The sequence below is a fragment of the Myotis myotis genome, unplaced genomic scaffold (genome assembly GCF_014108235.1).
Source record: "Myotis myotis isolate mMyoMyo1 unplaced genomic scaffold, mMyoMyo1.p scaffold_m19_p_14, whole genome shotgun sequence".
Taxonomy (NCBI): Eukaryota; Metazoa; Chordata; class Mammalia; order Chiroptera; family Vespertilionidae; genus Myotis; species Myotis myotis.
Window position 1 is genome coordinate 54,330,107 of NW_023416318.1, and position 66,696 is coordinate 54,396,802.

The 66,696-nt window shown below is 63.2% G+C and overlaps 5 protein-coding genes and 1 long non-coding RNA gene across 8 annotated transcripts in view; 3 read left to right on the forward strand and 3 right to left on the reverse strand.

The window, feature by feature from the left end:
• Positions 1-869: 869 nt before the first annotated feature.
• RNF144A (ring finger protein 144A) lies at positions 870-22,128 on the reverse strand. Of its 3 annotated transcripts, none has more exons than XM_036335424.1 (8): positions 22,005-22,110; positions 12,107-12,252; positions 10,655-10,759; positions 10,472-10,532; positions 8,212-8,419; positions 6,165-6,324; positions 4,607-4,696; positions 870-1,095 (listed from the first exon to the last, which is right to left on the reverse strand). In XM_036335424.1, the coding sequence occupies exons 2-8, from the start codon at positions 12,239-12,241 to the stop codon at positions 964-966; spliced, it is 891 nt and encodes a 296-aa protein (XP_036191317.1). In that variant the 5' UTR covers positions 12,242-12,252; positions 22,005-22,110; the 3' UTR covers positions 870-963. The 3 variants fall into 3 exon arrangements, with proteins under 3 accessions (XP_036191317.1, XP_036191318.1, XP_036191319.1); XM_036335425.1 differs by having other exon boundaries at positions 6,165-6,312; positions 22,005-22,102; XM_036335426.1 differs by lacking the exons at positions 870-1,095; positions 4,607-4,696; positions 6,165-6,324 and adding an exon at positions 7,099-8,062 and having other exon boundaries at positions 22,005-22,128.
• On the forward strand, positions 21,232-23,660 carry LOC118669312. Its single transcript, XR_004971956.1, has 3 exons — positions 21,232-21,570; positions 21,701-21,936; positions 23,530-23,660. It is a non-coding gene; the product is annotated as an uncharacterized LOC118669312 (long non-coding RNA).
• A 152-nt stretch (positions 23,661-23,812) lies between these two features.
• Positions 23,813-26,679, forward strand: LOC118669310. The gene is made up of 3 exons (XM_036335427.1): positions 23,813-24,518; positions 24,712-24,946; positions 25,465-26,679. The coding sequence occupies exons 1-3, from the start codon at positions 24,423-24,425 to the stop codon at positions 25,773-25,775; spliced, it is 642 nt and encodes a 213-aa protein (XP_036191320.1). The 5' UTR covers positions 23,813-24,422; the 3' UTR covers positions 25,776-26,679.
• A 4,771-nt stretch (positions 26,680-31,450) lies between these two features.
• On the reverse strand, positions 31,451-40,365 carry LOC118669311 (translation initiation factor IF-2-like). The gene is made up of 2 exons (XM_036335428.1): positions 39,865-40,365; positions 31,451-32,203 (listed from the first exon to the last, which is right to left on the reverse strand). The coding sequence occupies exons 1-2, from the start codon at positions 40,201-40,203 to the stop codon at positions 32,174-32,176; spliced, it is 369 nt and encodes a 122-aa protein (XP_036191321.1). The 5' UTR covers positions 40,204-40,365; the 3' UTR covers positions 31,451-32,173.
• Positions 40,366-43,774: 3,409 nt separating this feature from the next.
• On the reverse strand, positions 43,775-56,873 carry RSAD2 (radical S-adenosyl methionine domain containing 2). The gene is made up of 6 exons (XM_036335431.1): positions 56,459-56,873; positions 52,020-52,181; positions 50,541-50,770; positions 48,639-48,788; positions 47,750-47,782; positions 43,775-46,377 (listed from the first exon to the last, which is right to left on the reverse strand). The coding sequence occupies exons 1-6, from the start codon at positions 56,817-56,819 to the stop codon at positions 46,213-46,215; spliced, it is 1,101 nt and encodes a 366-aa protein (XP_036191324.1). The 5' UTR covers positions 56,820-56,873; the 3' UTR covers positions 43,775-46,212.
• Positions 56,874-62,916: 6,043 nt separating this feature from the next.
• CMPK2 (cytidine/uridine monophosphate kinase 2) overlaps positions 62,917-66,696 on the forward strand; it is a 7,592-nt gene continuing 3,812 nt past the window's right edge. Inside the window, exons 1-3 of the mRNA XM_036335430.1 lie at positions 62,917-63,761; positions 65,337-65,451; positions 66,662-66,696. The exon at positions 66,662-66,696 is cut by the window's right edge and continues 167 nt beyond it. Coding sequence (XP_036191323.1) covers positions 63,093-63,761; positions 65,337-65,451; positions 66,662-66,696 — 819 coding nt within the window. The 5' untranslated portion in view covers positions 62,917-63,092. The remainder of the gene's footprint in view (positions 63,762-65,336; positions 65,452-66,661) is intronic.

Genomic DNA, 66,696 nt, shown 5'->3' on the forward strand with positions numbered 1-66,696 from the left:
GAGGCGCAGCTCCGGTCAGCTGCTCCGGGACACACCTGCCTTCTTTCCTTTCCTCCCGGGGACGCCTCTTCATGATTCTTAGAGCGAGGAGGGGGGAGAGGCAGAGGGGGACGCCGACGTGAGAGACACATCGACCGGCTGCCTCCTGCACGGGATCCAGCCTGCAACCGAGGTACCTGCCCTCGACCGGAATCGAACTGGGACCCTGCAGTCCAAGGGCCAACACTCTATCCACTGAGCCACACCGGCCAGGCCACATCTGTCCTTCCAGGAAACGCCACGGTGCAGGGACCACGTCCACCGCGGTGCACAGCTCCCGCGTCCAGCGTCCGCCCCCCAGGGGTTTCAGGAAGGACACGGGGGTGGGGGCGAGGGAGGCTGTCCACGTCTCCTGGGAGGCGGCGGGCCGGGCACGTCGCTTCGCAACAACTTGACAATGCACGAATCCGAAAGGCGTCGGGGGCGTAGAGGCACCTGGCCGACTGCTCACTGCTCCGAGGGAAGGAGGGGCCTCGCTAAACCCATCGTGACGACAGCAGGACATGGCATTTCGTGTGAAGGGAGTCACAAGCCAGACTTGTCTCGGCCGCCTGGCGCCACCTTGAAGCCAAGGAGGAGGCATTTGCAAGAGAAGGTCTCCTAGGCAACCAGAGGGCCCAGGTCCCTCACCACCAGAGGAAGCTGGCCAGAGCTTCCTTCAGCGCCTCCCCTGTGAAGTCAGAGTCTGCGTGGATGTGCCCCGCACCCCAGTCCTGCCCCCCCCCCCCGCCCCCCGCCAGGCTTCGGTGACTCCACTGGGGCCTCCGCAGACGCTCTGACATCAGCCCCAATCCCGGCACCCGAGGGACATTGAAGCTCAACGGGGCACATAAGGCAAGAAGGATGTTTAGTGAAAGGGGGAGGGGAGGGGGGAGAGTCCGGCCTCCTGGAGGCAGGGGTCTCGCTCCCACGTCGTGCCTTCCTCTAGGTGGGTAACGGGTCGTCGTCGCCTTTGCTGCACTTGCACTTGCAGCAAAGTACAAAGGGGGTGGCCAGGAGCAGGAAGGGCGAGGCCACCAAGAGCAGGAGCCCAAATCCAGCAAAAATGCCCACAACCTGCAGGAAGGAGACACAAGAGCAGAGGGTCAGGTGGGTGGTCTGTAGGTGCCACACTGAAGTATAGACCCCACAGCCACCCATCCAGCCAGCACCCACCACACCTCCTCCCCATCCATCTCTCCAGCCATGCTTCCCTCCATCCACCCATCCACCACCCATCCACCCATCACCCACCACCTCTCCTCCCCCCATCTATCTATCCATTATCCATGCAACGGCCATCCACCTGTCATCCATCCATATAGTCATCCATCCATTCTTCCACCCATTCATCTATCTATCCATCATCCATTTATCCACCCATCCATCATCCACCCATCCATTATCCATGCAACATCCACCCATTCATTCATTTTTATCTCCATCCACTCCTCTATCTATCCTTCCACCCACCCATCATCCATCCATCCATCCACCCATCCATCATCCATCCACCCATCCATCCATATTCCCTTCCCAATTTCTTCCCCTCACTCTCCCTCCCATTTCTCTTTTTCTTTTTTTTCTTTTTACTTCTCTTCCCCCCCTCTTTCCATCTAAGCACCCAAACATCCATCCACTGATGCAGCCAGTTGACTCACAAGCTTGCCCCAAGCGAGACACTGTACTAGGTGTTGCCAAGACGGGGGCTCTTAAGATGTTGGCCCTCAAGAAGCAGCCAGGTGTCTGGTGGGAGGAGCCCACAATTCAATCAACGGCAACAATGCAATTAACAAAGCTGCCGCCAGGCTCGGTGTAAGGGAGCCGGGGAGAAGGAGCGTTTCCCAGGGAGATGCCTGCGACTACAGAGAGGAGGTGGGAGGGAACCGAGGGCAGCTGGGATAAGGCGTTCCAGATGGGAGAGCGGGAAGGCAGAGCGTGGTGCATGGGCGTGGCCAGCCCTGCGTTATTCCTGGCATTGGAAACCCGGTACCGGTGAATGCTGACTGTCCAGCCGCCCATGTGGCCATCAGGCGGTGAGGCTGGTGGGCGGAGCAGGGATCTGCTCTTCCATCGTCCCCTCCCCCGGCCGCCTCCCTCCCAGGCAGCAGAGAGGCCAGGATAGAGACCTGAAGACGGGGCGACAGCCCCCCCTCGTGGTCCGAGGGATAATTACACAAGCGCACATGGGTCTAATTCTGACTGTTGGCTTCTCTCTGGGCCTGAGCTTTCTCAAGGATAAAATACACACGTGCGGTAAGAGACCTCTGAGGACCAGAAGCTCTGGAATACTGCAGTGTGTCAAGCACCCCAGGTTGTGCAAGAAAGTGCACCTCAGATTCCTGCCCGGCACCACCACACACAGGCACACGCATCAGCTGCATCCGTACGTTCGATGCTGGGCGAATGCTGCGAATCGGTGTTTTCTGCCCACCGGTCCGAATGCCACCGGGGGAGCGTGCTCTGTGAATTCCGATTCCGGTTTGTCGCAATCACGCGCACACGGATGGTCCAGAAAACGTGAAAACACGCGGGACGCTGTTCTGTCGCCAGAGGGCGCTCTGAGCAACCTCAACTGCTCAGAGCGCAGGGTTAGTCCTGACGGGGCCAGGGACTCACACACGTTCCGAAATCAGGACCGACTGCCACGCGCTCGGCCAGCTCACCGCCATCTCACGCTACCCTGTCCGCTCTGGGCAGGCCGCCGACAGCTGGGTGCCCACTCCCGTGCCATGTGTGACAGGAGCCGGCAGCCAACAGAACAGAGCGAGACGGGAAGCAGACGTCCCCAAAGAGAGGTAACGGGGTAGTGGGCGCTATAGACGTGTCAGACACGGACGACACGCTGGGGAGACAGACAGGAACATGGCTCGGGCTCCCGAGGGACCCCAGCCCAACAGCATCCTTCCCACGGCAAACCCCGACTTAAAGGGACCGTGAGCCACTCATTCCGCGTTTCTCGCGGGGGTTGGGGGCACCCCTGAGGAGCAGGCCTTGCGTGTGGCCATCGGGGCCCCTGCGAGCCGGGCACCCCTCCCACAGGAAGTGCCTGCTTAGGGGGTGACCCGGGTGGGGTGCAATGGGGACTCTCTCAACCCTCTGCCCCAAGATCTTCAATAAAACACGTTCCAGAACGCGGGAACCAGGCCAAAGCCGAAGGCCTGGGGGGGTGACACTGGGCATTCACGGAAACGGGGCATCGGAATGCGGCGTCGATACTGGCCGGGCACCGACGGGGGAGGGACCAGGGCTGCGTCGGGTGCGCTGGGCCGGCTCGCAAGTCCTTCCCGATTTCCCGCTCAGTGACATCACGGTGGCCTCTTAAAATAGCCGTCTCGGGAGTATCCGCACCCCAGGAAGCGCCAACGCGGATGGGGCCCTGTCCTCATCCCCCCTACCCCCTGCACGGCAGCCGCTGCCAGATGTGACCGCCGGCAGCTCCGGGTGCCGAGGCAGGGGCTGGCCTGAGCGGCAGTGCCCACAGTGGCCTGGTCCACTCCGACGGCGATGACGCACCCCCTCCTGCTCACCCTGCCACCTGCCTCCCGTGCCTGCTGCTCTGAACCGCACAGGACGGATGGGAGAGCGGCGGGGTCTGTCCCCCAGGACGGGGTCCTGTTGGGAGGGGGTACTGGCCACACACATAATTACAAACCTCGGGGCACTTCCCGGCCCCCAGCGCAGCCTCGGGCAGCAGCGGGCACACCCCCGGGGGGAACACGGAGCGACCAGCGTTGGGCTTCCAGCGAGCCTCCCCCCCCACCCTGAGAACTGGGCCGCAGGTTCCAGGCGCCTGTCCCCGCTCAGAGGAGCAGGGAGACCAGTGGGCACGACGCGCCCTGGTCCGGGCTGCGTCCTGAGGAAGCAGATGAGCGCGTGTGCAAAGGAGACGCGCCTCGTAGCTCAGACGTGACGGCGGGTTCCCGGGACACCCGGACGAGGCAGAGGACACTTGGCGGCCATCATGGTTGAAGGGACGAAGCCGAGGGCAGAGGACAGGGCCCAGCTCCTCGCACCCGGGGCACGTCCAGGTGCCAGCCCCGCCTGGCCCTGCTCCTGGCTGCTTCCTGCAGCCCCAGGTCAGCATGGATGCCGCACTGAGGGAAGTCACATGGCCCAGGGCACGGGAGTGTGCAAAACCTGTCCGTGAGCCAGGACCCACACGGATAGCCAGTGTTTCCATAGGGCAGGCCTCCAACCAACGGGCAGGTGTGCTGGAAACCACACACACACATGTGCGTACATACACACACTCGTGCACACACATGCATGCACGCACTTTAGCACACATGCACACACCACGTGCACACACTAGGCACACGAATGTGCTTGTGCACATGCGTGCACACACGTGCACACACCCACACATACGCACACACTCATGCGCACACATTCATATGCACACACATGTATGCACACACATGTATGCACACACTTTAGCACACATGCACACACTATGTGCATGAACACACTCGTGCACACACGCACACACGCACACGCATACACATGCGCAAACTCGTGTGCACACACATACACATGCACACACACACGCATACCCCTGGGCTGGAAGCCCAGGTGCTGCCCTTACCTGTGTCCGATGCCAGATCACGGAGGCCCTGGAGTGGCCCAGCTTGTTCCTGCAGGGGCCCTTGTCGTAGTGGATGAGGAGGAAGTCGTCCTGGGGGAGAGCGGGGTCAGGGGTCAGTGCCCGTCCCGGCTGCTCCCTCCTTTACGGCCCAGACGAACGGGACCTGCAGGGGGAGCGCCCGCCCGAGCACGGCCCGCCCCCGGGACACCTGCTGAGCGGCTCGGACTGTGGAGAACAGCTCGATGCTGGGTGCTGACCGGCCGACCCGAGGCCCCGCTGAGCTTCGTCCCCGGGGCCCCCACCTCTGCGTCCGCCTCTGTCCCAGGCAGGGGCTCCTGGCCGCGAGGCTTCCCTTCCCGCTGGCCACCCCCCTGCACCCTGCAGACCTCTCCCCGGGGAAGTGCTGCTCTCAGCTCAGCCCATCCGAGGCCTCACCACGGGAAGCAGCCGCTGCCATGTCCCCAGCTGTCCAGGAGGGGGCAGCAGCGCCCTCCGGCTCTCAGGGCTCAGGCTGCCCCTGCCTCCCTCCTGCTGCTCTCACCGCCACCTGGACCTCAGATCACCTTCCCTGGACCTTGGCCTCCGCCGGTGGTCAGATCCCCTTCCCGACGCCAGGCTGTTCACCAGGCTCAGGACCCCGCGACTGGCCCCTGAACCTCCACCAACACCCCGAGCGGGAGGCGCCCCCCCCCAGCCCTGAAGGGAACCAGCTCCCTAAGGGCGCAAAGGAGGGGCGGGGGCTGCTTCTCGCTGCGAGGAGGGGCGGCCGGACAGCCCTTCTGAGGCCGGAGTGACAGCACCGACCGGCCGGCGTGTGGGCGGGGAGCGGCCTTTCTTCGGGCCATGGAGACCGAGGCCGGACACTGGCTGTCGTCTCACCCAACAGCCCTCTGCGGGGAGCACCCTGGGCGGCCGCCTCCTCCTGGGGACAGGGCGCTGGCCTGGGGCCTGGCTCCGATGACCGCCCGGGGCCCGAGGGCGGGGCCTGCCAGGCCCAGGAGCGGTTCTGTCACGGGGACCGCCTCCCTGATTGTGGGGGTGTGCGTGGGGGGGGGGGGGACCCGGTTAGAACCGACTGGGATGCGGAGGGCACTGCCCGGCGCCCGAGCAGAGCGGGCAGCTGTGCCCAGAGCGGGCACCGTGGGGCTGGCCTCCCGTGACTGCGAGGCCCTCGGGGTAGCGGGCCAGGGAGCCGCAGGCAGCGATGGCTCCGGAGACCACACGCGTCCACCATGCGTTCCCACGCTCGCCCACAGCCACGCGGGGACGCCTGACGCCGTCGGAAAATGCGTTTTGCTTCCCTTTCTCTTTAAGGAAAGTTCTGAGGAGCGGCTGCAGGTCCGACATCACGTAGCAGAACACCATGTAGTTACCAGTTTCCTCAAAGCTACTGGGATTCAGTAAAGTGCACAACTGTACCCCATTATGTGTCATGCTCAGGGGACCAGAGAGACAGGGGGTCCCAGAGGCTCCTGCGGGCTCCTCGGCAAAGGGTGCCCTGCGTCCCCGCGCCCTGTCCTGGCCCGAGCGGGCAGGCGGGCGGGCGGCCGGTACTCACGTCCAGGGACTCCAGGCAGTACCAGCAGAAGGCGTGCTTGCAGTTCTTGCACATCATCTGGGCGCAGCCTTCGTCCCGCTCGATGTAGACCTTGCACTTGGGGCAGCGTTTGATGGGCGCGTCGTCCTCCTCCAGCCTGAACCCCGAACTGTGGGGAGAACTGGGGTCAGGGCCCCGCCCGCAGGCCCCAGGGGTCAGTCGGTCGGCTGTGCTGGGGGCAGGGGCTTCCCCGGAGGGACTGAGGTCGCTTGTCAGTAAACGAGGTAAAACTACACGGAAGAAACAAAAACTCCGGGAAACGACCACCAGGAAAGTGTGGCTCCCAGTTCAGTGGGGGGGGGGAGCAGGAGCAGTGCACACCCCACCTCTGACACAGGCACAGCCGGGCCCAGAGGACGGGAGGCTCAGGAAGGGGGTCCGAGGCTCGGGGATGTGGTCACGCGTTCCGCCCTGATGCGAGCAGAGCGGGGGCACTTCCCAAAGGGCTGGTCACGTCTACGCGTTTTACCACTTTCAGAAGAAGCCGACAGCCACACGCCCGCGCGACCTGCTCAGCTAGGTCCCGGGTCTGCCTCAGACCTTCCTCGGGGAGCCGGGCGAGGCCGGCAGGAGGGCGCTGAGCCGGGGCCAGTGCGGCTCCTCTACAGACTCGCACCCTGCGGACGCTGCGCTCTGAGCCCGAGGGCCTGAGGCGCCCGTGGGACCAGCTCGGCTGCAGCGGCAGGCGGGCGCGAGGGGCCGGGTTAGTGGCAGCCACGTCTCCGCTGCTGATAAGAAGGTAACACAGAGCCCGTCCGGCGTGGCTCAGGGGTTGAGCATCGACCTATGAACCAGGAGGTCACGGTTCGATCCCCGGTCAGGGCACAGGCCCGGGTTGCCAGCTCGATCCCCAGTGTGGGTGTGCAGGAGGCAGCCGATCCATGATGTTTGTCTCTCATCAACGTTTCTCTCTCTCTATCGCTCTCCCTTCCTCTTTCTCTAAAGATCAATAAAAACATATTTAATAAAAAAGTAACGCAGATGTTCAGGTGTGAGGACGGAACGCCGTCCATCGTCCGCTCTTGTGTCAGAGGCGGCTGCAGGGCACGTGGGAGCCGGTGGACCTGGGCCAGGCCGGCTCTGCACACGCTGGCGGGGGCCGCCCCGTGAAGCCGGTGGCTGCAGACACGGTCCCCGGGCGCCAAGCCAGCGAGCGAGGTGACTCCCTGGTCCGGTCACGTGGCTGCTCGCAGGACCCACCTTGGGGCAGGGGACCGATTTTCTCGTGGGACTCGAAGCCGTTCTGAAGGAAATGCCCCGACCAGGGCCCGCACCCCGGAGAGCATCCCCAGGAGACGTTTTCCAACAGAAACGGTTAAAATAGGGGAGTCCCGGAGCACGGGGCCTGCACAGGAGTCTACCTGCTGCAACGGCTCCCGGCCGAACCACACGTGACACTGTCCCCTCTGCACAGTCCTGCTAGGGAGAGAGCCAGGAGCCTGACAGCGTCCCCACGTCCACACGTCCTCACGCCTTTAAGGCTCAGGTGTCAGGTACGTGAGCAACGCTGACCGACGCTGCTTGGGGACGGGGGTGGCGGGGAGATCTCGTTTTGAAAACAGCCGAGTGGACGGTGAGTCATAAAAGACACCTGACCGCCAGCGTCAGGGCCAGGGAGGCAAGAGGGTGTGGCGGGGACTGTGGCAAACCAGGGTGGCGCCTCCCTAGAAAGGGGTGCCCGCTGTAGGCCAGGATCTGGGGGGAGAGTCCAACCGAGGCAGCAAGAGGAACCAGCCATGTAGGAGTTACCAGCCACACAGCAGACGAAATAACACGACACGGCAATGCCGTAATCAGCCGGGCCATCTCCCAGCCGGCACGGGGGCTGGGTCACCGGCCCCACCCTTGTTGCTGGGAAGCTGAACAAAGGCGGACGTGAGCCAGGCTTGGGGAGTGATAAGGAGTCGCAGGAACAGAGGGGAGGGGGGCAGAGACCAGTGTTCCCAAGCATCTTCTGGGAGGAAGCCCTCCTCACCCCCCGCAGCCCTGCCTCCCGGCGGGAGCCTACCTGGTGTCCCCGGGAAGGAAGGTGATGGGCATGGTCTCCGGGCAGCCCTGGCCGGGGTGCCAGCTGGCCTTGCAGGCGGAGCAGAATTCCGTGGCGCAGGCCTTGCACTGCACCGGCTGGGACGTCTGCAGCCCCATCTCCGGGAGCTGGCACACGGCCTGGCAGGTGGACACCGGGCACCAGGTCCGACAGGGGTCCAGCAGCACCTCTGGCACAGGGACAAGAGGGACGGGTCAGGCGCTGTGGACGGGGCCTCGGGCCCAGACCCAGGCCTCACGCACGTTCTTATTTTATTTATAAGTATATTCTTATTGACTCCAGAGAGGAAGGGAGAGGGAGAGAGAGAGAAACACCAATGATGAGAGAGAACCATGGATCGGCTGCCTCCTACACGACCCCCACTGGGGATCGAGCTGGCAACCGGGCCTGTGCCCTGATGGGAATCGAACCTGGACCTCCTGGTTCACAGGTCAGCGCTCAGCCCCTGAGCCACGCCGGGTGGGCCAGGCAGGCCTCACATTTTCACGACGTGGAGAATGGGCTGTAGTCCTGCAGGTTTTTACTACGACACATTTCAAAGAAACAACCAGTCCCGTGTTTTCAGGTCGTATCTCCAAACCTGCCCCTTGGCGGCCACGGTTGCCGCGCGTCTGACCATGGACACCATGACGTGTGAGCGGCACCGGCAGGCGCGCTGTCGCCAGGACGTCCGAGTGCAGCTGTTTTGGCTTTGACGTCACATGAGCAAAAGGCTCTACACCAGGGTCCTCAAACTCTTTAAACAGGGGGCCAGTTCTCTGTCCCTCAGACCGTTGGAACCCGGACTATAGTTTAAAAAAAAACTATGAACAAATTCCTATGCACACGGCACATATCCTATTTTGAAGTAAAAAAAAACAAAACGGAACAAATACAATGTTTGTATTTGCATGTGGCCCGCGGGCCGTAGTTTGAGGACCCCTTGTCTACAGTAACAGGCTCCACAGGCGTGTATGTGTCTTTAACCCCAAACTGGCCTATTTTTAGGCAAAAGAAACAGAAAACCCCTCTGACTGAGCCCACGCTCTAAAGCCTAACGGTTCGCGTGGCCAGCGGGACGCGGACCCGGCCGCCTTGTTCAACTCGCCGGATGCCACAGGGCGTCCATCTCCTCAGAGCCCAGGCAACCGCCCGCGGCCCAGGTTCTCTCCGGGAAACGTTTTCCGAGGGGCCTGCGGGTCTCAGAAACTGGAGCCACCCCCTTCGGAGCTCCCCCGCCGACCTGCAGCCAGATGGCCTTCGACTGACGGTATCCACCGCCAAATCCCAACGCCAGGCGCCAGGCGCCACGACACACACAGTCCTCCCGGCCGCCTGGCTCAGGGCTGAGCATCGACCGAGGAACCAGGAGGCCACGGTTCGTTCGATTCCCGGTCGGGGCACAGGCCCGGGCTGTGGGCTCGATCCCCAGTGGGGGGCGTGCAGGAGGCAGCCGATCAGTGATTCTCTCTCATCATTGGTGTTTCTTTCTCCCTTCCTCTCTGACATCAACAGAAACATATTAAAGAAACACAGAAGCGAGGCCAAAGGGCCTCCACGGGCCCTGCAGACACAGTGGCAAGTGCACGTCCGATAACGATAAAGTGGTGACACTTGCGATGTCGTCTCAAACACGCACATTCCACGCCGCTCCATGCCGTGCCCCGGAGACCCCGGGGTCAGGGCCGGCCGGGACCCAGCTGCGAGGGCGGGCGGGGCACTGGAGGAGGGATTGGGCCCCCCACCCACTAGGGATGGAACTCGGGGTGAGCCTCAGCCTCCTCGGGGTCAGTGCAATGGGTTAGATGACCTTGCTGGGCTGCGGCTGCTCACAGAGATAAGGCCCAGACCTGGCCGTCCAGCCGGGCGCCGGACGGAGAGCAGGGAGAGGTCAGGCCTGGGGGGAAGGTGGCCGTACCCTCTCTCCGGCCTTCCCGCCGCCTGCGTCTCCCGCATCCCGTGCAGGTCCCAGAGCTCAGCCCTCAGCGGCCGGGCCTTCGCCTGGCTGAGGAGCCACGCCCGGGGTCCAGCCTCGCTGAGCCGCCCCCGTAGCCCACGTCTCTATAAACGACTGTGGTTCGTGAACCCCTCCTGCTCCCACCCCGCTCCCGGAGGCCCTCCAGCTCGGGCCCCTCCTGTCGTAGCGAATGAGGCCCCGTCCCCTCCTCCGAACACACGCCCCAGGTCCGCCCGCCCGGGGCCAGGCAGAGGCCCCGGAACTGGCTCCTCCGCCCGCACCTACCTCTTTCAAATTGTAGCTTTTTGTATCTTTGCATAATTTCAGCCGCAACCATGCACTCGATCTGAGGGAGGAAAAACACACGGACCAGGGGGGTGACAAGCTGAGGGCTGGGCCCAGGCCGGCTCAGCCGCACCAGCACCTGCGCCAACCTCCCCCCCGCCCCCCGGCTGTCCGGGCACCTGCCTCGTGCTCCTGCAGGCGGCCCTGCTTCGGGCAGGTGGCGTCCGGGCAGCTGATAGCGGTTTCGAATCCTTCTTTGATCAGGAGCTCCACGTACTGCTTCAGGCACTGAGAGAGACAGACGCCTCTGTGAGAAGGGCACGTGGGACCACAGGGAGCGGGCACCGCGCACATGGTCCAGGCAGGCGGGCGCTGCCACTGGGGGCCCGCAGCTGCCAGAGGCGGTGTTCCCTCACCAAGTACTGACGGGGTGCCCGGGGGCCGGGGCTGCGTGCGGTGCAGGGTCTCAGGCCGCAGGCGGACCCAGACCACATGAGGCCAGTACGTCTACCAGCAAGGGGACAGGCGGGCGGGGGGACAGGTGGGCGGGGGGGACTGGCGGGCGGGGGGACAGGCGGGCGGGGGGGACAGGCGGGCGGGGGGGGGACAGGCGGGCGGGGAGGGCCGGGTTGCTCTGCTAAAGGGCAGCGCAGTACTGCCCACTGCTTCCTGACCGCCTCTCAGTATTCTCATGGGACCGATGACCCGCCCCTCTGTCCGACGTGAAAACCCAGTCACCAAAGAAGGTGCTTGCGGCTCCCCAGAGGGCAAGGCCGAGCCCTGAGGCAGGAAGGACTGTGGGTGGTGGGTTATTACCCAAAAGGTCAGTGCCCGAGCCGGCCACCCACAGGGCCCCTGGGGAACAGCTACATTCAGGAGAGACTTTTGCTGTTGTCTTTAAAGTTGAAAGAAAACGGTTCTTTCTTTTTTGGAGTCTGAATGGGAAGAAAAACCAAGGGATTAAATGAGATGAAGTGGAAATGAGCCCTGCCCGATTCTCCCCGACGAGCACAGGGCTGGTCCGAGTGCGGGCGACGGCACGGAGGCCCTGCGATCCTTACGAGCACATCCCCCGGCCCCACAAGGCCCCGTCAGACCGAGATCTACATGGGATTCAACCCGTGCCCGTTCTGGTTGAAACCAGCGCGAGCCACAGGCGGCTCGGGATTCCAGCTGAACCACCCACCAGCATGGACCTGCACGTGGACAGTGAGGTGCGGTCCAGCCAGCGTGGCTCAGTGGCTGAGCGTCAACCTATGAACTAGGCGGTCACGGAGGTCACGGCTCGATTCCCGTCAGGGCACAGGCCCGGGGTGTGGGCTCCATCCCCAGTGGGGGGCATGCAGGAGGCAGCCGATCCATGATCCTCTCTCATCACTGATGTTTCCATCTCTCTCTCCCTCTCCCTTCCTCTCTGACATCAATACAAATATACACACACACTAGCAGCCCTGCGCACAAATCCGTGTGCGAGTGGCTCGCTGTCCCGCCCTCCTGCCGGTGGTCGTCATGCGTCACGACGGAGTGACCATTTGCATATTGCCTCTTTATTATGTAGGCTATTACCAAAAAAGGGTGTGGCCTGCAGACATGGAAGCAAACCCTGACGCCCCCCTTGGAAGGGCCGGCACCCACCAGCGTGCAGAAGACGCAGCGGCACTGGGCCAGGGTGGTCATCTGCTCCACCGGGTACTCGCCGAGGCACAGCTTGCACGACACCAGCGGGTCCAGGGCCAGGTCCCACGTGGGCCGGTACCACGCCGTGGTCATGGCCGAGCAGTCTGCGGGAGAGAAGGCGCCGTCAGAACCCACCCCCTCCCCCTGCACTGGGGCAGGCAGGGGTCGCGTTTCCTGGCTGCAGCCTGGAGGGGGGGCCCGGGTGGTGGCCAAGGGACTGCTGCTGACCCTGGGGTTTCGGGGACCCACCTGGGTCCTCTGAGAGGTTCCCCAGAGGCCCCTAACTTGGGTCTGTGGGTGGTTCCTTCCCTGTATGGATGGTGACGGTCAAGGTTAAATGGTGAGAGATCTACCTGCCCCCCAGTTTCCTCCATCCCTCTGAGGGCCACTGAGTAAGCACCCAGGCCAGGAGGGCAAAGCCTCAGCAGCCGGTGCTGCTGCTGTGAGAGCCATCGATGGGGGCGGTGACCTCAGGAGGGACTGCGGCTTGCACTCTGGCTCCATCCACATCCCAGGGGCCCCCGAACCTCAGAAACGGCCCAGGCTCCACGGCCTCCGGACACCCTGGCAGGTCCTCTAAACTGGCTTCAGGAGGCCAGGCCTCCACAGGTCTGCTCGCCCTGGGACCTGCTGCGTCACACTCAGCACATGGGGAGGTGAGGTCCACCCCCCCCCCCCCCCCCCGTCCTCGAGACACACTCTGGCCACTCCCTACCCAGAGGTCACGGTTCGATTCCAGGTCAGGGCACATGCCTGGGTTGTAGACTTGATCCCCAGTGAGGGACATGCAGAAGGCAGCTGATGCATCAATGATCCTCTCTCATCATTGATGTTTCTCTCTCTCCCTCTCCCTTCCTCCCTGAAATCAATAATAAAATTTTTTTTAAAGAATTCTGGGAGTGTCCTCCAGGGGGCAGTGGCCGCTCACTGCGTCCACTGGGGGGAGGGGGAGGTGGACTGTGCTGAAAGGCCTGAGGTCAGAGTCTCCAGGCTGGGGCAGCGTCTCAGGGTAAACAGATCGCGCTCTGGAATCAAGGGACATGAGACCAAGCTGTCGGGCCCTCGGTGCGCGATGCTGGAGAAATGACGTGACTTCTAGGAGCTTCCATCTCCTCCCTCCTGCATTTCGAAACCTGAGTCACCTCCACGTACACCTGTTGTGCGAGTGGGCGCTTCCTTGCAATTCCCGGGCCGTCACCTGCTTGGGCAGCGCCGCTCAGACATGGGGCTCAGGACCTGGCGCTAAGGGGCCGGGCTGAAGGGAGGGAGGCTGTGAGGCACTCAGCCCCAAGGTCGTTCAGGCTGAAGGTCGGAGGAAGCAGAGTCTCCGGCCTCATCCCTGTCATGCGTGGGTCCCGGGCCGGACGTGGCCCAAGGGCGGGAACCGAGGGGTCCCCCTTCCACCTGGGGTCCCCAAAGCGCAGCTCTCCTCCCGCCCTAACCGCCGCCTCTCACCCCAGACCAGGTCCCACCGGCTGTCCTTCCCGACAACCTCGCCGACAGCCCCGGCGAAGGCCCCTTTCCTGTTTACATCCTCTGCACAGACGTGACCCTGAGCACACACTGCAGGCTCGACCTCCTGCTTCCTTTCTCCCTGGACGGCCCTTTCCACTTGACCTTGAGCGGGCGTGGCTCCCCACCGCCCTGGGCCGCCCCCCAGGCCCTGACCGGCTCAGGTCAGATCCCAGCTGCCCAGCACCGGGCAGCGCCCCCTCGAGGGCAGACACCCTCTGCCCTGCGTTCAACATCCCCACACAGACGCTGACGACAATGGGACATATTTTACCCCCAAAACGTGCCTGCTGTCTGCGCCCACCCTCCCGCTCACAGAATGGGCCTGTGTCCGCGCCCACCCGCCCGCTCACAGGATGGGCCCGCTCAGGAGATGGCGGAGCAGGACTGTAAACAGCCAACAGCTGCGAAGCTGAAACAGGAATTTGCCAGGAGAGTCACAATGCACAAGCAAAGGAAAACAGAGTCTTTGTTTCCCTCGGGGAGTGTCGAGTCTTACAAACAACAAACTATTTTAAGAACATCTGGCCGATTCTATTATTCCATCCAAGCAACTCCGAGGGGTCAGGAGGCGAGCTGCCTGTTCGGCGAGGGCCGGGCCGTGCACAGAGCGGGGGCGGGAGGCGTGCGGACGAGGAGGAAGTGCTGGAGTGCGCTCAGCCTGGAGGGAGGAGGAAGGAGGTCCACAGACGGCAGGGCCACTGGGCCAGGACTGGGGGCGCTGTGGGTCCCGCTCCGCCACCTGCACCCCTTCCGAGAGCAAAGGGCAGGAGAGCAGCTGCCGGCCAGTCCCGGGACCGCCTCCCACGGCCCCTGCTCTCCTGTCAGGCCTGGACGGAAGGAACACCTGACTATTTCCAGTCACTGCTGCCCAGTATCGACCCCAAAAATGTGAAAACGCACATCCACGCAAACCCGCAGCGGAGGCCACAGCCACTGCAGTCCCATCGCCGCCCGAGTGGGGAGCAGCCACGGTGCCCCCCGAAGGGGAGGGACAGGCAGCCTGCGGGCCTTCCAGACCTGGAGACGTGGGCTGAGGGGACGCGCTCCCACGGCCGGCAGGACACGGAGCTCCACGGAGACAAGCCGGTCGTGGAGGCGACGCGGACACTGTCATGTGCCGCCGTGTCATGGACATTCGTCACCATCCACGGAACACGGAACGCCAAGCGTGAGCCCTAATGTACGTGCGGGGACCGGACGGCGCCCCCAGCAGGCACGCGCGGCAGCCCCCCGCCTCCATGTCTTCAGAGGTGACTAGGCTCAGGCGAGGTCACCGGCGGCGCCGAATCTAACAGCACCTGGGCCTCATCACCGAGGCGCTCCAGGGGGCGGTGGCTCAACTAGACCTTCAGACACTCTCTCCTCTCTGGCACACCCACACCCCTGGGGGCCTGGAAGCAAGGGAGGGAGGGAGGGAGGGAGGCCTCACTAAAGCAGCGGTTCTCAACCTGTGGGTCGCGACCTCTTTGGCGGTTGAACGACCCTTTTTTTTTTTTTTAATATATTTTATTGATTTTTTACAGAGAGAAAGGGAGAGAGATAGAGAGTTAGAAACATCGATGAGAGAGAAACATCGATCAGCTGCCTCCTGCACATCTCCCTACTGGGGATGTGCCCGCAACCCAGGTACATGCCCTTGACCGGAATCGAACCCGGGACCCTTCAGTCCGCAGGCCGACGCTCCATCCACTGAGCCAAACCGGTTCCGGGGGTTGAACGACCCTTTCACAGGGGTCGCCTAAGACCATCGGAAAACACATAGATAATTACATATTGTTTTTGTGATTAGTCACTATGCTTGAATTATGTTCAGTTTGTCACAATGAAAATCCATCCTGCATATCAGATATTTACATGACGATTCACAACAGCAGCAAAATGACAGTTACGAAGTAGCAACGGAAATGATGTTATGGTTGGGGGTCCCCACAACGTGAGGAGCTGTATCAAAGGGTCGCGGCGTTAGGAAGGTTGGGAACCGCTGGACTAAAGGAAGGAGAGAGGGAGGGAGGGCGCTGCTCTCATCCTCCCACAGAAACAGGCCACACTCAGGGCTCACGGGGGCGGAAGGACAGACACAATGGACAGAGAGGACCCGGCTGGCTGAGCTGCCCGCCCCCCAGAACCCGCCTGAACGGACCCATTGAAGACACAGCCCCGGACGCTCAGTGGGCTCCGTCTGCTTTGTAACTTCGTCGCCTGCCCGTGGGGGGCGGGGGGAGGAGCAGCCTGTCACTTTGGGCCTGGGACCCACGGTGGAATGCGGCCTCGGCAAGGACACAGGAAATGCCTGGTGGGCAGGGGAGGCAGGGGGAGCTGCTGACGGGGAAGCCCCCCCCCCCATCCCAGCTGCAGGCGGCACCCCTGGCAGACAGCAGGCCGGCTGCACAGACAGGGCCCTCAGCAAGCCCAGCTCCGGCTGCTGCTGGGGGCTGGGCAGGGCGCTCCACGAGGACACCACCCAGGGCTCCGGGGGAGGGGGGGGGGTCTCGGGGGCTCTATGCACACTGTGCTTTCACCTGATGAGACCTGTGCCTCAGCCCCACTCGGGGCCTCACTCCTGCCTGTGGCCGCCCGTGACCGGCCGGCCGCTGCCCACACAGGTGCTGTTCCGCTGGTCCCCTCGGGGCACAGAAGGGCCCTTCTCAGAAAAAAACGCCCCGGCTGTTCCTAACCAAAGAACAAACACTAGAGGCGAGAAATGACCCCCTAATCTCTTTAGTCCCACGGAGCCCCCGACTATGGAGAAGGGCGTGACCTGGTGGCGGCAACGACAGGCCCCTCAGGGGCCAGGAGGCCACCCCACCCCGTGCCCTTGGTCCCGGCGGGAGGACAGGTCAGCCACACAGACAGCCCCCCCCCCCCCGTGTCCCCACGGCCAGTGCCGGAGGCAGCTCCATAACCCGGGAACCTGCCCTGTTCCGGGTACCCCTCACCCCCTCCAGACAAAGGCCAGGGCCTCAGGGGGTCCTGGGACTGGACGGCAAGACCGCTGGTCCGGGCGCGGCCGCAGTCAGGGGTCAGGAAGGGCCCACGGCTTCTGTCCCGGCGCCTGAGCCGCGTGTCCACGCCCGCACCCACCATGGGAGACCTAGGCCCCCACCCCGGTCTCTCCTGACCCTGCCGGGGAGACCCAAGTCAGCAGGAGGGCCGTGACCGCGGAGCTGCCGCCAACGCTGGGGACGTCCCCCTCGGACCAGGCCCTCGCCCGTCCGCCACCCCCAGCTGACCCCACGGGGAGCCCAGGAGACAGAAAGCCAAGCACAGAACTTACTCAGAACCAGCTCCGACATGGCGGCAGGACCCACAGGTGCCGGCAGGAGCCTCAACTAAAGGGGATTCACCAGGCCCGGCCGGCGGGGCTCAGGGGTGAGCGTCGCCCTGTGAGCCAGGAGGTCAGGGTGCGATTCCCGGTCAGGGCCCAGGCCCGGTTGTGGGCTCGGTCCCCAGTGGGGGGCGTGCAGGCGGCGGCCGATCAATAATTCTCTCTCATCATTGGTGTTTCTATATGTCTCTCTCCCTTCCTCTCTGAAATCAATAAAAATGTATTTGAAAAATAATAAATAAATAAAAAATTCACGAAGACGGAAGGAGCGCCGGACAGACGGCGGGGCTCGCCGCAGCCCCAGCGCCTTTGTCTCCCAAGCTCGCAGCTCTGCCCCAGCCCCCCCCCCGCGGGATCGCGTCCTGAATCCACTGACGCAACCGTCCTCCCGGGAAAACAGGTGCGACCTCCCATCATCCCGAGGAAACACCCCCAACCTGGGAGCAGGTGTTCTGGCCGGAAGCTTCCCTCGGGGAACACACCTGCCCCATCAGGGCCCCGGGGACGCGTTAATTTCCCACCAGGGCCACTGCCCGGCTCGCTCAGGGCCTCTGTGGGGAGTCCCTCTGTGGGGGTCCCTCTCTGTGGGGGGTCCTTCTCTGTGGGGGTCCCTCTCTGTGGGGGTCCCTCTCTGTGGGGGTCCATCTGTGGGGGTCCCTCTCTGTGGGGATCCCTCTCTGTGGGGGTCCCTCTCTGTGGGGGTCCCTCTGTGGGGAGACCCTGTGCGGGGAGCCTGGGCCGCGGGCACGGACGGGAGCGCCCGGAAGTCCGTCTCGGGGCAGGACGGAGCCGCGGCCCGATCACGGGTCCCCTGGGAGACGTCCTCTTAACGAGGCAAAACCTGAGGCCGCCTGAGAGCCGCGAGCATAGAACGGCGGCACCAAAAGCACGGAACCCGCTCGGTCCGACCCGCGTCCTCCCCGCGCACAGGGGAGCCGGCTCCGACCCACACGGGGGCTCAGGGGCGTCCTGCCGCCCAGGCCGTGGAGACCCAGCCCCTGGTCGCTGGGCCCCGGGCCCTCTCCTCTCCTGTCCGCCCGCCACGGGGCAAAGCGGGTCCGGGGGGGCGGGGGCTGTGCCTCGGCTCCCCCGACGCCGGCGAGCGGCCACGACAGGTTACACACGTCCCCCAGCTCCGGGCCCGGGGACTCCGGGACGCACGTTACAGGCAGACGCCCCACCTGCTCCCGCCAGCACCTCGCCCTCCGCTCTTTCCCGCAGGCTCAGCCCTGGTGCCGCCCTGTCACTCCCCGCGGCCTGGATCTCTCCCGCCCGGAGCCTCCGCAGCCAGGACCCCGGGCCGCTCGCCTCGCACACAGCGCGCAGAAGGCAATGGCGGATCGTTAGTCTAGCGCAGTGGTTCTCAACCTCGGCTGCACGTTAGAAGCACCTGGAAATCTTTTTTAAAATCCTGATTTCTGGGCCTCATCCTCCGGAAATGCTGTTTCTTTGTTACTCATGTTGTGGCCTCACCCATAACAAAGAAACAGCATTTCCGGAGGATGGGGCCCAGAAACCAGGATTTTAAAAAGATTCCCAGGTGCTTCTAATGGGCAGCCGAGGTGGAGAACCACGGGTCTTCTAGAACAAGGATGTCAAACACGCGGCCCGCGGGCTTCGAGCAGCCCACAACGAATACGGCCGCGGCCCAGCCAATGTAATGCCTGTAAGAAACGTTTTAGTAAAATTGTGTAACGTAATGTTTACAATGTCCCGTTACACATCACTACTAATAACCAACTACAGGGTTCGATAATGACGGGTGACCATCGTCGTGCTGCATTCACTTCCCCACGCGCCTCACGCAGGCGCACCATCTCCCCACTGACACCAGCAGCGAGTATTTTAGCGGCCGACGGCCACGGCATTCGTCCTGGACCGACTTGTTGGGTTTGCGCAACAGGAGATATTTCGCTTTCGGAGAAAAGAAAAGTAGGTTTATCTGCGTGACGCTTACTAATCTGTGCAGTTACACAGTGCTGGTAAGTTAATGTTCAGGAGAAAATATTGTTATTAAAATGTTCTATTATTTTAGTTAACGATGACTCATCTATCTCAGCCCTTTGCATTCAGCACGTCTCTATCGGAATAAACCCACGCTTCTATGGAAATGGAAGCTACTGTTTTCTTGCGGCCACATCCACGTTAACCTTGTTTATTTGGCCCGTGTCAGCCTTTGAGTTTGACCTGCTTGTCTAGAACAAATATCAGAGCCCGCTCCGCCCAAGCCGGGGGCCCGGCACGGAGAACACGCACCACGGACGTGGTCAGCACAATTCATTCGCCGCCCCGCTCCCCGACTCCGCGCCCCGCTCCCCGCGCCCCCACCCTGCGCCCCCACCCCGCGCCCTGCTCCCCGTGCCCCGCACTCCACGCCCCGCACTCCGCGCCCCACCCCGCTCCCCAACTCCGCGCCCCGCACTCTGTGCAGGCAAACGCGAGGTGACCCTGCTCGAGGGGTCACCCTCGGCCTCACAGAGCTTCCTGGCGGCAGGGAGTTCATGCCCGTGGTGCCCGTCACGTCGGCTGCCTGGGACGAGGCGCAGGCGCCACCCGCGCAGGCGCCGGGCGTGGAGCCTCCCTGAGCGGCGGGCTCGTCACGACACACCCCGCGTGACTTCTCTGCGTCGGAATAAAAATGCTCGTCGGCCCAACACCTGGAGGAGAGAAGTGCCCAGAGACTCGCGACAGGCCCCGTGCTCGGGCCCCTCCGCCGGGGACCAGGGCGCAGGGGACGGCCCGAGCCAGACCCGCCCTCGCCTCCCAGCCCTGTCCGGGTCGGTCCCTCGCGTGGGGAGTGACAGGGCTCACTTTCCGCCTGTCAGACCCAGGGGCGTGTTCTGGCGACAGCCGTGGAGACGGCGTGGCCACGCACGAGGGGTTTTAGCCCCAAATAAAACGCACGGCCATCGCGTCCCTGAGCCTCAGCCGGCATCCGACCCACAGGAACCCGCCCATCTCACACGCTCACTGCAGGGGGACGGGGCGGATTCAGACGGCGCCACGGAGGGCAGAGGTCACCCACCTGGGGCCTGAGGACGGAGGGCAGAGGTCACCCACCCGGGGCCTGAGGACGGAGGGCAGAGGTCACCCACCCGGGGCCTGAGGACGGAGGGCAGAGGTCACCCACCCGGGGCCTGAGGACAGAGGGCAGAGGTCACCCACCCGGGGCCTGAGGATGTCACCCGGCCCTGGCGATGAACCTGCTGTGGACAAAGCCTCTCCTCTGTCCTGAAGGCCAGTCCCCCTCTCCCGCCCTCTGTCCACGCGGGTCTGTAAACACCACAGGCAGGTGACGGGCTTTCCGGGTGAGACGGACAAAATGACTGTCTGTCAACTGTGTGTTCCTGGCGTGAGAGCTGGCCGGCAGGGAGGGGAGGGGAGGGGAGGGGAGGGGAGGGAGGGGAGGGGAGGGGAGGGAAAGTGCGTCCCCACCACCAGGCCTCCTGCGAGTCGGCACGGAGCCCTCACTAGGGCTGTGGCCGCAGGACACGCTTCAATTTCGGGAGCAGCTCTCTGCGCCCAGAATAAACGCGGAAGAGCTGGGTTTGCGGGCGAGGAGGCGGGCAGCCATGGCTCAGCGGGCAGTGCCAGGCGGGTCTGTCCTGGCGAGAATCCGACCTGGCTCGCTCCCGTGTCCCGAATGCGCCTGGGCTCCTGCTCCCATGCCCTCCTCTCCCCACACATTCAACTGTGAGTCGCGCTGGAGACTGTTCCATTCAGTCCTTTTAAAAATATGTTCTTATTGATCTCAGAGAGGAAGGGAGAGGGAGGGAGGGAAACATCCGTGATGAGAGAGAACCATGGCTCGCCTGCCTCCTGCACGCCCCCCACTGGGGATCGAGCCCACAGCCCGGGCCTGTGCCTGACCGGGAATCGAACCCTGACCTCCTGGTTCACAGGTCGACGCTCAGCCACTGAGCCAGGCCGGCCGGGCTGCGTATTTTCGCTTTGACATCCAAGTACCACTGTGGGAAAGAAACGCCGTCGGAACCGAAACCGAACTCCCGGGAAGCGACCAGCCTCTCCGAGAGGCAGGGACAGGCCGTGAGAATCCCCGGCTGACTCCACTTCAGACCTAAGAAAAGGGAGGAGTGTCTGTTACTCCCTCCAGCGGCAAACGGGTCCCGTGACGTGCGAAGGGAAAGTACAAGAAAAGGCACAAAGAAAACAAACGCTACATCCAAACAGCTGGGCGGACATCCAGGGGGCAGCTTTGTTCCAAACACAGGAGCAGGTTTTTCAAAGCATTTTTTCAATGTCTCACATGCACGCACGCACACACGCGCACACACGTGCATACACACAAGCGCGCGCACACACGCACACACGCACACACACACAGCCCTTGCTGGCATCACACCGACCCACGCGCTCACCATCCCTTCAGTGCCAAGGCCACGGGGAAGGCAGCCCGCCCGCCCTCTCCGGGGCCTTCGGCTCAGGAAGTAGACAGACCACGGGGGGCCTGGGGGACCTGGGGAGCCGCCGACACCCTGCAGTCGGGGTGTGGGAGCAGGAGGCGCCCAGCCACGCCGCCCACTCGTGTGCAGACACCACCCCAAGACCCCTCCTCTCGCAGGTGAGGAAGCCGAGGGCCAGGGAGCAGGTGGGCAGGCGGGAGCGGCCGCGGCCTGTGACCCCCGTCGGCACCCCCTCCCACGTGGGGACTGCTCCCCGCTCGCTCGGGTCATGCTGAGCTGCCTCCCCAGGTGTCTGCCCGTCAACGTCCGTACCGCCCTGGCCGCTCTCACCACCTCGACGAACAGCGTTTGGAACCCGGGAACTGGCTCTGACTCCACTTCCCCAGCAGAACCGGAGCCGAGCCCCCCTTGACGGCCAAGCCACGTGGCTGTCCTGAGCCCCCGACGGCCAAGCCACGGAGGCGGGAACACACGGCCCGTCTCTCTCCACGGCCCGTCTCTCAGGCGCGTGCGGCCACACGCGGGTGCGTGGCATCTGCCTCAGGGGTCAGGCCCCTGCCCTGCCCCCCGGCACCCTCCTGCCCAGACTCACAGACACAGGGCCCGACTGGATGGAGCGACGGCCCAGGACCCTTCAGGAAGTCAGTGGCGGGCACGTGGGCTCTCCCCAAACCGGGCCACCGAGGCTGTGGCTTGGCGCAAAGAGGCCACATCCACGACTCCGAGAGGCAACCACGTGACGCCCTGGCCCCAGCCGCTGCCCGGCTTGGAGCTGCCCCGAGGGATACCCTGGCTTCTCGAGGTTCCCGCTGAGACGCCCATGGGGTGGGGGTGGGGGGTGGTTCTCTTTACTAGGCTGCTCTACCCAAAACACAACTCTTTTTCCTCCTAAATTGGGTGACTGCTCAGGGTGGGAGGACGGACGGAGAGCTGCCCTCTCTGTCTATCTGTCTGTCCGTGCGTCACGGTCACAGCCGTCAGCTGGGTTTGTCTGTGAGTCACTCCTTCCCCAGCCATCCCACAGGCGCAGCGGGAAGCCCTCACATGTGCTCAGGGCCATTCTGGAACCCCCACCAGCTCAGGGGGTGCTTGGGGGCCGCCTCCTGTCTGTCCCTGGCTGTCTGTCCCCGAGCGCCTCGCCATGTGGTGTTTCTCTGGGAGCCAGGGCTGCGCGCTGGGGCTCTGGCACGCAGGCTGGGTCTGGCTGGCATTTAGGGGAGCCGGTTATCGCCGCCAGCACTTCCCACGCCCGTGTGGTCAGAGTGCTGGACGGTGGGCGGGGAGGAGCGTGGAGACACACAGCCCAGAAACAGCGTCCGTCTGTCGGCCGGAGAGAGCCGGTCCCAGAGGGGCCCAGGGCCAGGACACCAGTGACGCGCCCGAAGCCAACAAGACAGACCGAAACGGGGACTGGCGTCTCCGTGTCCCTGGGACGGACATGCAGGGCCTTCCACCGACGGGCCAGCCACCGGCGCCAGCAGCAGACCCAGGGCCCGGCCCCAGGAGGACGCTCCCGTTGGCCACCCCCCACCCCGTGCAACCTCCGGGACGCTCTGGACTAAGGGAGTTGTGGGGGGGAGTGAGCGCACCCCTTCCCAGCTGGGCCTCCTCCTGATGGGGGAGAGAGAGGGTTTGGCAGCGGGAGGGCCTGGTCCGGCCCCCAAGTGCGAGTGCGGAACCCTGGTCTGGCCCGCCGGCCCGAGCGGCCTTGGGCTTCACATTGGTCCACGCGCCCCGGGAGGTCCAGGCCGGCCATGTCTCTGTTCGCCGCGCTGGGCTTTATGCTTTAATCCCCGAGGCGAGCTGGGTTTACCGAGGGCAGCTCTTCGCCCCTGTGGCGGTCACACGGCCTCTCCTTCCTGCCCCACGCCCCGGGGGCCCCTCCGCGGGAGCCGCTTGTGTGCACCCCCAGGACGATCGAGCTTGTCCGACTGTGGGTGTTGTTTTTCTTCCAAACACACATCTGATGAACAGCATCTGGGTTCTATTTGCTCTTATTTTGATTTAAATTTTTGTTGCTTTACTCATGAGTGAGGTTAGCCTGTATTTTCCTTTAACTGCTTTTGTCTGACTTTGAGGGAGTCCCCCCGTTTTTATGTTTTTCCTGTTCCCTGCAGGGCTCCGTGTCTGCGTGGACTCACCGGCCCTGGAACGTGGTGGCGCTCTGACGACAGCAGACGCACGCACGCTTTCCTGGGAGGTTTCTCTTTATCCCTTTTCCAAGGCTCGTAAAGTGATCTGAACTCCTCTTCTCTGTGAGTCTGTTTTCTTACATCGCCGTTTTCCTAGGCATCGACTCGTGGGTTCCTGTGTCACCGGTAACATCAGCATAAACGGCTCCTGTAGGTGTAAGTCTCCGAGGCCCCGATGTCTAACCACCATTGCAACGGGGGGGCGGGGGGGGACCCCAGGCGCCTGCCCCTCCCGGGTGACTCCCCTCCCGGAGGCAGGGGCGTGGCGGGCTTTCCCGTTCGTTCACGTGAGGAACCCACGGCTGGCAGTTCCTGCATGCGCGAGCTCTCGGGGCAGGAAGTGGCAAAGCTGGGTCCCCCCTGCCCCCCGAGAGTCCGTGCTGGTCTGGCTCCACTGCCCCCAGCGCCTGTCACTGGCGTCATGTGGCCAAACGGAGAAATGGGCAAAGGGCTGGATCGGACTCTTTTCCAAACACGACAGACCGATGGCCAGCAGGTGTGTGACGAGGCTCAACGTCCGTCAGGCACCATCAGGAGACGCACAACGAAGCCACAGCCAGAACCCCTCACCCCGTCAGAGCGGCCTCATCACACACGGAACAGGCAGTGCTGGCGACGCGGGGAGCAGGGCCCCGCCCGCGTCTGTGGGATGGAAACCGGGCCAGCCTGGAGTTCCCTCAACATATTAAACGTGGCCCCCCCTCCGAGCCCGCGGCCCCTCCTCCGGCCCCGCGACCCCCTTCTGAGCCCACGCGCCCCCTCCGAGCCCGCGGCCCCCTCCGGGTGTTGATGTAAAAGAAGCAAACCCGCTGACGGGAATGTGGGTCTGCGCCGTGTCCATCGCAGCCTCTGTCACGGTGGCCGAGACGTGGACAGGCCCGGCGCCGGTGGACAGACGGACGAGTAGAGAAGATGTGCGTTTAGTGAAGGGACTGCTACTCGGCCTCGAAGGAGCGGGAACGCTGCACCTGCCCCACAGCGACACCCGAGGGTCTGGGCGGGGAGGGAAGGTTGGACTCCTCTCAGGGCCTCTGGGCGTCGGCTCAGATGGGCTCCAAACACAGCGTCTGTGTCTGTGTGCCGCTAACCCCGTCCCTGCCCTCATAGGTGTCATGGCTGTCGCTCCAGACCCTGAGGGTCCACAGTGGGAGTCGTGGGGTGATGCAGGCGCCAGTCTCCGTGGTGAGGGGGTGCTCACACCCAGCCCCCATCGCCTTGGCTCGGCTGTGTCCTGGGCCCACTTCCTCCGCGGTTCACGTCAGTCAGAGAAAAGCATCGAAGCAGAGACCGCCCGGCTTCCTCGTTCCTCCCTCACGGCCGAGCACACAGCCTGGCATCGCAGGTGACCTTGCAGATGACTGACAGGTGACCTTGCAGATGACATGTGACCTTGCAGATGACATGTGACCTTGCAGATGACAGGTGACCTTGCAGATGACTGACAAGTGACCTTGCAGATGACCTTGCAGATGACAGGTGACCTTGCAGGTGACCTTGCAGATGACAGGTGACCTTGCAGATGACTGACAGGTGACCTTGCAGATGATAGGTGACCTTGCAGATGACAGGTGACCTTGCTGATAACAGGTGCGCAGTGAATGCCCAGTCTATGAGGACATCACCCCATCCCAGGCGGGTCCTCTCCTGCCTCCTGCCTGCGGCCTCCCTGCCGCTCCCCGCGGGCGTGGGAATTCCGAGAAGGCTCCCGGGACGAGAGGGCGGCGCCTACCCCAGCACTCACATGAGAAGGAGCCAGGCGCTCAAACCAAACAAAAAAGGAACAAGAAATAAAAAGTGAAAAAACAGAAACTGCAGCCCAGTTACACGTGGAAAATGCGGTTTCCATGATTTATTTCACAGGCCCTGCGGCCACGGCACCTCCGAACAGCAGCTGGAAGTCTGAAAACATCGCCGGTCGACCCCTCGGCCGCTGGAGGCGGGGAACTGAGCGGCCGCTGACCGTTTCCCTGCGGCCGGAGCTGCGGCGGGAGCTTCAGGGCAGGGGCTGTGCCGACGCCGCGCCCGGGCTGAGTCAGGCCCAGGCCCCACGTTCACCGAAATGGCTTTTTGCTGTTTTTACTCCTCGCCTTCTCCACTCAAGGAAAACAAAACAAAACCACCTTCCAGATGTCGCTCCCGGGACCACAGGAACGAGGTGCCGCGTCTCGTGAGAGCCTCAGCGTGGAAAACGCGCTGCTCCCGCCGCCGTGTCCCGCCCGGAGTGTCGGCCCCCAGGACGCTCTGTAACTAGGGAGCCGGCTGCTGCAGGCGCCGGAATGTGCTGGAGACGGGCTGGGGGCGGGGGGGGCGCGAGGGGCAGATGAGGCAGGAGGCGCCCCGATGTGCCCGCAGCTCCCGGTGCCGGCGGGGGCTCTGCCGGGAGCTGCAGTGACCTCCTTACACCCCAGGAGACGGAGACGTCTCCCCTCCTCCCCGACCCCCACCCCCCAGCAGTGAACGCCCTGAGCTGCAAGGTCCTCGCACCAGCCTCTCACGGGGTCCCCTCTGCTTGGCCACGGGGTTCAGCAGCCCAGACCTCCTGAGCCCGAGAGACACACACGCATCGCGGGCCTTCCAGCCACGCCTCCTGCCTCTAGGGGCTGCGCGCCCTCTTTCTGGAGGATTTCCCACGCCTCCCCTCGTCCCCCCAAACCGTCAGCCCCTCCTCTGCCCTGACTGTGTTTCCATTTCACAGAGGACAGAAGCCACTAGAAGACCGCCCAGCCTCCTGCTCTGAGCGCCCAGGCCAGCACCCACATGTCCGTCACACCCATCCCCCCAGGAACTGTCTGCGTCCCCCCAGCATCCACAACCCTCCCCCCGCCCCCCCCCCATGCCAGACGCACCTCTCTCTCCACTAAAGAACCTCTCTCCGCGACGCTCAGCCCCCAGCGCCCCTGTCATTCCCACCAGCGTGCACATCTACTGTCCAGCCCGGCCGCGGGCTCAGGGGGTGAGTGTCGACCCAGGAACCAGGAGGTTGGGGTTCAATTCCCGGTCGGGGCACATGCCTGGTTTCGGGCCTGATCCCCAGTGGGGGGCGTGCAGGAAGCAGCCGATCCATGATTCTTTCTCATCGCTGATGTTCCCATCTCTCTCTCCCTCTCCCTGACTCTCTGAAATCAATAAAATATATTTAAAAATAAAAATAAATAAAGGGCTCATGCTCCCAAAGAAACACAGTCCCGTGGCCTCATTTAGCCCCTGGCCGCTCCCCTCTCGGAAGCCGTGGCAGCAGTCCGTGTCCCCGATTCCCCCCTCCACCCTTCCCTCCAAACCCACACCAGCTGGGCGTGTTGCCGCAGCCGCCAGGCCCACATGGCATTTTCCTGTGTTTGCCAAAGCCACCACCGACCTGCAGGCGCGGAGCCAGCGCCCAGCGCCAGCCCTCACTCGCCGGCCCATCGGGACACGGCTCCTCACCCCGCCCTCCGGGGCCATTTCCTGGGCTCCCGACAGCCACACTCCGTCCCGCCTCTCGGTCCGTCCCCTCTGGGTCCCCTTTGCTGGCTTTGCCTCTGGACCTCAGGAAGCAGGAAGGTCCCGGGGCCTGGATCGCCCACCCTTTCCTTTCGCTGGGATTTCAGCTCAGCTCACCCCTTTCAATGTCACCCCAGGACTCCCGCTGCATTTCCAGCCCAGACCACTGCCCCCCAGCCCTCTCCCCGCTGCCCCAGCCCTGCCTTCTCCTCCCCGCCACACTCCTGTCCCGACACTGAACAGCGACCCCAGCTTCCCACGCTCCTTCAATCCACGCTCAACGGCGCCTTCCCAGCGAGACCTCGCGGGCCATCCACTGAACACGACGCCTGCCCAGCCCTCCACACGCGGCCCCTTTCTCTTCTCCACAAGGCCTACAGGGCACAGCGTGCCACCTGCTGCTTCTCGCTGCCATGGCATCGGCCTGTCCCTCCCTGCCTGTCCCCCCCCCCCCCTCCCGCCCCGAGAGCAGGGCCCGTTCTGTGTCCCCGGGTCCCGGGTTCCGAGTCAGAAGAGCGCCGGCCACAGCCAGGAGCCCGCCCGCACGTTCTCCGTGAGCGAGTGAGCCAGGCGGGCCGAGGCACACCCTCTGCTCCCGACCTGCTCCCTGGGCGACAGCACGCGGCACGGAGCTCACGGGCTGTGCCGGGCCTGCCGAGGCCACGTGGGGGGGCCTTTCTGAGACGTCACAGCTGACACCATGCGCCAGGTCCGGCCTCGCAGTCATCCCGGACGCGGACACGGCTGGGCCCCGGCGTCTATGGTGCGGAAACGCACCCATGCAGGCCTGCGTCTTCCCCGGCCACGGGCTGCGATGCCACTAAGACGACGGCAGTGCAGGTGTGCCAGCTCCAACCTCCCGAATGCAGTTACCTCTGAGGAGCCCGGGGAGGAGCAGACGGACTGTCTTCTGGCCAAATCCTGGCGTCCAGGTGTGCTGGGTCCAGGTGTGCCGGGTTCAGGTGTGCCGGGTCCAGGTGTGCCGGGTCCAGGTGTGCCGGGTCCAGGTGTGCCGGGTTCAGGTGTGCTGGGTCCAGGGGTGTTGGGTCCAGGTGTGCCGGGTCCAGGTGTGTTGGGTTCAGGTGTGCTGGATTCAGGTGTGTTGGGTCCAGGTGTGCCGGGTCCAGGTGTGCCGGGTCCAGGTGTGCTGGGTCCTGGGGTGTTGGGTCCAGGTGTGCCGGGTTCAGGTGTGCTGGGTCCAGGGGTGTTGGGTCAAGGTGTGCCGGGTCCAGGTGTGTTGGGTCCAGGTGTGTTGGGTCCAGGTGCCCTGGCATCCAGGTGTGCTGGGTCCAGGTGTGTTGGGTCCAGGTGTGATGGGTCCAGGTGTGTTGGGTCCAGGTGTGTTGGGTCCAGGTGCCCTGGCGTCCAGGTGTGCTGGGTCCAGGTGTGCGGGGTCCAGGTGTGCTGGGTCCAGGTGTGCTATGTTCAGGTGTTCTGGGTCCAGGTGTGCTCGGTCCAGGTGTGCCGTGTTCAGGTGTGCCAGGTCCAGGTGTGCCGTGTTCAGGTGTGCCGGGTCCAGGTGTGCCGGGTCCAGGTGTGTGAGGTTCAGGTGTGTGGGGTCCAGGTGTGCTGGGTCCAGGTGTGTGGGGTTCAGGTGTGCTGGGTCCAGGTGTGTGGGGTTCAGGTGTGCTGGGTCCAGGTGTGTTGAGTACAGGTGTGTGGGGTCCAGGAGTGCCGGGTCCAGGTGTGCCGGGTCCAGGTGTGCCGGGTTCAGGTGTGCTGGGTCCAGGGGTGTTGGGTCCAGGTGTGCCGGGTCCAGGTGTGTTGGGTTCAGGTGTGCTGGATTCAGGTGTGTTGGGTCCAGGTGTGCCGGGTCCAGGTGTGCCGGGTCCAGGTGTGCCGGGTCCAGGTGTGCCGGGTTCAGGTGTGCTGGGTCCAGGGGTGTTGGGTCCAGGTGTGCCGGGTCCAGGTGTGTTGGGTTCAGGTGTGCTGGATTCAGGTGTGTTGGGTCCAGGTGTGCCGGGTCCAGGTGTGCCGGGTCCAGGTGTGCTGGGTCCAGGGGTGTTGGGTCCAGGTGTGCCGGGTTCAGGTGTGCTGGGTCCAGGGGTGTTGGGTCAAGGTGTGCCGGGTCCAGGTGTGTTGGGTCCAGGTGTGTTGGGTCCAGGTGCCCTGGCATCCAGGTGTGCTGGGTCCAGGTGTGTTGGGTCCAGGTGTGATGGGTCCAGGTGTGTTGGGTCCAGGTGTGTTGGGTCCAGGTGCCCTGGCGTCCAGGTGTGCTGGGTCCAGGTGTGCGGGGTCCAGGTGTGCTGGGTCCAGGTGTGCTATGTTCAGGTGTTCTGGGTCCAGGTGTGCTCGGTCCAGGTGTGCTGTGTTCAGGTGTGCCGGGTCCAGGTGTGCCGTGTTCAGGTGTGCCGGGTCCAGGTGTGCCGGGTCCAGGTGTGTGAGGTTCAGGTGTGTGGGGTCCAGGTGTGCTGGGTCCAGGTGTGTGGGGTTCAGGTGTGCTGGGTCCAGGTGTGCCCGTGTACAGTGGTGCCTCAGCTGGCTCCTCCCCTCATGCCCACCCCCCGTGTGGAGAAGTGGGACAAGGTCTCTGGGGGCCGCTGCGTGTCACGGCCAGCAGGCCACTGAGCACCTGGGGAACAGGAGGGGCGCGGAGCTCAGAGAGCAGATGCAGGGGGAAGGGAGGCCTCACGCTGCTGCAGCCAAGTCTGAGCCAATCACCCTGCAGAGCCAGCCTGGTGCAGACACGCACTGAACATTCTTCCGGCCGCTTCTCTGTTTCGTCAGTTGTCTGTCCATCAACACAGACAGGTGGCCAGACGCCGGGCCTCACGGTTAAAGAAATGGACTGAAGGTGCCGCAGTTCACCCACCTGGTCAGCGACGACTGAAGCGTCTCCACGGCCGAATGAAAATCCGATACTGCTGACCGTGGTCAAGGAAGACTTCCGCTTACTTTTTAGGAGTATAACAACGATGCCGTTGGGAAGACTGCTTGGAAGCAGGTAAAACATAAACTACACATGCCTGGGACCCATGTGGCCACCGAGCATTCACCCTATGCTGGACGGCACCGATGTGTCCTGTGCCGTTCACAGCCCGTTCTCGGCAGCACACGGCGCGGCACCAGCGCCGGGGAGCCACCTAAGAGCCCTGAAGGGGGACACGTGGAGTAAGGAACACACTGTCCCCCCATAAGGGACAGTGAGCTCGACCTCCCGGGGCCGGTATGAGCTGGTGTCTAAGATACAACAGCAAAAAAGGAAAAGGCGTCGTAGAAAACAGCTTCCGCAAATCCAGCTTGCGAGCACACATATCGGCGGAACACTTACGCCCCTCATCTTCCTAGAACTTAAAAAGGAGGAAAACCGGCAGAAGCCCCTCCCTCTCCCTTTGCTCCTCTCTGGCCCGATTTCTTCGTGCTGCGCAGGAACACACCGTCTCAGCTGGAGATTCTGACGTGGCGCCTGCCCCCGAGATCACACACCGAGAGCCGAGAACTGCCTTCCGTGGGCCTCACCAAAGATCGCGGACGTGCAGTGTCGCCGCCTCCGCGTGAGAGCCCGCTAGCGGCCCCAGCTCGGCACCCCAGGCTCCGGGAGCCCGTCCCCAGCGCGGGCCCGCCGGGCGTCCACCAGGTGAGCCGGGAGCTCTTCCTCCTCCTCGCCCCCTCCCTCTCCTTCCACCATCGGGAGGCAGAGCCCCGGCTCCAATGCTGACCCGGGGGACACAGGGAGCCCGTGGTCCTCCCTCCGTCTCCCCCTCTCCAGGTGGAGGCTGTCCTGTGGCCGCCGCTGCATCCCAAGCCCGATTTCACACCCCCAGGGCTCCGCGCGAGCCTTCCGCGGGGGTTTTCGCACGCGGGATCCGTGTGACGTGCGATGAATGGAGGTCTTGTTCGGCCCCCATAAAGCCGCCTCTGTCTACGGCCCTGCACACAAACGGCTCGCACGCGGGAGACAGAGGCCCTCAGTCTCGCTTTCCCGCTGCCGGGCGGCCAGCGGCTCCCCACCTGCCTCCCCGGGGGCGGGGATCACACAGGCTCCTCGCTGCTCCTCGGGACGGAGCTATTGTCAGATGACAGCAGGGAGCACGTCCGCCAGCTCCCTGCTGTCAATTACCGACATGAGCTGTTCCTCATTCTCTCGCGGTGATAAGGGCGTTTGGTCATAATTCTACCATCACCCGGAGCCACAGAAATGGCCCATGACAGTGAGTCTGATGGGGAGGCGTCGGCCAGCTCACAAAGAGCCCGCCGGCCGGCCCAGCCGATCGATACCGAACGGGCACAAACTACGGCTTCTTCCCGTAGAGGCGTGTCCCCCGCCAGAAAGCAGTCTCTTCAGGGTGGGGAGACAGCCACTCCCTTCCCTGCTCGGACGCGGAAGAGCTCAGAGAACATTTCCTTTGAGGATGTGGTCTCGAAAGGGAATAAGATCTGTATGTGGTGACAGGAAAAATCTTTTCAAGTTAAACAGGAAAAAAAGCAACATGTAGGAGTTTCGCCCTGAAAACCTAGCTCCTACGACCAAACACCTCAGGCTCAGCTACCAACAGCAGCAAAAACCCACACTGCATGCCAAGAGGCACGAGAAACCACAGCCTGAGAGGCAGAGCACGAACCGGACGGAGGTGTCGCACCGACGCTGGGATGATCAGACAAAGAAGTTCAGTGACTGCGATTAACCCATGAAGGGCTCTCATGGAAAAGGCAGACAAACTGCACCCGCCAATGGGTTATAGAAGCAGAAAGAGGGAATTCAAAATAACGGTCACAGGAAGTGCTAGAATAAAAACATTGTCAAGAATGAAGAAAGCCTGTATGAGGCTCACCAACAGACTGAACGCAACCAAGAAGAAAGTCAGTGAGGCTGACGTGAGGGCGACAGGAAATTCCCGAATTATAAACAACAAGCCAGAGAATTAAAATATATTTATATATAAAATCCCCAAGGTAATTTCAAAATTTGCAAGATATGCGTGATTGAAACTCAGAAGGAAGAGAGAGAGAGCACAGAGCAGGAAAATATTTGAAGCAAGAATGGCCAAGCGTTTTCCCAAAATCAATGAGACACAAACCACAGCTTCAGGGCGCTCACAGAACGTCCAGCAGGATAAACACCAAAGGCGTCCATCTAGGCCGACCGTATTCAACTGCAAAAACCAAAGACACGGGACTCCTAGAGGAGTAAGAAAAGGAGTCAGAGCTGATTTCTCTCCCGACACCACACACGCAAACAAGCCAAAGGTAATAACATAGGGAGCCTCTGCGAGCACGGTCGATAGGAACCAACTCTAGCAATAATCACTTCAAATGCGAATAAGCTAAATACGCCAGTTAAATGTAGAGATCTTCAGAACGGGGGGAAAAAAAAAGCAAGACTTAACGATATGTTGTCTGAAGAAACATACTTCAAACAGGAAGACTGGTTATCAGTAAAAATAACCATGTGAGCCCTGACTGGTGTGGCTCAGTGGATAGAGCATCGGCCTGCGGACTGAAGGGTCCCAGGTTAGATTCCAGTCAGGAGCATGTACCTTGGCTGCGGGCACATCCCCAGTAGGGGGTGTGCAGGAGGCAGCTGATCGATGTTTCTCTCTCATCAATGTTTCTAACTCTCTATCCCTCTCCCTTCCTCTCTGTAAAAAAATCAATAAAATATATTTTTAAAAAAATAACCATGTGTTAGGTGACTATAGCATGTGGATAAGGGAAATGATTGACAGCTTGAAGGGAAGGAGGCCGACAAAACATGCTAATTCCAAGCAAAAAAACAGCTGGAGTCATTACATTCGTTTCAGACGAAGCGGACTCCAGAGCAAGGACGTCCTCAGGACAAAGAGGGCGGCCGCCTGACGAAAGGGGTCATTCCTCCAAGAAGACAAAACACCACGAAACACGCACGCACCTACCCACACGGCATCGAGACACACAGCACGACCGGCAGACCCGGCGGAGCAGCCGATCGACTGCGATCCTTCGAGGCCCCACCACCCTGCTCAGCCCCCGACAGACGCAGGCGCACACGGTCAGCAAGAGCGCGTTGACCCGAACAGCACGAGCGTCCGCTTGACTCATCGGACACACAGAGCACCTCCCCCAACCACAGCAGGAGACGCGTTCCCCGGGCCCACGCGGGACACTGTCGGCCGTGACACCACCCTGAACGGATCACCAAACACCGCAGACCTCAGACAAAGTCAGCGTCCCCATCAACACGGGGCTCGCCCGGAACCACGCGCTGGAAGACGCGGGGAAACCCCCAAACATCGGGGGGGTAAACAGCACGTCTGTGAGGAACGCACGGGCCAAGGACCCCGTCTCAGGGGAGCCCCAGGACATCGTGAGCTCTGCGACCGACCAGGTGAGCAGGAGGCAGCGGCGCCACCCGCAGGAGAGCGAGAGAAGAACAGCAAAGCCCAGAGCTGGCTCAGAAAGGTCAGTGACACCGACCACCTCAGGCTGGGTGACAGGGTGAAGGTCAAGACGCCCAGAAGCCCCCAGGGCCTGCGCCTCCCAGGAAAGAAGGTCCCTAAGCTCAGCCCGCAGCCACGGGTCTGCCGGCCCCACCAGCAACGCCGCGGGCTCCTGGCATTCTCGCTGGAAACAAGCGAAGCCACAGTCCAAGGAGAAGACTGTGGAGAGAAGGGCGAAGGCAGCGCTGCACGCGGGTCCCGTCCAGCGCTGGCTGACAGCCGCTGAGAGCACCAACGGGCTCGGTGGGGCTAATCCTCCCCGTCCTTGCGGACTGAGGGCAGGATTTATCCACCCGGAAATGGCTTCCAGATGGAATCAGAGCGCCAGGCAGCCTCTGTCCCAATTCCCAGAGCCTCCCCCACCCCCACCCCCACCCCTCACATCTCGCACCCGGCTGCCTCGCCCGCCCCCAACTCCAAGGGCTAGCTGTGCCTCTGCCCTCCGGACAGGCCTTCAACGTTTCTGTTTAAATTTTCTTCGGCCTTCACAGCTTTTTTTAAAACTTTTTATGTATCGACTCCTCAGAGGAGACCCAAAGAAAGAAGTCTCCCTAGAACTGTTCCCACTTTCTACAGGAACAGGGACACGGCCAGAGGTCAAAGGTCTCGGATGGGACCTGAGGTCTGGGCGGGACTGTAGCCCCAGGTGCTCAGCCACCGGCCACGGGCTCAACACCCCGTGGGGACAGCGGCCACCGCCTGGACAGCCCGGCTCTCGGGGTGCACGCTCTGCCTGCCTGCCTGCCCTTGGCCGGCTCCCACTGTCCCCGAGGCCCTGCCCCCCCAGATGCACACGATCCTTCAGAGCGCAGCCCTCTCCGCCGGCCCGGCAGCCACGGCCAAGGCCCCGGGGAGCGGCAGAGCCGTCCTCTTGGACAAAGCCGGACCTGCTGCACGTGGCCAGGGACTGAGCGAAAACAAGGTCGCTGCCAAGGATCCAGGCTTCGGGCCACGCGAGAAAGAACCCGGGAGGACCGCAGTACTCACGGATGAGGGATGCGCCCTCGGCCCCTCCCGGCGCGAAGGGCACGTTCCTTTAAGAACGCGGCGCGCCTGGCGCGGCCCAGCACCCGCTCCGGGTGGGCCTGGGCAGTATCAGTGAGCATGGCAGATGCTGAGCTCGTCTGCAAACAGGAGGAACGGCAATAAGCCGCATGCGGGTAAAAGGGGCTCCTCTGCATCCCAGCGGGTGGCTCTGCTGAGAGAACCTGCCACTTCTATGATCCCCAAAGTCTGAGAGATGAACACCTGTCCTGCAGCTTGCAGACCCCCCCACCTCGTTCTCGCCAGCCCCCCCACCTCGCCGCACTGTGTTCCTCCATCTGCCTTCGAGCCCCAGCACAAGCCTCCTGCCACGCGAACGGACAAACGGACAAAAGGAAGAATGTGAACGGATGAGATGGTTTCTGGGCTCGAATGTGTCTGAGGGAAAAGACGGCTGATGGGTTCAACAAATATTCGAGCACCTCCTATGCGCCAGGCACCGTGCCGGCTGCAAAGGGACACGCAGCTGAGCACAGTAGGACTGTGAGGTCCCGGCCCTCACTGCACCCCAAGCTGCAGATGCTCACACCTAACGGCCGCGGCACGGTGGTCTGGACCCGCCTGCAAGGGCGAGGCGGACAGTTTATTAAGGCGCCGTCTGCCTCACACACGCGGGGCCGGTCCTGTCCAGGACGGTCCTGGGCTCCCGCCGCCTCGCGGTCTCAGCTCCTCTCGCTCCCGGGAGTTGCCATGAAGCCCGGGCCAGGGAGACGGACAGAGGTAGCCTCGCGGCGCTTCCGGAAAGCCGGCTCCTTCCAATAACAGGGACAGAGGGGGCCGGCCCACCCTCCCCGCCTCTCCTGCCCCCGTACACACAGACGGGGCCCGCAGCACCGGGAGCCATCGGGCCCCGGCTGCCCTCAGAGCGCAAAGGTAACAGCCCAGGACGGCGGAGCCACAAAGGGCATCGGGGTCCCAGTGACAGCGCTGAGCCACGGACGGGCGCCAGCACCACGCCCTCAGCATCCCGTTGCCGAGCACACGGAACCCCTGTGCCGGGTCCTTGGTGGTGTTCTGTCCTGTCCGTCCGTGCGAACACGCACTCCTGACCCTGCTAGGTGGGTGTTGGGGTGGAACTCCGAACCCCAGGGTCTGTGAATGGGACCTTGCTCAGGTCTCTGCAGATGAGCGAGTTACCGCACAATCCAGAGAGCGGGCCCCACTCCACGGGACTTGTGACCAGGAACTTCTGCCGGTCTTAGCCGATTCGGATGATCTTTTTTAAAAAATACATTTTACTGATTTCAGAGAGGAAGGGAGAGGGGGAGAGAGAAACATCAGTGATGAGAGGGAATCATGGACCGGCTGCCTCCTGCACGCCCCACACTGGGGATCGAGCCCGCAACCCAGGCCTGTGCCCTGACCATGACCTCCTGGTTCACAGGTCAACACTCAGTCACTGAGCCACACCAGTTTGACAATCTTGACAAACATCCCACAGGTGGGAGGGGGGCTTATAAGCAAGACTTTCATTCCTCCCAGTTTCGGAGGCCGGAGCCCGAGTCAAGGCGCCCCCGTCGGGGCTGGGGAGCGCTCTTCCCGGCTGACATTCGGCACCTCTCACTGTGTCCCCACAGGACGGAGGGTCTGGGTCCCTTTTATAACGGCGCCCACTGCCTCCGGTCCCATCACACTGGGGATCAGGTTGGAACCCGTGAAGTGGGGACACGTGTGCTCCTGCAGCCGGGCCTGCGCGCGAGGACGAGGGGAGGCGTGAGCTACCAGTGAGCACGCCTAGCACCCCCACGCAGAGGCGGTTCGTGGGGTCCCCAAGCTGACGGAATAAAGACGCCCCTTCCTTCCTTCTCTGGCACATCCGGCCCTGCCCGCCCTCCCCGGCCGCCCACCACTGCCCGCTGGGCTCGGGGGCCGCTCACGCTCGGAGGAGACAGAGCAGAAAGGGCTGCGGTCTCGGCAGAGCGCGCGGCTGCCTCCTTGCCGAGGCCGGACACACCCCGGGGTGGGCACCTCTTCCCGCAGCTCGTCTCCCTGCTGGACTCGAGCCCGGGAGGGCGAGGCCAAGGCCATCCGGCCCCATCGCCCCCTGCTCCCCGGGTGCCCCACACAACCTGCCACCTCCAGCCGGCCACACAGGCCACTGTCCACAAGGCTGGAGTGGGTGCTGCCTGCTGTCCGCACGACCACAGGACCCAGGATGGTGGGGTCCTGCCGCCTCCCGGCCAGGGCTGTGCTCTCAGCAGGTCTATAGCCTCCGTCCAGAGCTGACACTCATCCCCACCGTGCAAGCTGGGGCCACGCAGGGAGGTGAAGACACACCACGGTCACACGGCTGGGTCCTGAGTGGCACAGGCTCCGTCCTTCAGCCCCGGCAGGTGGGTGCGCAGTGGGCTTCCATGTAACTTCTTCCTCTAATTAGGAACAGGCATCCAGGTGTGAGCCATGCCGCCAGGAGGGAGGCTGGCCGGAACGATGCCCTCAGGTGGCTGCGAGGCTTTGAGAAAGGCTCCTTCCATGTGCCTCTTGGGGGTCCAAGGCAGGAAGTTACCCTAGTGGCCGTGGAGAGGCTCGTCTGTCTTCCTTAGCAGCACCCCACTCTGTTCTGGCCTCGGGGCTGCCCTGCTGTCCCGCACCCCAGAAATGCGGGGGTCCCTGTCAGGCCAGGTGCCTGGGAAGTCTGCAGCTCAACAGCATCCTTAGTGGCCGGGACTCCGAGACCCGCGGGCAGCTGGCCACCCCGGCCCCTCTGTCCTGAGTGCCCAGGAGAGCGGAGGCCAGGCTGGACCCCCATAGCCCTCAGTGGCCGGGACCCCGAGACCCGTGGGCAGCTGGCCTGAGTGCCGAGGAGAGCGGAGGCCAGGCTGGGCCGGCACAGCCCTCTGTGACCAGGGTCCCTGGCCTCAGCTCTGAGCCTACCGGTCCTCCCGGTCACCAGGAGGGGCTGGGCAAGGAGCCCCATCGACCGCCTCGCTCTGGGATCCTGGCTGGGACAAGCCTCCTCCTGCCTCTCCCACAAAGGAAGGCTCCCAGCCCGGCCGCATGGCTCAGTGGTTGAGCGTCGACCTATGAACCAGGAGGTCACGGTTCGATTCCCAGTCAAGGGCACAGGCCTGGGTTGTGGGCTCGATCCCCAGTGTGGGGCGTGGAGGCAGCCGGTCCATGATTCCCTCTCATCACTGATGTTTCTCTCTCCCCCTCTCCCTTCCTCTCCGAAGTCCATAAAAACATATTTTTTTAAAAAGAAAGAAAGGCTTTCAGAGGAGGAGCCGGCAGCAGGGCCTCCTAGGAGCCACAGCGCCTGGCCCTGCCGAGCGGCACGCCCCCCCGAAGAGGCGTCAGCGGCTGCAGCTGAACCGTGTGGGTCTCAAACCGCGAGGGCAGCCGCACTCCAGGGCGCCTCGTGGGGCCACACGCTCTCGCTCTCGGAGCCCTGGCCCAGCACAGCCCCACAGCGTGGGAACCTGAACGCGCTGCAGCTTCCTGTCCCAGCCTCGCCGCCTGGGTGCCCGCATCCGCATCCGCGCCCGCAGCTCTGCCCCGGCACTGAGGTCACCCCCTCACTTCCCCTTCCAAGGTTGCTGACGTGAGATGAGGCCCCTGTAAACACATAAACTGCCACCCGGCCGGGGTGGCTCAGTGAGCGTCGACCTATGACCCAGGAGGTCACGGTTCGATTCCCGGTCAGAGCACAGGCCCGGGTTGTGCGTTCAATCGATCCCCAGTGGGGGGCGTGCAGGAGGCAGCCGGTCCATGATTCTCCCTCATCACTGATGCTTCTGTCTCTCTCCCTCTCCCTCCCTCTGTGAAATCAATAAAAAATTATTTTTTTAAATTGAATTATAACCATATAAACTCCCAAACACCAGTTGGGCCGAGGCTGGGCGTTTTCCATGCTGTCAGAATGCGGTCATTTGCAGCCCATTTTCCCAGGAGGACCTGGGCCCAGGCCGGACGGCGATAAGCAGTGCCGGTGGGGAGCGGGGTTCTGAGGCTCACACGCCACACGCCCCCTTCCCTCCACGCGGCCTCGGTCACCAGGGCCAGCTCGCCCACTCTCCTCCTCTACAACCCTCCATGGCTCCCACTGCCACAGGGTCACGACCAGCTCGCCTGGAAGTCCCCGATTTTGTGACCTCTTCCCATCTGACCTTTGCGGGCATGACCTCTTTGCACTCTTTAAAAAATAATGAAAGCAAGACTTAGAAAGGCACTAGGAAGCTGCAAAAGACGGGGTGCCTCTTGCCAGGACTGGGGGAGGGAGTCACACACCACGGAGTGCCTGCCTGGCCCCAGGACCTGGGACAGGGCCCCACCCCCCACCCCTTCGTGCCCCCTCCCCTCCTCCTCTGCCTGGGCAGCCCTCAGGCCAGGCCCTTCCTGCCATCCCATCGGGCCCACCTCCAAGTTTCCCCTCCCGCTCAGAGCGACCCGGCCCCTCCGGGGGCACCTCCAGCAGCGCCCACAGGCCTGGGCCCACCGCCCTCGGCCTTCACTCCCCAGCACCTCTGTGGGTGGGAGCTCTGCCCTGGGCCTGGCCTGCCTCACCTGGGCCTTCACTAACTCCGGCCCCTCCCCCAGGAAAGTTTCCTCCTTGAACTGCAGGGGCAAGATTGGGGGTCACCTCTTAGTGCAGGTTCTACCCCTCCACCCCCCAGCGCTCACTCCCTCCCTCACCTGCCTCCCACCTGGGCAGGAACCAGGTGACACCGCTGCAGAATGGAATGCTTTTTTCTTTTTTTGTAATTAACCGGGGGCGGGGGGGGCGGGGGGGGGGGGGGGAGGCAGCGCGCACACATTTGGGGCGACCCTCTGAGCCTCCCCATGGGGAGCATTAGGGTACAAGAAGGAACCCCTCTCTCCCGAGCCTGGAGCGCCAGGTGCGCACAAGCCTCGCCGGCTGGGTGCCCCACGGGCGGGGCCGCCGCGCTCGGGGGGAGCTGGGGAGACCCGCAGGGGACGGCCCCAGCCCCCCGCCCCCCGCCCCCCGCCCCTCGGAGGGCAGAGGCGTGGCGGCAGGCAGGTGGCCAGGGTCCGCTGGGCGCCAGGGGTGTGCGCAGCGGGTGCCCTCGGCGCCCCTTCCCAGACCTCGCCCTCCGCGGCCTGCGCGCCCCGCGGCACTCGCCGCCCCCCGAGCCGGGGCGCCAGGAACCCGCGCGCGGCGTGGAGGGGGGACCCGCGCTTCCCAAGTGGCCGCGGCGCCGAGGCCACCGCTGGGCAGGCCGGGCCAGCGTGGCGCCCTCGGCCCGGAGCCCACGGTCCCGCCCGCGCGCCCGGACCGCTCCGCGCGGCCGCATCCCGGGCCCCGGGCCCCTCCCCGCTCCCCCGATGCCCACACGACACAAAGGGGACGCGCGTCACGCACCGGGTCCCGCGCGCCGTGCTCCAGGGTCCCGGCTCCTGCTCGGCCGCCGTAGGCTCCGAACGCTCCGCCCGAGTCCGGCGTCGCGGGTGGGTGTGCGCGCGGGTCCGCCGCCTGCGCCCCGCCCGCCCGCCCGCGGCCCTTTATCCCGGCCCGGCCTCGGGGGCGCGCGGCCGGCGGGAGACGGGGCGGCGGCGCGAACGGCACAAAGACGGGGCGCGGAGCTCCGGCCCCCGCCCGCCGCGCAGCGCCCCCTGCCGCCCGCCCTGGGCACCGCACGGCCCGCGTCCACGGAGAGGAGGTGCCTGGCCCGTGGCGCCGAAGCCGCCCAGAGGCCGACATCTGCGGGTGGGACGTGAGCGGACACGCCGGCGGGAAGAGAGTGGGTGCCAAGCGACGGCGGCCGGTCACCGCCCAACCACGTCCCCCAAGGCCTGGCGCACAGGGCGCGCGGCCGGCTTCCTGGAAGTCTGTCCGGGTGCCAACAGTCGCGGGAGGGGCATCTCCGCCAGCTGGAGAGAAGGGGGTGCCCGCCTGACCCGCGTGGCTCCCTGCTGGGCTGCGACCTAGGAGCCAGGAGGTCACGGTTCGTCCCGGCCAGGGCACAGGCCGGGGTTACAGCCTGACCCCCAGGAGAGGGTGTGCAGGAGGCAGCCGATCAGTGACTCTCTCATCATTGTTGTTTCTGTCTCTCCTTCTCCCTTCCTCTCTGGAATCAAAAACAAAACAAAATGCTATATTAAAAAATAAAAGGAAAAGAAATGGGCGCTGGATGAGAGGCCCGCCCTCTGCCAGGTCACATGAGCTTACCCCCCACCCCCCCACCCCAGCCCATCCCACCGCCTGGCTGCTCTGAGCGTGGAGAGGAGGGCGCCCTGCAGGGTCCCTGCTTCTGACCACCTGAGGTCCCTGCTGCCCGAGGGAGGGTCTGGGAGAATTCCTATGAGATCAGCTTTGCCACTCCCCTCGGGGCTGGGAGCCCCACGGGGTGAAGTTACGTGTCCCCCCCCTGCACACTGGACAACACATGTGGGTCCTGTGACAGGCGGGCCCTTCATCGAGGGCCGGCGCTGAATGCTCACCCGGCATCTACGGCTTCCGCACATTCCCAGCCGCTGCAGGGCAGGGACACGCGGCTCATGTTGTCCATGGTCCCTGATGGGGGGTCCCTGCTGACACCCAAGGCCTCTGACCTGGTGCGGTCCCTGCCAACAGGAAGTGGGCGCCGAGAGCTCATTCCCAAGAGGCGTGGCCACCAGGGCCACTGCCCGAGAGGTTTAACGTAAGAAAAGGGGGTGAGGGCGCGGGCTTCCCCCACTGAGCAGGGCTTGGGGGGGACTGGACAGGTGTGATGGTTGCTATGGCGCCTCATGCCCGCCCAGCTGTGTGACCAGAGCGTCGGGACCCTGGTCCCACCCTCTGACCTTCAAGGAGGGGAGAGGGCGGCCTTGAATCAAGGCCAACGCTCTCATCACGCATGACTATGGCTGCTGCCTCCAGGGACACCCCGATGGGCTCAGAGAGCTTCCAGCCGGGGGCACCCCTGGCGATGTGGGGAGAGGGAGGTGCCTTCCCACACACCTTCCCTCTGCCCCCTCCCGTCTGGCAGCTCCTGAGCTGTGTCCTTTCCTAATAAGTAGATCATCCAGGGGGCAGCCGGTGTGTCTGTGGGGTCTGACACTCTCTCCAGCCGGTGGTGTCGGCAGGCCGGGGATTGGTCGGCCCGGCGACTGGTGCGGCTGGTGTGGGGCGCGGCTGGTGTGGGGTGCGGCTGGTGCGGAGCGTGGCTGGTGTGGGGCGCGGCTGGTGTGGGGCGCGGCTGGTGTGGGGGGTCGGGCTGGTGTGGCGGGGTGTGGGGGGGCTGGTGTGTGGGCGCGTGGCTGGTGGTGTGGGGCGTGGCTGGTGTGGGGCGCGGCTGGTGTGGGGCGCGGCTGGTGTGGGGCGTCGGGTGGTGGTGGTGTGGGGCGCGCTGGCACTGGGCGGTGTTGGGGCGCGGCTGGTGCGGAGCGTGGCTGGTGGGGGTGGGAGTGCGGCTGGTGTGGGGCGCGGCTGGTGGCGCACTGGCACTGGCTGGTGGGGGCGCGGCTGGTTAGGCGCGGCTGGTGGGGCGCGGCTGGTGTGGGGCGCGGCTGGTGTGGAGCGTGGCTGGTGGCTGGGTAGCGTGGCTGGTGCGGGGCGCGGCTGGTGTGGGGCGCGGCTGGTGTGGAGCGTGGCTGGTGCGGGGCGCGGCTGGCGCGGGAAAAACATAAGCACCCGCATGCGAACCGGGAGCAGGAGCAGCGGGGACGGCCGAGATGCCCGGGCAATAAGACGGAGCTTCGGGCAGTTTCCCAGATGCCCAGGAGCGGCTTGCTCCAGCCTTGTTTCTATGGTTGTGGTTGTGGTTGTTGTTAACATAAAGCAAATCGCCCTGGCCAGTTTGGCTCAGTGGATAGAGCGTCGGCCTGCGGACTGAAAGGTCCCGGGTTCGGTTCTGATCAAGGGCATGTACCTTGGTTGCTGGGCACATCCCCGGTGGGGGGTGTGCAGGAGGCAGCTGATCAGATGTTTCTCTCTCATGGATGTTTCTGACTCTCTATCCCTCTCCCTTCCTCTCTGTAAAAAATCAGTAAAATATATTTTTTTTAAAAAAGAGATAAAGCGAATCCCCAGGACCTGAGAGGCCTTCACGTCCACACGCAGGCCCACAGGCCAGGGGGAGCCCAGCCAAGGCGTGTGTCACACTCCCTGTGGGGTTGTGAATGCACAGGCCCTTCTCCCCTCCTAGCGGGACTGTGAGAGGCGGCTGCTCTCACTCACGCTGAGGACACCACTGGCTGTGCGACCCCCCAGAAGGGGTGCGGGCGGGAACAGGGAGCATGAACTGGACTCTGAACAGGCGCCTGCCCAGGAAGACGGGTGAATGCGCAGTCGCCTCTGGGGGCACCGTTGTGGGTGGTTTTCATTTTCTTCCTGTTGCTGGACTCTGCTTCTCAAACAGACCCCAGACGTGTGCTCTTCTCAGTCACGGACACAACGCCAGACGCCCCGTGAATGGCCTCTGAGCCGGACTCGCCCCGCAGTTCCTGTGTGAGGTCTGGTCACTTTCCCGGACTGGCGGAGGCACGCACCCGCGGGGCCTGGCACTGAGGTGGGCACCCCACTGTGGCTGGGGGTGACCCGGCCACGATGGCGAGGGCTCTGGCTGTCCCTGGAGTCTCCTCCCTGGACCTGACCCCTGTCCTGGGGCCTGGAGCCGAGGCTGGCCCATCGGGATGGGAAGGGAGTGAGGCCATGGCCTTCGGGGAAGGTGAGTGCTTCTAACCGGGGCTCAGGCGCCCGGGTGTCCCAGGGAGACCGGTTCCAGCCGGAAGGCGTGAGGGGAACGCTGGGGCCAGGGAGCTGGGAGCAGGCGGGAGAGGGAGCAGGTGACAGAAACGCCAGCCTTTCCTGCCTGTGGGGCCAATGCAGGGCCAGCCCCAGGCATCTGTGGGGTCCAGACTGAACGGACACTGGGAACCAGGGTGCTGGGGGAGCCCTTTCTCTCCTGGGCAGCTGACCAGGTCACACTCAGCAGGGCGGCCCTCTGACCTCTCAGCCCAGGGCTGCTGCCATGCTGGTCCCCCGCCTGCAGGAGCTCAGCCCTCTGACACCCACGCCCAGGGCTGCTGCTATGCTGGCGCCCATCTGCAGGAACTCAGCCCTCCCATGGGATGAGTTTGGGACACTGGTCCGCAGACGCTAGCTTCCACGTGGAAAACAAGACGAGTGTCCGCCATCTCGTCTCCACCCCCCTCGTTGCCGAGAGGCTAAAATGTGCTCATGAGCCTGCACAGCCTTGCTGATGTGTAACGTGTCCTTGTCTTTAGCGACGGCAGTTTGTAACGTGCACAACGGCCTTAAACTCACTTCATCACACTCACTGAGACAGGAGGCTCGTACAAAACACATTTTAATACATGATATCTTCCATCACAGCACCAGCCACAGAGGACAATATATACATGGGTCTCCCTAGGCTCTCAGAGCGCGAGTCACACTCAGGGCGGGACGGTAAACCCTAGGGCGCGAGCTGCCTCTGTGATCACAGCGGCCTGAGCTTCTTCCGCTCGGGGTGGCCGCGCCGATTGTCCGATTGAGCCCCAGGTGACCTGTTCGCTCGCTTTAGTATCAGGTTCTCTCTCTCTCTCGACCCAACAGCTAGACCCCAAACTCCCGCCCGACGCAGAGCAGGCGCCTGCGTTCCGGGTGGTTCCGCCAAATGGTCTCACTCCTCTTCACACGTGACAGCAAGGGGCCCGTTCCCATCCCCTTCGGCTGAAGAACGCAAAGGAGGCGCACGTAAGGCCGGGTGGGCGATGGCCCCCGGCAGCGTAGATCTGGGCTCCTGAAGACGAAATCCCAGCCCCGCTCCCACAGCGGAGACGTCCGCGGGAAGGCAAGGCTCCGCGGCACCTGCCGTCACGCCCCCACGGAGCCGCCTCGGCCCACCGCCCGGTGCTTCCCAGCAACCAGGGAACACGTTTCATGAAACTGGAGACTCACGTTTAAAACTGAGAGCGTCAAGCACCACGTTGTACAATCCAACTCGGAAGCACCGCACCGTGAACCCCGAGCTGTCCCGGCTGAGAGGGGAGCATTCGAACGTTTTAAACACCCAGCCTTCGCCGTCCTGAGGGCGCGAGGAAGGCTGAGCTTTCCCGGCAGCGGGACACGGGGCGGGAGCCGCAGCTTCTGACGGCAGCTTTCGCTTGGTTTCGTTCGATGTTTCCCTTCGGGCAGAAGTCCCGGCTCCCTCAGCGGAGATACAGTCCCTCCGGTCGGAGGACGTGACTCAGGCTGGGGTCCCGTTTCAGAGGCACCCAGGGCGGGGCGCCCGACGCGCTCCCTCACGTGGAATAACGCGACGACTGGCAGAGCACACGCACGCGAAGCGAAGAAGACCCCGAGTTCTGATTACACTGATTACACTGATTACAGTGACATCCTCACAGCCTCGATCCCGTCCACGGCCACGGGGGAGAACAGCTTGCTGATCCATCTTCTCCTCCTTTTCAGCCCAGGGAAAGCCGGGGGTTCGTTTAGGGCCCCTGACGCAGTGGCTGCTTCATCTGTGTGTGTGTGTGTGTGTTTTGTGGAAAACTGAGGACAGCACTACGGGACACACACACACTCCCGCTGAATGACAGGGGCTTGAACTCGGAAGAAGGGATGTCTTTGCTGAGAAACAGACACTCGAAGGACAAACCCTCCCGACTCCGCAGGCCTTGAGAGCAGAGCAGCCCGTGGAGCCGCCCTGCTGCCGGGCACGCGCCACCCAGTGGCGGGCAGCGGAGTGGCAGCGGGATGAAAATAGCTCTTTCCTCTGCTCCTGCCAAAAATTTTCCATGATTTTGCTTTTTTGGAAACAATGACAGGAAGTTATCCTTTTCCAGGCCATAAACAAGGACTCGGTTACGTAAACAAGGGCGCTGGTCCTGACCCCTTTCGGGGACAGGTCCCTCCCGGTCTCGCGTGGTGCGAGGGAGAGACGTGGGGCCCTGTCCTCAGGCCTGGACGGCGCTTCGCTCCCAGTGGCCCCGAGGACTTGAGAAGCAGGACACGGGCCCTCGGCTCCGTCCACAGGGGACCCGGTTGGTGTGTGCCCCTCCTCACGCTCTCCCACATGCCCGAGCCGACAGCCATCTGCCCCATACACGCCCCAGTTTCTGCTTAACAGACTCATGTGGCTTGAATAATAGGTCCACACAACAACCCAAGGCCTGAGCCCTGGTCAACGTCATCATGAACTGGGAAGTGTACCTGGGAATCTTGGGGAGGAAGGAGAGAGAGAGAGAGAGCCCTCGTTTATGGAGCAGTCAGCCTGGGCCCTGGGCTGGGCCCGGCATCATCGGGGGACGCGGCTACCTCCCGGGCCGGCACTGGAGCCTGATGAGGTGGCCGTTCCTGAGCCGGACACACCTGTGCCGCGTTCTGCACACCGGGGGAGGGAGTCCAGGGCGGCCATGGTGTGAGGGCAGGAAGGGAGACGGCGTTGCCACAAGCAGCCGTGGCCGCAGGGAGGTGTTCCAATTCTTTCCAGATGTGAGCACTGGCCTCTGGGATTTAGCAGAAAAGACGTGACCATCAAATGAACAAACCAGGAAAAATGACTTGGAGATGGAAACGCAGGGATCACAGGAAACGGTGCTCAAAACACCCCAACCAAACCAAACAAGCCAAGTGGCCGCAGCGAATGGTCCGCATCCGTGGAGCTCAGTTACCGTGGTAACGCGCGCCGGGACCACATGGTCAGCCACCGTAGGCAGCGGGGAGTCCGCGGGCCCCCCAGGTGCGGCAGGGCCCCGCGACGAGGCCAGGCGTCCGGCAGCCCTACCAGTCCAGCTTCAGGTCGGCCTTGCTCCAGACGTACTTGCCTCCGCGCTTGCGGAACGTCTCCTCGTCGAAGCCGCTGAACTTGATGGCCTCCTCCACGCCCACGTCCAGGATGGACCGGGACGGGTCCTTGCGGCCCTCTCTGCAGTTCAGGAAGCGCATCTGGAAGGCAGGGCAGACATGGGGGTTTCCGCGTCATGTGCCCGTAAAACTCACCGCTGGACTCCAACCCGACTTGTTGGCATCCAACCATTTCAGTCCGTGTCAGCCACGAGCCGCGAGCCACGGGCTGTGGGCCGGATGCTACGCTCGGCCTGCCGGCCCGGGCACCGCCTTCACGCTCTCACCTGACCCTGCACGCCCCACAAGGAAAACATGGAAGAAGTCGCTATGAACTACCTTTGATGAACTTGAAAACGATAAAAAGCTAAAAAGTCACAATAAGCGTTTCTCCAAAGACCAAATCCAACTTAAAAATTGCCGCCACAGTTCTTAACAGACTCATTTTTCAAAAACAGGTCTTTGGCCTCAGGGCTTGGTCCCCAGTGTGGGGCGAGCAGGAGGCAGCCGATCCATGGTTCTCATCATGGATGCTTCTGTCTCTCTCTCCTCCTCCCTTCCTCTCTGAAATCAATAAAAATATTTTTTAAATAAATAAATACAGGTCTTTGAATGGAATTATTTGTTCTGGCCTAAAAATATGGGCAAAATCTTATGAATCCAGACCCCTCCCTCCATCACCAAAAAAAGAGCCACACAAAACGGGACAGGAAGTGGGGGAGCATTTTGAGGAGGGGGAGCTCCCTTCTCCCTGGGAGGGCAGTGGGGGGAGGGGTCATGGCGGCTCTAGAGAGGCACTGTCACCTCCTCCCAGCGAAGCCAAGGTCATCCAAGGTCAGGGGTTGTGGGCAGCCCCCGAGGCCTCGAAGGCCCCAAACCCTGTGGGGTGGCTTATGCCAGGGAACCCCAAACCCCTGGCCCCCAGGGGCACAGCAGAGGACATTCGGTCATGCCAGCTTCCGTGGGACGTCCATGGACCCACAGCCACGGGGAACCCATCCCTGAGGCTCAGAGCAAATACAGGGGCGGGTTCCCACTGAGCCTGCCCACGGGCGTGACCCAGAACCTGGCGCAGGGGCCGGGCTCGGGAACATGAATGCGACTCGGGGGCCATGGAAACGTGCAATGCTGCCCTGGCCGGTGTGGCTCCGTGGATGGAGCATCAGCCTGAGGACCAAAGGGTCCTGGGTTCGAGTCTGCTCAAGCTCAGTTGCAGGCTCCTCCCTGGCCCAGGCCCTGCTCGGGGCTCGTGCAGGAGGCAACCCATCGATACGTCCCTCTCACATCGGTGTTTCTGTCTGCCACTCTCCCTAAAATCAATGGGAAATAGCCGAGGGTGAGGATTAACAAAAAAAAGAAAGAAAGATGAAACGCTGGCCAAGGACCACCGGGGGCCCAGCACGATGCTCCGACTCGGCCCTCGTGGCCACCTCACCACCTGCTGTGACCGCGCGTGGCTGTGGGGGGCACTCACATACTCATCCAGAATCAGGTAGGAGTCCTTCATCTGCAAAGGGAGAGGGACAGGCTCAGTCTCACGTTCGGCCTCACGCTCGGGGTCCGTCCCGCGGGTCTGTGTGTCTGTGGTCATTACCCCTGGCTCCGCGCTTCCCACCTCGCCCCAGGGGCTCTGGGCATGTGGCCCCCAGGTGAGCCTCCTCCCCCTCCCACCTCCTCCCCCACTCCTCCCCCCAACCCTTCATGGCAGCTGGTGTTCCGACCCACCAGTCTCGAAGCCCGGGTTCCCTGCCCTGTGCCCGAAGGGTCCCGTGTTGCTTGGAAAAATGTCTCCCCTCTCCTCTCGCGGTGGGAGAGCCTGCTCTCATTACCCAGTATTCCCAGGGGCCGATTCCCCCGGCACCCCACTTCCCCCTTTTCAACATCTATATTCCAGGAGGAGAGACCAGTGCTCATCTCTCGCACTGGCCCTGCACAGCGGCACCACGCCCACTGGAGGAGGGGGCACCGTGGGCTCACACAAAGGCCGCAGGGCTGTCCGAGCCAGTGTGGCTCAGTGGATAGAGCGCCGGCCTGCAGACTGAAGGGTCCCGGGCTCGATGCTGGTCACAGGCACATGCCCCGTTGTGGGCCGACCCCCAGGAGGGGGCGTGCAGGAAGCCACCGATCAATGATTCTCACCATGGACGTTTCTATCTCTCTCTCCCTCTCTCTAAAATCAGTAAACATATTTTTTTAAAAAAAAACAAAGGGCCCAGGGCTGGAGGGTGCAGGACAGATGGCGGCCTCAGCCCTGGACTCTGCCCTAGTCCCCCCGTCTCTACATGACACCGTGGAGCTGGGGAGAGGGGCCCCTCGGAATGGATCTGAGCGTGCCGTGGGCCAGGCCGGCGCGGGCCACCCACCTTGTCGTTGCACTCGGGCACCAGGCAGGGCACCCCGCGGTGCCGGTCCAGGAAGCTCTGGAACTCCTCCTTGCTGATGACGAAGCGCTCGGCCTCCCGCAGGGCGCCGTCCCCCGCGTTCTCCCCGTCGATGAGCAGGCACTGGAACACCTGGAACACACGTGTGCTTGGCGAGAGCGTCCCGTCGGGGGCCACCCACATCTGGGCCCCGCCCCCAGCTTCCTCCCTCCTGAGCCGAGGTGACGCCTCACTCTGAGGAACGTTCTAGAAAGACATTGCTCGGGGGGCACTGGAGCTGGCCCTGGGGTTTAGGGAGCACAGATATTCTTAAAAGGGAGACACAGGAAGAACGGGTCCAGGTGATGCTCTATCTGGGTTCAGCACCTCAGTGTCTGGACCGCAGACTAGCAAATGCTCCTGGACGGACACGTGGGCCGTGCGGACACATGGAGCCCGGCCGGCGCGGCTCCGAGTTCTCCCGCCAAAGCCTGCGTCGGGGGCTCGATCCCCCGTGTGGGGCGTGCAGGAGGCCGCCGGTCGATGGTTTGCTCTCATCATGGAAGTTTCTCTCTCTCTCCCTCTCCCTTCCTCTCTGAGATCAATTAAAAAGAATATTTTTTTAAAAGCCAATTGTTTGTAATCCCCAAATCAAGATACAAGCATTTTCAAAGTGCTGTCCTTCCCACTGGGTGTAATCATATGCCCTGTGGAAGGCCCCTGGGATGTATTGGTTTCTCAGTTAATGCGTAAGGACAGTTCCAAAGGCATGAATTGTCTTTTCCAACATTCTTTTAAGTAAATAAATAGGGGTGTGTGTGTGGTGTTAGTCCATGGTAAGGACTGCATCATCGGGAAAGGAAAAACTCCGTCCCAGGGAACTGTCAGGTGACCACAGGCGGCAGCCGACCAACAACAGGGGTGTCTTTGAACTTGAGACGCTTCAGGAGCTGACGGGGGGTCAGACTGGAAGCACAAATCTCGGTGAATGAACGTTGCTGCAGCTTGGGCAGGGCCTTGCCCTGGCTACCTCCTAAGAACCAATGAAAAGCCGTGTGCTCAGGACGGATGCGGAACGGCGTCCGTGCGCACAGAAGCTGGAGCAGGAGGAGGACATGCAGCCTGGCTCTGCTGCATCGAGAGTGCAGGCGAGGCTTTCGGAGGCTTCAGAACGTCTCCCAGCACCTAGCATACCCGGCCTTCAACCTCCCCATGTTCCAGAAGGGATCAGCCCTGCATGTACAGGGGAAACTGAGGCAGAGAGAGTGTACGTAGCTTCTACTTTAAGGAATAAAAGAAGGACCTAGGGCCTGGCTGGTGTGGCTCAGTGGTTGGACGTTGACCTATGAACCAGGAGATCACGTTCGATTCCTGATCAGGGCACAGGCCCAGGTTGTGGGCTCCATCCCCAGTAGGGGGCGTGCAGGAGGCAGCCGATCCATGATTCTCTCTCGTCATTGATGTTTCTATCTCTCTCCCTACTTTCCTCTCTGAAATCAATCCTATATAATAAAAGCCTAATATGCAAATTGACCAAACAGCAGGGTGACCGGTGGAGTGACCGGTTGCCACGTCGTGCACTGACCACCAGGGGCAGATGCTCAATGCAGGAGCTGCCTCCAGCCTGCAGGCCCCAGGCCAGCCAAGGCAGGTGCCAGCGGGGGCCCCCAATCGCCCTGCCGGTTGGTCCAGAGATCGGCCCTGATCGCTGGCCAGGCCTACAGACCCTAACCGTGCATGAATTTCGTGCGCCGGACCGCTAGTAAAAATATATTTTTTAAAAAAGCAGGACCCTGGTCCCGGCTGGTGCTGCGGCTCAGAGCTGCGCGCTCACCATCTCCACTTCCCCAAAGCTGTTCCCGCCCACACGGTGTGGCGGCCCGTGGGCGAGCCGCCGGCGCTCACCTTCCAGCGCACCGGGTTCAGCTCCTGGATGTGCGCGCGCATGTCCTCGTCCACGTTGAAGCGGTTGATGACGGAGTTGATCTTGAAGGCCACGCGGTACTCCCGGCACCAGCGCCGCAGCTTCCGGAGGTTCTCCACGTGGTTGAGCCGCCCCTGGCCGCGGCCGATGAGGACGTTCACGTCTTCGTTGAAGCTGTCGCAGGAGATGGCGAGGATGTCCAGGTACTGGCCTGAGGGAAAGGGCTGCGGTCAGCTCTCCGCCGAGGACCCCGCCCTCTTCGGGATGAAACAGACCTGCGTTACCCGTTCGCTTTCGTCGTTTAAACACCGTGTGCCCCCCCCCACACACACACACGAAAACATGCGCTACACACGGTAAAATAGTCTTAGGAAAGAAGGCACCTCACAGGACGCCAGCGATGTTCACACGCGAGAGAAACTCTCCGCCGTGTGTGTGTGTGTGTGTGTGTGTGTGTGTGTGTGTGCGCGCGTGCCCTCCTGGTCTCATTCACTTCTTAGGGAGGTCAGTTTGTTGGATCTACGAGCTTTGCAGACCTACATCTTTATACACACACACACACACACACACACACACACACACTAGGGGCCCGGTGCATGACATTTGTGCAAGGAGCTCAGTCCCCGCAGACCCAGCTTTGTCTGGAAGGTCGTCTGGAAGGACATCCGGAAGGTCACTCAGTTGTCTGGTCTCATTAGCATATTACACTTTTATTATTTTACTAGAGGCCTAATGCACAAAATTCGTACAAGAGTAGGCCTTCCTTCCCCTGGCTGCTGGCACCGGCTTCCCTCTGGCACCCAGGACCCGGGCTTCCCTCACAGCCCGGCTTTGTCTGGAAGGTTGTCCAGAAGGACATCTGGTCTAATTAGCATATTACACACACACACACATATATATATACATATAATCGATTTCAGAGAGGAAGGAGGGGGAGAGAGAGAGAAACATCCATGATGAGAGCGAATCACTGACAGGCTGCCTCCTGCACGCCCCACACTGGGGATGGAGCCCACAACCCGGGCCTGTGCCCTGACCGGGAATCGAACCGTAACCTCCTGGTTCACAGGTGGATGCTCAGCCCCTGAGCCGCGCCTCCGGGCCAGTCGCTTACTTCCTAGGAGACTTAAGGGTGATGGCAAACAAGCAAAAAGGTGGGGAAACTGGAGCCCAGCCCCTGCTCGCCACCCTGGCCGGCCCTGAGGAGCTGAGCTCACGAGTGCTGTTATCTGCCCGCAGATAACTGTTATAAACACGTTATAAACACGTTATAAACACGCCTTCACACGGATGCGCCTTTTCTCCACACATGTTCACGGGAGCCCTGCAGAACTCACTGCCGTTAACTCCACACGCAGCTCGCGAAGAGATCAGAACGGGCCTGTTTGGTCCCGGTCCCGGCCCAGGGAGGGAGGGCATGCAGCCGTGCCGGGGACGGGCCTCGGGCGGGGGGCGCTCACCGTACTTCACGAACCAGCGCTCGCGGATGAGGCTGCCGTTGCTGACGATGCTCACGCTGGGCAGGCGCAGCTCCTGCTTGCAGAACCTCACCAGACGGCCCAGGTACTCCCCGCGGTCCCGCAGGAACGGCTCCCCGCCCGAGAAGTTCACCTTCTCCATGCCTGCGGAGACGGGACACCCCACGGTGAGCGAGAAGCAGGGACCGGCTGCCTCCTGCACGCCCCTACTGGGGACAGAGCCGCGACCCAGGCCTGGGCCCTGACCGGGATCGAGCCCGGGACCCTTCATTCCACAGGCCGGGGCTCTTTCCACTGGGCCACACCAGCCAGGGCCAAGACACATTTTTCTCCCATTTCTCCCGGCCACAGGCACCCATCACTGCCTCAATGGCCAAAGTCTTGTTTTCTCAGCGTCACAGAAACGCCATGAGATTCCCTTTACCTTCCCCTCCCCAAGGCCCAGGCCCGTCAGCCCCGCTCTATGGACATGGCCGTGTGGGTAAGCCAGGGTTTCACCAGGAAAAGGAAAGTCACTGGTTGGTTTCCTTGTCTTCCTTCTATTGAATAGCTGCTCGGTAATGCGGGGACACACACCAGAGGGACTTCCCTAAGAGGCCCGGGTGCCATGAGGCAACCCAGACGTGCACGGCAGACACCCTCCCTAGGTAGAGCCATCGGATGCTCCTCAGCAGCCCCTCCGTTCTGGGACCTCCTTCCCCTCCCCTCCCCTCCCCTCCCCTCCCTCCCCTCCCCTTCCCTTCCCTCCCCTCTCCTTCCCCTCCCCTCCCCTCCCCTTCCCTCTCCTTCCCCTCCCCTCTCCTTCCCCTCCCCTCCCCTCTCCTCCCCTCCCCTCCCCTCTCCTTCCCCTCCCCTCTCCCTCCCCTCCCCTCCCCTCCCCTCTCCTTCCCCTCCCCTCCCCTTCCCTTTCCCTCCCCTCTCCTTCCCCTCCCCTCCCCTCCCCTCCCCTCCCCTCCCCTCCGTGGACCAGCGCCTCTTGCCCCAAATCCTTGCCCTGCTCTCGGTTGATTGACTCCCTTATTTTGGAAAAATGTTTTAGGAGTTTCCTGGGGGAATAACAAAATAGTAAAGTCAGAACGACAGCGAGGACTCGTGGGTGTTAAACTAGCCCTGCGGTCAGCAGTGTGGGTGGAACCCTCTGCACGCGGAGCTGGAAGGCCTTGCTTACTGCCCTCTAGGTCCCCACAGCCTTGCCCGTGCCTGGGAAACTGTTATAAACACGTTATAAACACGTTATAAACGCGCCTTCACGCGGATGCGCCTTTTCTCTTCCAGAGGCTTTCTTTCCAATGTCCTGCCGTGTCCACCATGCACCTCTGGGGACAGGGCTCGCCGCCACACAGTCCGTTCCCTGAGCACCTTCGCCCCCCAGCTCCCCAGCAGACGCCAGGGCGACGGAATCCGTGCAGCGGCAGCAGCTTTTCAGGACGCACCTTGCCCATCCCAGGCCCTGGCCACAGGCTCCAGCCCGGTCCTGGGGCAGCCGTCAGTGGGCACCCGCGCCTGCTGCCTGGGGCTCACACCCCGGGAGCTGTCGCTGCCCCTGCACCGGGGCCAGAAGGCCGGTGCCCCGCCCTGTGCGCTTCCTCCCCCGAAACCACAGCGACGGTTCCTCCGAGGTCCCTTCCTGAAGGCGACCGGCCCCAGGATGCCCCCTGGGCCTGGGCAAGTCCTGTGCTCCCCGAGGAGCTTTAGAAAGAGGGTCCCCCACTTGCAGAACAGTCTGGGGGGCCACCCGAATCACAGCTGTGGTCCCTTCCGGGGGCTCCTCCGCTCTCAGCGGGGCTGTGAGGGGCCACGGTGCCTGCTCTCTCGGCCCCGGGGACCAGCTCACAGGCTGGGGGGCTCCGGTGCCACACGCAGTGTCACCCAGGTGCACCCCTCCCCTGGGAGCCGGGCTGAATGGGGGAGGGGGTAACTAGGAAAGGGAGACGGCTGTCACAGAGGCTCTCGCTGAGGCCGAGGAGCGGGGATGGAGGGTACGAGAGGGCCAGAAGCTGCCCGGCCGGCGCGGCTCAGGGGCTGAGCGTCGGCCTAGGAACCAGGAGGTCACGGTTTGATTCCCGGTCGGGGCACAGGCCCGGGCTGCGGGCTCCATCCCCAGTGGGGGGCGTGCAGGAGGCAGCCGATCCATGACTCTCTCTCATCATGGGTGTTTCTCTCTCCCTCTCCCTTCCTCTCTGAAGTCAATGAAAACATAATTAAAAAATTGATGAGCAGCCGAAGGAGAGGAGGGAGGGGGGAAGGTCTCGGACAGGTCAGCCCGCCCCCAGGGGCGCCCACGTGAAGGGTGGCACACGAGTGCACGGGTCCTCAGCGGCTCCTGCGGGCGAAGAGCCGGAGAAGTGACTGATCGGAGGTCTCTTCAGCCCGCGTGCTTTTTAACGTTAAATACAGGACGCATGTAAACGAAAAGGAACTCAGGTTACAGTGTGAATTCACATGGTCAGTCGTCACCGACGTCGACGTCCCTCTCTGAGCCAGAAACCTGCTCCCGGGCACACCGCCCGGCCCGCACCCAGCCCTCCCCGTTCCGTGGCTGTTACCGGCTTAACCCTGCGAGGCCACCGCGTGGACGTGTGACTGCAGCGCGTGATAGGCTGTCACCTGTAAACAGCCATCAGCTCCACGGGCCGTGTCTTGTCCAGCTGCCTGAGGGGGTGCAGTTATCTTTTTATCTGCGTTTTAAGGCTTGTTCGTCCAGAGGAGCTCAATGTCGGATAAGCCGTGTAACCAAGGAACCCAAGGCCCAGGCCCGTGTCACTCAAGAGCCGAAGACCCGCCCACAGGACAAGCCCGCCCCCCACGCAGGCTCGGAGCATCGCTAACTCCGCACCCCAAAGCGTGTCAGGGCCCTGCTCCATTCCAGCTCCTTTGCGAGGCGACACCCACAACTGCTGGGCCTCAGCCCTGGAACTCAAACTCCCCGGGGCCTCGGATATTAAGACAAAACAGCCACTCGGGACAGCCGCTGACCTAGAAAGTGCTATGACGCCCACCCGTGCCAGGGGCCGGGGGTCCCAGAGGAAGGGCAGGGCCTTCGTCTGCCGAAGAGGAGCAGGAACGTTCCCCCAGAGATTGGGGTGCCCGGCATTCCAGGAAGAGGGGCCAGTGTGACCACAGGCTTGGGGGTGCGGATGCTGGGGTTCAGGGGTGTGGCGTGGGGTGGGGGTGCTGATGGCAACAGGGAGCTGGCCACTGGCCTCGAGGGCTGTGCTGACGCGGGGGCGGGGGCGGGGGTGGGGGTGCGGTGCAAGAGTGTTAAGAGGGCGAGTTAGAGCATCAGGAATATGTTTGAGAGAGAGCGGGCTTTCCCGTGGGCCGCAGAGACAGTGAGATGAAACGGGGAGCCCTCAGCCGGACCCCACAGGACCCAGCGGCCCTGGACCACCGAGCAACAGAATGGGCAGCAAGACAGTCAGGCCCAGGGAGGTGCAAGCGCGGGTTTGATCGCACACAGTGCACATCAGGCAGAGCTCCTGGCGCAGGGAGGGGCGTGGCGGCTGCCCCGGAAGAAGGTGGGTGTGGGGGGAAGCGGGCCTTCGGGGCTGTGGCCTCTCCACCCAGGAGGGGGGGGCTGCTTTCCCGGGGGGCACAGGGCGCCCTCTGGGTGGGGGCCACGGCGTGGATGCCGGGTAAGCCTCCATGAGAAAGTGAGAGCAGGGGAGGAATGTGCGTGCTGCGGGACAGACAGGACGGGAGGGAAGGAGGGCGGACTTGGGGTGAAGGAGGGCGCCCCCCTGGGCTGACCGCGGAGCCTGCCTGCCTGCCGTTACCCAGCTCAAGCTCGTCAGGGGGCTCGAGAGCCACGTCTGCCCAGTTCCATAGGGAGACATGAAAGACGCCACCACTGCCGCTCCCAGTCCAAGCCTGTGTTTGGGCACAGATTTGCATATATAAACATACATATCATTGACTTCAGCGAGGAAGGGCGAGGGAGAGAGAAACATCAGTGATGAGAGAGAACCATGGACCGGCTGCCTCCTGCACGCCCCACCCTGGGGATGGAGCCCGCAACCTGGGCATGAGCCCCGACTGAGAATCGAACCCTGACCTCCTGGCTCCTAGGTTGACGCTCAGCCACTGAGCCACGCCGGCTGGGCTGGACTTGCTTCTTTAACTCTTTCTGGAAAACCCGACCCATCGGTGCTTTGGACAAAGCCGGACAGTACCACAGCCTTCCCACCGGCCTCTTCCGAGACGCTGGGCGGACGGCCCCAGCTGGCCCCGTGGTTTTAAAAGACCGGGCGCCCCTCCCCGGAGTCAGCCGGCATTGCCTCCAGGGACCATGTGGTGTCCTCGCCCTGCGATGGGAAACCGCAGGCCCCCACCCGGTGTGCGTCCCCAGCCCCTCCACCCAGCCCAGCGCCCGTGGCCGAGCCCCCGATGCCAGGGGACGGGACGGACGGGACGGGACTCACCAGCCTCCTTGAGCAGCCGCAGCCCCCGCTGGGCCTCCTCCAGGGGCAGCACGAAGGAGGTCTTGGCCGTGTGGAAGCAGAAGCCGCACTTGTAGTTACACTGGCGGGTGAAGTGGTAGTTGACGCTGGTGGGCGTGAGGGGCCCGTCGGGGCCGCCGCCTCCCTCCTCTTCCTCCCCCGCCCCCTCGGGCTCTGGCCCGTCCTGCCGCCCCTGGCCCCTGTGGGTCCAGCCCAGCCCCAGCCGGAGCGCCGCCCGGAGCCAGAGGAGCAGGGGTGCCAGGCTGCCCCACAGGGAGCCCAGTGGCCCCCTCAGGGCGCCCAGCAGCTTCCAGGGGAATGCCAGCGGAGCCGTTGCCCACATGGTCCTGGACCGGTGGCTGGGTGCCCCGTGCCGCCCGCTTATATGTGTGCAAACACGCTGTCACCGGAGGCAGGCGGACACGCCCCTTGGGCTGCCGCTCAGCTGAGTCTGAGTTTCGGTTTTTTCTTCCTGAAAATGAAAGCTGGCGCAGGGCCAGGCCAGGCTGCGGCGTCGGCACTAGCGCCCTGGCTACTGCCTCCCCGGGGAGGGGGGGCACGGGGGGGACGCAGGTGCGGTATCGCCGATAAGCAGAGAGGCCACCTCTGTCCTGGGAGCGTTACTCACGCCTGACATCACATCTAGCAGCTTCTGCCTGTCAACCTTCACCTGGTGGCCAAGGCGAAAGTCGGCTGTGAGAGGAGTGACCGCCCCTCCCTGCCGGGTGGCCGCGACCCCACTCGCCCTGCGACCCTCCCACTCGCCCTGCGACCCTCCCACTCGCCCTGCGACCCTCCCAGACCACAGCCATAGGGACCGCACACCCCACCAGCCCGTGGAGGTTCCCTTCACCCCCGCGTTTGCAGTGCTGGCTCTTGGCGCAGGGAGGACAGTGCCCTGCAGCGCGGCCCCTTCTGGCGTCTGTAACAGACGTCGGACAATCAGGCACTTCGCTTTTTAACATGTTTGTGTTGATCAGAGAGGAGGGGAGAGGGAGAGAGAGAGAGAGAAACATCAGTGATGAGAGAGGATCACGGACCGGCTGCCTCCTGCACGCCCCACACTGGGGATCAAGCCCACAACCTGGGCAGGTGCCCTTGACTAGGAATCGAACCCGGGACCCTTCCGTCCACAGGCTGACGCTCTGTCCACTGAGCCACACTGGCCAGGACCACCAGGCGCCTGCCTTCTCAGACGCTTCTCACAAGAAGGGTTCGCTGTTGATGTTTACGGTTGTTTAGAAAGCGCTGGGGGAGGTTGTGCCAGCTTTCTCTCTCCGCGCCTCTGCCATGAGCTCTGGGGGGGCCTGCCTGCCGGCGTGAGATTAGGGGCCTTGAACAGTCCGCGGGCTGGGGCTGTGGGAGCTGCCAACCCGAGCTCCTCACCGAGCAGCCCCGCGGCTCTGGGTCCGCGTTTATCTCCCTGGATCTCCGTTTCTGCGGCTGCAAAGACCTGAGCTGTCGCATCCGCCAACCCGAGGGCTCTGCATGTGCACAAACCGCCTGCACGGCTCGGGGGGGGGGGGGGGGGTGTCTGTGACAGCCGAGCTCTGTCTGGAAGGAAACGGAGACCGCATTTCCCAGGAACCGAAACCCCGCGGGGAGACACGAGGGGTGCGTGTCGAGTGCCTGTTATGCAACCTCTGACGTGAGTGCCGGCCCCGCGGCCCCGCCCACAGCGTGTAACCCCCACCTGGTCTGGCTCAAAGGAAAAGTAGTTTTTGGTTTTTTTTTGTTGTTTTTTTTGCTAGATCACGTGAGTATAAGGAAACGAAAACAAATCTGTTTACTTTTCCCACCGTGTCCTGGAGAGCACACAGGGTGACCTCACACACGCTCGGAGCTGCAGGTTTGAAGGTGTGGCTCCCATCGCAGCCTCAGCTGTTTGACTGGCGATACGTTTCCCCACCTGCCTGCTCTTGGGAACCTACTTGGGATGACAGGTCGTAATGCTTATCTTTTTAAAAAATATGTTTGTATTGATTTCAGGGAGGAAGGGAGAGGAGAGAGAAACACCAATGACGAGAGAATCATGGACCGGCTGCCTCCTGCACGCCCCACACTGGGGATGGAGCTGCAACCCGGACCTGTGCCCTGATGGGGAATCGAACCGCGACCCCCTGGTTCATAGGTCGACCCTCACCCACGGAGCCACGCCCACCTGGCTGGCGTATTAAGCACCAGCACCTGGCGGGCACAATGAGAAACCTCGCACACCCGGGGCGCTGTTTGTCCGGCGTGGGCAGCACCCCCTTCGCACTAACGTATTTCACACCTGGAGAAGCTTATGTCACACGGGGCAGAGGGATGGAACTCGGATTTAAACACTCGCCACGCTGCTCACTCACTGATCATTATTATCACATTATTCTATTATCACTTCTTCGGGCTGTTGGACCCGGGCCCCTGTCTTGTGTTCATTCATTTGTTCATTCACTCACTCCTCACTCACTCCCCCATTCAGGCAGCCTTCACTTCCTTTCTTCTTTCCTTCAGCAGCGCTCACTGGCAGCCTCCTACGTATCAGAGAAAAGTTAACATACGGCCCCGCTGGCGTGGCTCAGCGGGTGAGCGCCGACCTAGGAGCCAGGGGGTCACGGTTCGATCCCCGGTCAGGGCACAGGCCCGGGTCGTGGGCTCGATCCCCAGGGTGGGGCGTGCAGGAGGCAGCGGATCAGTGATTCTCTCTCATCATTGATGTTTCTCTCCCTCTCCCTTCCCCTCTGAAATCAATAAAAATATATTTTAACAATATTAACATGTGAAACATACATAAAGTCAGTAAGTCAGAATCCCTCCTGGCAAGGGGCTCCCAGCAGCTGACAGTCACTGCGGCGTCCTTGAACAGGCGCTTCTTTCTCCCCGATTGCCTTTCTCCAACCCCCCCCCCCCCCGCTCCCGCCCCCGGAGTGAGGCTGGGGAGTGGGCACCCTTCTTCCTCCAAGTCGTGGCTTTGAAAGGCCAGGGAGGGAGGTGGAGGCAGCCCCCTCCTCTCTCCGCTCCTGGGGGGTCGGCATCCACGCAGCTGGGTAATAGCCAGACGTCACCATCCTGCTTCTGAGCCTCTCAGCACGTCAACATTCCCAACATTCCCAACATTCCCAACATTCCAGGCTCTGACACAGGCAGCCCCGTGGCGCCATCAGCAGGGCTGTGACGCATGGGTGCATGGTGGGATGGGTGTCCTTGCTCACAACCACCTCACTTGTCCTTTGGTTCATCACTGAGCCTGCGATGCACCAGGAAGAGCGCGGCAGCTCACAGGTGCACATGGAGGCACAGGGTGCAGCCGGTGCCTTCCCGACAGGGGACGCTTCTAGGCAGCCGCCATCTTCTTAAAAACACACACAACAAACACTCCCCCAAGACCTTGACCTCTACACGACCTTCTCCCAGCCCCGAGGACCTCCCTCTGCCGCCAAGATGACCCTGTCCTGTTTCTCCAACCGCACTCGAGGTTTGCCTGCTCTCACCCGTTTATTTATTATTATTATGAATTATTATTCAATCCTCACCTGAGGGTCTTTCCTCCATTGATTTTTAGAAAGAGTGATGGAGAGGGGGAGATGGAGAGGGGGCGGGGAGAGAAACATCGATGTGAGAGAGTCACATTGACTGGTTGCCTCCCCCCCTCCTGCCCCCCACCCCCCCACCGGGCCTCGGGATCAAACCTGCAACCCGAGACCCGTGCCCTTGCCCGGGAATCGAACCCGAGGTCATTCCGAGCGTGGTCGGCACTCTAACCGCTGAGCGGCCAGCCAGGCGGTGTGCCTGCCTTTAACTCCTACCCACCACACAGCGGCTCCCAGGGCTGTGCAGCCCGTTCCGTCGGCATCCACAGACGCACCCCTTACACGGAGCGGAGCTCAGAAGCAGCCCGTCCGTCTCAGCTGCCCCGCATCCGCCTGTGAACCCGCCGCCGTTTATCTACCGTGCGATTGAGGTGAGCGCCGAGGCTGAGACACTCATGCCTTTTGGTCAACATCCGTGTACATCCGTGTACGTGCAGGAACCAGGCGTGGGGCCCTGGCTCACAGGGCTCTCTCCTGGAGCAGTGGGGGCCGTGGCCCGCGCCCCCTGCCCCCGTGCTGTCCCCGAACGCTCTGCTCTGCCACGTCAGCCTGGCCACCCGTGGGCGCTGTGGTCTCTCCTTCCCGTTCCAGTTCCAGTCTCCGAGGACGGAGGACGGAGGAGGGGAAGCACCGCCTGCTGTGTTGACAGTCGGGGGTTCTCCTTCGAGAGGCGCCTGCTCAAGGCTCTCGCCCATTTCTGTTGGGTTTTCCGCCTTTTGATGGTGGATTAGTAGGAACTGACCGTGCACCTCCTTGGGTTATGGCTGCAAGCACCGTTTTAACTCTTCGGCCTGTTCCCTCCCTGCTGGTTGTAACTCGTGTAATGAGTGTCACTTTACAGACCACGTGTAAGTGTGTGTGTATGTGTGTGTGTGTGTGTGTGTGTGTGTGCGTGTAACGAAATGAACAGTAACAGTGCAGTTCCTGGGCATTTTTGTTTCCTTTCTGGGCGTGAGGTGGTGTGAGTCGCCAGGTGGCCCTCCTGCTTGCTGATCGGCTGCGAGAGCTCACGTGACGTGAAGCCGGTGGCACCACAGGTGGGGCCCCTCAGGGGAGGGAAGCCGGGCAAGAGCAGCCTGACCGGGTCCGCATCACAGCCGGCGAGGCCGCACCGGCTTCCGAGCCTTCGCCACCTGGGGTCGCACAGGCCCGGCTTCCCCCCTGGCAGGGAGCTGCAGGGACACGTGTGAGAGACGAGGGCAGGGACGCCACGGGCGCCTCCTCTCAGGACCCCGCTGTGCACGAGCCGCCCGCCCCCAGTCTGGCTGTCTGCACCGCAATCAGGTGCCGTGTGCTCCAGGTGCACACAGGGCTCAGCAAGGGTCAGCATCTGAACCTTCCCAGGGCCCTGGCTGGTGTGGCTCCGGGGATGGAGTGTCGGACCTGGGACGAAAGGTCCTGGGCTGAAGAGATTGCTCTCCCTTATGAGTGAGGCTGTGGTGTCTTCAGTGTCCCACACCCAGGTGACCTTGACCGAACCCAGATACGGCCATGTCATGACCTTCACGTCTCCTGTAGGGAGGAGGTGGGTGAAATGGAGAGGAAAGCTTGAATTGAGAACAGGTGTGGGGGGAGGGCGGCGTGGTAGAGTCCGGAAAGGCGCCGGGGAGGATGCAGGACACAGGAGCCGGGCCGGCGAGGCTCAGTGGTTGAGCGTCCACCTGTGAGCCAGGAGGTCACCACTCACTTCCAGGGCAGGGCCTGCCTGGGGCTGCGGGGTTGCAGGCTGGACCCCCAGTGCAGGGCGAGCAGGAGGCAGCCAATCAGTGACTCTCTCTCATCATTGATATTCTACCTCTCCTTCTCCCTTCCTCTCTGAAATCAATAAAAATATTTTTTAAAAGCACACAGAGGAGTTGGCTCCCTTTTTATGTTCATCTGCGCTCCGCACGGGCAAGGAGCTCGCACCCACCACCCTGTCTCCCTCGCAGAGGACACGCTGCGGGCTCTTAAGGCTCCGCCCCCCAGCCCCGGTCACTCCTGTCTGCTCACCCCACTCCCACGCATCCCTAGGCCAGCGGTGCCAGGAGGCCTCCTTCCACAGTAAACGTCCTGCCGCCTCCCAGCCTCACGCCGGCGGCAGAGCTGGCTGTGCCGGTTTACCTCTGGCCTTGCACCTCCATCTCAATTCTAAACGGCCCAGGTTCCTCCCCAGGGAATTTTTTTTTTCTCAGCCAGATCCTTTGTGAAGACCAGCGAATGAGCACACAGGAAGGGAAATACCCAAATCATTGCGTGAATGGGGCCTCTTCCCGCCCGTAAAGCTCTGTGGGTCCCTGTGGCAGGGCCCTGGGACAGCTTGGTTCATGCCGGGCTATTTACTTATTTTTAACCTTTATTGTTGAAATTGTGACATAGGTCTCCACTCCCCACTGACCTCGTCCACCCTGCTCCTGTCCCCCCCAGCCCTCCCCACTGTCTGTGTCCAGGGGGCTGCACGTATGCACAGTCCATGGATCCCCCCTCCCTCTGAGGTTCCCACAGGCCCTCCGAGGCGCACAGCAGGTGTCCCAGCCCCAGTGTCAGCAGCGGGAGGGAAGCCCTAAGGGAAGCGCAAAGGCCTCGCTCAGGCGCTGGCAGCCCAGGGTCGGGGGTGGGGGGCTGGGTCCGAGCCAGGGCGCATGGGTGGTCGCAGCAGGGAGTCCAGGTCCGGAAAAGGCTGCAGGCCCCGCAGACCCCTGGGGTGAGGCGTCTGCAGGGCTAGTGAGGACCGACGGACAGATGGACCGACGGACTCACCCCGGGACAGCGCTCCCCCCTTCCGCGCTCTCGGAGCTCCGCGCAGGCGCAGTCCCGCCCAGCGCCGCCTGCACAGCCCGGGGGGAGGGCGGCTCCAGAGGTGGCGGGGGGCGGGGGAGGGGACCAGGGGACCCGGGGGACCCGCGGCCACGCACCCGCGGCCTTTCCCCCACCTGCCAGCTGGCACGGACTTCGCCCGCCCGCACCCCGCCCCCCGCTTCCGCGGCCGCTTCGGTTTCGTTTCCTGGCGGCGCCCCGACCGCGCCCCGTTTCCTAGAGCCCGGACTTGGGACGGGGAGCCGCCCATGGCCCCGGCCGGCCGCCTGCTCGCGCTCCTGGCCCGGCCGCAGAGCCCGTCCCGCGCGGGGGCCATGGCGCAGCCCAGCTGCTTCGCGCTCGAGCTCCCGGGCGGCGGCCTCGCGCACTTCGCCGTGGGCCCCGCGGGCACCGAGGGCCCCGCCGCGCCCCCCGACCCGCGCGCCGCCGCGCTCCTGGGCCCCCCGGGCCGCAGCTACGCGCTGTGCGTGCCGGTGGCGCCGGGCCGGGACTGCGCCGCCCGGGTGCGCGCCGCGCGGCTGCTCCAGCGCCTCTTCCTGCAGCTGCGCCGCGGGCCCCTCGGGCGCTGCCAGCTGCGCCGGCTGCTGCGCTACGGCCCGGGCGGCGGGGCGGGCGGCCTGCAGCGGGGGGTGCTGCTCCGCGACCCCGACGACAGCCCCGACACGCGGCGCGCGCTGCTGGCGCTGCTGGACTCGTGCCTGGAGGCCCCGCGCCCGAGCCTGGGCGAGTTCGTGGGCGACGAGAGCCACCAGCTGTGGCAGCGCCCGTGGGAGCTGCGAGGCGGCCGCGAGTGGCGGCAGGTGGACCCCGAGCGCGTCGTGCCCGCCCCGGAGCCCGCGCTGCACCCCGTGGTGCCCGACCTGCCCAGCTCCGGGGTCTTCCCCCACCGGGAGGCCGCGCGCGCCGTGTTGGAGGCGGTAAGTGGCCGCCCCTTCCCCGCCCGCGGGATGGAGCCCGGGTCTGAGAAGCGGGCAGGGGGTGGGGCGGGGCTGCCTGGCAAGGCCCCTCTGGCCGGGTCCTTGGTTCACGGAGGCGGCCTGCCTGCCCGCCCGGCTCTGTCCAGACCCCGTGGCCCTTTGGAGATCCCAGCCGCTAGGACCGCCCGCCCGGATGTGGGACACCTGGCCCCTGGCGCAGAGCTGGGCACAGGACAGGACAGGAGCCGCGGGGCATGGAGATGACGTCAGCTCAGGGTCTCACCCTCCCGAGGTGGGGGTGCAGAAAGGCAGGCCTCTGGGGGTGTAAGTAGCTGGGACTGAAACAGGCCGCTTGCTTGGGCCACTGAGCTGCCGGCTCCCCTCTCCATCACTCCTGGTGATGAAGGGAGCACCGGGCACATCAGGGGCCCAGGAGCCGGGGTTCTCGGGGCCCAGCCTAGCCAGGGCCTGGGGTTCAGGGGCCCCCGGGAGGCCACACTGTGGGCCTGGATTCATTCTACAAGCTTATGGGGTCGCCCTGGGGACGGCCATTCACTTGCAGGTGGGCAGCTTGGTTTGAAACCTGGCATTGAGGGCCTGTGTCACTTTCACTTTCTTTTTAAATTTTTTAAATTTTTTTTTTATTATTGATCTCAGAGAGGAAGGGAGAGGGAGAGAGAGGGAAACATCAATGATGGGAGAGAATCACGAATCGGCTGCCTCCTGCACACCCCACACTGGGGATCGAGCCCCCAGCCCGGGCCTGTGCCCTGACCGGGAATCGAACCCTGACCTCCTGGTTCCTGGGTGGACGCTCGGCCACTGAGCCATGCTGGCCGGGCTCAGCAAGTTTCTTAAATGTTTTTGCACCTGTTTCCTATCCACAGAGGGAATGCTGGGGCCACCCTGACAGAGGTGTCAGCATGCCCAGCTCCCCCAAGCACACGCACACAGCCATGCCTGGGACTCAGCACAGAGCTGCCGGGAGGGGTGGGGGAGCTGCAGTGGGGTGACCCAGAGTCCGCTCTCTGAACCCCCGTCACAGCCCACTCTGCTCCCACCTGATCCCACGCTCCCCATAAGCTTGTAAAGTGAATCCAGGCCCACAGAGTGGCCTCCCCAGGCGCCCCGGAACCCCAGGCCCTGCCGAGGCTGGGTCCCCGAGAACCCCGGCTCCTGAGCCCCTGAGCTGCCCAGTGCTCCCTCCGTCATCCCACTCCGCAGGGCGGGGTTTCACACAGGAGCGCTGGAGGGGGCGCCCACGGCTCCCTTCGGAGCCCACGGTGGGTGCAGCCGATCCTCCATGTCGGACGCACTTCCCAGGCGGGGCCGGAGTTCCCACATCGCTGGGTGACGCTGGTCCGTAATGGGGTGTCACTCCTGTCCTTTCTCCTTGGGGAGCGGGACCCTGACCGTTACCGACTCTGAGCCGCAGCCACCCCGCCCTCCGGGTCCGCACACCGTGAACCGCGGGTGGCGCCAGCCGCCATGGCTGCCTGCGGGCTCCAGGCTTGCTCTCGGCTCAGCTGAGGCTCCGCAGCCCGCTCCCCGCTGACGCTGACGTCCTGTTTGCAGTGCACGCCCTTCATGCCCGAGGCCCGGGCGGTGCTGGAGCTGGTGGACCAGTGCCCCCGGCAGGTGCTCAGAGGCGCATTCCCGGTCATCGTCATAGAGGGCCTGGACGCCACAGGTGAGAGGCTTTCCTGTGGGTGTGGCAGCGACAGGGCCAGCAGGTGCCGGGACAGACAGGTCTTGCCCAAGAGAACTGCACAGAGTCTGCTGGGCCTGGGAGCCTCTGGCTGTGCCGGAGGAGCTGGGGGTGCGACGCTGAGACGCAGAAGCCTTCGGTGGGCGGCCTGGGGCGGGGGCATTGAGCCTCAGGAGCACGGATGGCAGTGGGTGCAGCCTGGGTGGGGAGGCCAGGGGGCCGGAGACGGTCAGGGAGAGCTGGGGGGAGGGGGATTGGTGGGGGTTGTTCGGTCCAGAGAGGGGCTGGGCAGGCGAGGGAGGCGGGATGGGTCCTCGCCACCGAGAATCAGCACCCGTGGAGGTGTGGTCAGGAAACCCCAGGTGACCAGAGGCCGCTGGAGAGCGGGAGTGGAAGAAGCAGGACGCGGGCGGAGGAAGCCTTGGGAGCCACCAAGTGGACGTGAGCACACAGTGGAGGCGCCTGCACTCAGCCCCCAGTGCACGCAGGGGTGTGGCCGAGGCAGAGGAGAGGCCCTGGGCACGGCTATTATTATTATTATTATTATTATTACTATTATTATTTTCAGAGAGAGAGAAAGGGAGAGGGAGAGAGAGAAACATCAATGAGAGAGGAAGCCATCGATCGGCTGCCTCCTGCACAGCCCCCGCCGGGGATCCAGCCCACAACCTGGGCAGGTGCCCTGACCGGGAATCGAACTGTGACCTTTTCATTCCTGGGTCCACGCTCAGCTGCTGAGCCACACTGGCCGGCCAGGTGACAAGGCTGTTCTCAGGGACAATGGTGTCACCCGGTGTGGCGGCTGGAGGGCCCTTTCCCGGGTCAGCTGGCGGGTCAGGAGGCGTGAGCAGAGCCGATCTGGCCTCCACGCCGGAGCTTGCCGATCATTTGCCAACAAGAGGGCCAGTCGGACTCCCCTCCAGGTATTCCGACACCAAAGAGCGGATCCCAGGTTCCCAAGGGCCTGCAAGTGTCTGTGAAGCAAGCATGTCAAACTCAAAGGCTAACGCGGGCCGAATGAACGCGGCCTGCGGCCCACGGGCTGTGAGTTCGACACGCGTGCTGTGAAGCATCACGTGATTTAACCAGCTGCGCCGAGGGACGGGGGGCAGGACCGCCTTCGCTCCCCGAGAGGAGAGTGACTCCTGGGAATGAGGGGGGGTGGGACTGAGATGTGCTGTGTGACCTGCAGGCAAAACCACCGTGACCCAGGCGGTGGCAGACGCC

Excerpts from the sequence above, each read along its gene's own strand:
- LOC118669310 (XM_036335427.1), top strand. The coding sequence starts at position 24,423 with ATGTGGGTCTGCGCCGTGTCCATCGCAGCCTCTGTCACGGTGGCCGAG. Across the intron at positions 24,519-24,711 it reads GACGGACGAGTAGAGAAGAT|GTGTCATGGCTGTCGCTCCA; the intron begins GTGCGTTTAGTG and ends CTGCCCTCATAG. Across the intron at positions 24,947-25,464 it reads CACACAGCCTGGCATCGCAG|GCCCTGCGGCCACGGCACCT; the intron begins GTGACCTTGCAG and ends TTTATTTCACAG.
- RNF144A (XM_036335426.1), bottom strand. The coding sequence starts at position 22,125 with ATGTGGCCTCTTTGCGCCAAGCCACAGCCTCGGTGGCCCGGTTTGGGG. Across the intron at positions 8,420-10,471 it reads AAAGCTACAATTTGAAAGAG|AGGTGCTGCTGGACCCCTGT; the intron begins GTAGGTGCGGGC and ends TCCCTGTGCCAG. Across the intron at positions 8,063-8,211 it reads TTCCTTCCCGGGGACACCAG|CTTCCCAGCAACAAGGGTGG; the intron begins GTAGGCTCCCGC and ends GCCTTTGTTCAG.
- RSAD2 (XM_036335431.1), bottom strand. The coding sequence starts at position 56,819 with ATGTGGGCAACGGCTCCGCTGGCATTCCCCTGGAAGCTGCTGGGCGCC. Across the intron at positions 50,771-52,019 it reads GCGCTGGTTCGTGAAGTACG|GCCAGTACCTGGACATCCTC; the intron begins GTGAGCGCCCCC and ends CCTTTCCCTCAG. Across the intron at positions 47,783-48,638 it reads TGCCCGAGTGCAACGACAAG|ATGAAGGACTCCTACCTGAT; the intron begins GTGGGTGGCCCG and ends CTCCCTTTGCAG.
- LOC118669311 (XM_036335428.1), bottom strand. The coding sequence starts at position 40,203 with ATGTCGGCCTCTGGGCGGCTTCGGCGCCACGGGCCAGGCACCTCCTCT. Across the intron at positions 32,204-39,864 it reads AGCACGGCGCGCGGGACCCG|GAGTCCCGTGTCTTTGGTTT; the intron begins GTGCGTGACGCG and ends TTACTCCTCTAG.